The 54,284-nt window shown below is 43.1% G+C and overlaps 2 protein-coding genes across 2 annotated transcripts in view; one reads left to right on the top strand and one right to left on the bottom strand.

Annotated features, from left to right (window-relative positions):
• The first annotated feature begins 6,279 nt into the window (after window positions 1-6,279).
• fam193a (family with sequence similarity 193 member A) lies at window positions 6,280-38,497 on the top strand. The gene is given in 24 exon segments (XM_029673439.2): window positions 6,280-6,668; window positions 8,726-8,800; window positions 9,174-9,428; window positions 12,310-12,494; window positions 15,810-15,977; window positions 16,544-16,775; window positions 18,682-18,806; window positions 19,054-19,201; window positions 19,419-19,493; window positions 19,745-19,819; window positions 19,936-20,048; window positions 20,472-20,726; window positions 21,524-21,677; window positions 22,066-22,218; window positions 22,495-22,779; window positions 25,986-26,202; window positions 27,372-27,704; window positions 28,511-28,817; window positions 34,775-34,961; window positions 35,317-35,568; window positions 35,908-36,256; window positions 36,259-36,789; window positions 36,956-37,037; window positions 37,484-38,497. Coding segments are annotated over 24 exon segments (4,878 nt in total). The 5' UTR covers window positions 6,280-6,440; the 3' UTR covers window positions 37,578-38,497.
• An 8,832-nt stretch (window positions 38,498-47,329) lies between these two features.
• LOC115137242 (TNFAIP3-interacting protein 2-like) overlaps window positions 47,330-54,284 on the bottom strand; it is an 8,601-nt gene continuing 1,646 nt past the window's right edge. The window contains exons 2-6 of the mRNA XM_029673437.2: window positions 54,198-54,284; window positions 52,420-52,509; window positions 51,647-51,988; window positions 51,291-51,413; window positions 47,330-49,079 (exon numbers count right to left, since the gene is read on the bottom strand). The exon at window positions 54,198-54,284 is cut by the window's right edge and continues 216 nt beyond it. Of these exons, the coding sequence (XP_029529297.2) occupies window positions 48,945-49,079; window positions 51,291-51,413; window positions 51,647-51,988; window positions 52,420-52,509; window positions 54,198-54,284 (777 nt within the window). The 3' untranslated portion in view covers window positions 47,330-48,944. The remainder of the gene's footprint in view (window positions 49,080-51,290; window positions 51,414-51,646; window positions 51,989-52,419; window positions 52,510-54,197) is intronic.

The following is a 54,284-nucleotide window of genomic DNA, read 5'->3' as shown; positions in this document are numbered from 1 at the left end:
TTACCAGGTAAGTTGACTGAGAACACGGTCTCATTTGCAGCAACGACCTGGGGAATAGTTACAGGGATGAATGAGCCAATTGTAAACTGGGGATTATTAGGTGACCGTGATGGTTTGAGGGCCAGATTGGTAGTTTAACCAGGACACCGGGGTTAACACCCCTACTCTTACAATAAGTGCCATGGGATCTTTAATGACCTCAGAGAGTCAGGAGACCCGTTTAATGTCCCATCTGAAAGACGGGACATTTTTTTTATACCAGAGGAAAGAGTGCCTCCTACTGGCCCTCCAACACCACTTCCAGCAGCATCTGGTCTCCCATCCAGGAACTGACCAAGACCAACCCTGCTTAGCTTCAGAAGCAAGCCAGCAGTGGTGTGCAGGGTGGTATTTATGTTAACATTATTAAAATGCATCCAAATGCTACTGTGCATCCGACACATTTTCCAGCTGTTGTTTTCACAACTGTCCTTCCTCTCTCTCCTCAGCTGCTAAGTGTGTGACTGTGAGTGAGTTGGCTCGGCCCTCCCTCACGCATCTTTGGTTCATTGGTTGACAATGCGTGTCTGATTGACAGGAACAGGTGAGGATGTTAAGTCTGAGCAGACAGTCAGAACAAATGTGTAGTGTGTGCGCTTGAGCATTTAGGCCTATATTATTTTATTTATTTTTTCGTTCTTTGTATTAGTTAATTAATTCAATTCATTTAAATCTTTTGATAATTCATATCTTAATTTTTGTATTTATTTTTATGAATAGATTCAGCTCTTCTTATGCGAACCGGCTCCCAACGTTCACCTACAATAGCCGGCTCTTAGAGCTCGTTCGCGAACGACCCATCACTACTAGTTTCACACAGGTGTCAACCCTGCTTCAGGGTTTCTACAGTAGCTTTTATATAGCCACAAAGTCAGATTCCACAGTCACAATATCACAATTGGCTACAAAAATGTGCTTTTGGTCTTAATTTAAGGTTAAGGCTTAAGGTTAGCAGTGTGGTTAAGGTTGTGGTTATTATTAGGGTTAAAATCACATTTTAAGAAGATGGGCAGGTTTTTTGACTTTGTGGCTAAAGAAAGCTAGTGGAAACCCTGTTTGAGCTCAAACCAGATCCAGAAAAGGACACTTTGTTACCACTGGATAGGGCCAACCAGGCAGGATATAACCCAAACCACTTCGCCAAAGCACAGCCAGCACACCACCAAAGGGATAACAACAGACTACTAACTTACCCCTAATTTACTACTTACTACCACTAACTTACTAACCAAACTTACTACCCTAGCTTCCTTTCCTTTCCTCCTTTACTAGCTAGAGAATGGGGCTAGGAGATACAGATCTTCATTTCCTTTCATACCTCCCTTTCCTCTCCTCCTACCCTCACCTCTTTTCTGCCTTTCCCAGCTCACTTCCCTAGCTTCCTTTCCTTCTTCCTTTCCTTTACACATTTTATTTCCTAGATTCCTTTCCTTGCTCCCTTTCCTTTCCTCCTTTCTTAGCTAATTTTCCTCCCTTTCCTCTCCACCTTCTCTATCTCTTAGCTCCCTTCCATAGGAAAAGTGAGAAAGGAAAGCAGCTAGGGAAGGAGGTGAGGAAAGGAAGTGAGGAAAGGAAGCCAATAATAGAAAGGGAGTTAGGAAAGGAAGCAAGGAAAGTGAGGTGAAAGCTAGGAAAGAAAAGGGGTTAGGGAAAGGGTGATAGGGATGGAAGAAAAGTAGGAAATGAAAGGAATAAGGGAAGGAAGTTAGGAAAAGGTAGCTAGGAAAGTTAAGAAGATAAGGAAAGGTAGATAGTGAAAGAGGATAAATTGAGGTAGGGAAGGAAAGGAAGCTAGAAAAGGAGGAAAATAAGCTAGAAAAGGAGGAAAAGAAAGGGAGAGAGGAAAGGAGAAAAATAATGTAGGAGAGAAAATGTATGTGGTAGGGATTAACCACAGCCAGTAGAGAGGAAAGGAAAGGAAGAAGAAAAGGAAGTTAGGAAAGGAGCAAAGAAAATGAAGCTAGTGTAGGAGGAAAGGAAAGAGAGCGAGGAAAGGAATATAGGAAATAAAGGAAGAGTTCACATGTATGTGGTAGGGATTAACCACAGCCAGTAGATGGCGATAGTATTGGTTTTAGTGACAGGCCAGTTTTATTCACAGGCTGCATCTGGAGGTTTTAGTGACAGACCAGTTTTATTCACAGGCTGCATCTGGATACTACATGCTCTACACTTGTGCAAGGCTCCTCCTACTGTTGGATTGCAGAACACACCCTGCTGATACAGTAAAATCATTTTGTTGCCAATATACAATTTTCTTAGCTAATTGATTATATTTTCCAAAGACCATATAGATAGGTTCAGGGGCCCTAAGTGAGATTTGTCTCTTATCCAGAGTAACTAGTTGAGAAAAAGTTCTCATTTACAACTGCGACCTGGCCAAGATAAAGCAAAGCAGTGTGACACAAACAACAACACAGAGTTACACATGGAATAAACAAACATACAGTCAATAATACAGGAGAAAAAGTCCATATACAGTGTGTGCAAATGAGGTAGGATACAGCCGATGATCAAATAGGATAAATGTACAGTCGTACAGTAGGATAAACGTATAGTCGAATAACACAATCTAAAAAGTCTATATACAGTGTATGCAAACGAGGTAAGATAAGGGAGGTAAGGCAATAAATAGGCCATAGTGGCGAAATAATTACAATTTAGCAATTAAATTCTGGAGTGCTAGAGGCGCAGAAGATTAATGGGCACCCCCATAGAGACTGCCAGAGGTCCGGACAACAGGCCCTCCGATTTGACACACTGAACTCTGTCTGAGAAGTAGTTGGTGAACCAGACAAAGCAGTCATTTGAGAAACCAAGGCTGTTGAGTCTGCCGATAAGAATGTGGTGATTAACAGAGTCAAAAGCCTTGGCCAGGTCGATGAATACAGCTGCACAGTATTGTCTCTTATCGATGGCGGTTATGATATCGTTTAGGACCTTGAGCGTGGCTGAGGTGCACGTCAACAGTGAAGAGGTGACTCCGTGATGCTGGCCTTCAAGGCAGAGTTCCTAATGTCCAGTGTCTGTATTCTTTTGCCCATCTTAATATTTTATTTTTATTGGCCAGTCTGAGATATGGATTTTTCTTTGCAACTCTGCCTAGAAGGCCAGCATCCCGGAGTCGCCTCTTCACTGTTGACGTTGAGACTGGTGTTTTGCGGGTAGTATTTAATAAAACTGCCAGTTGAGGACTTGTGAGGCGTTTGTTTGTTTCTCAAACTAGACACTCTAATGTACTTGTCCTCTTGCTCAGTTGTGCACCGGGGCTAGTTGAGGACTGCCAGTTAAGGACTAGGATGCACCTGCATGCTCAATTTCGAGTCTCATACATACTTATGTAAAAAAGGTATTTCTGTTTTTATTTAGTATAAATTATGGGGAATTGTGTGTAGTTTGCTGAGGATTTGTTTTATTTAATTAATTGTAGATTAAGGCTGTAACATGACAAAATGTGGAAAAGTAAAGGGGTCTGAATACTTTCCGAAGGCACTGCAATGGACGAGGAGATGAGAGGAGAGGAGAAAGGAGCATGAAGACCTAAGCACGAGGACCTAATAACCAATATTCTGGTGTTTGAGCAGAAAGTGAAATGGGAGCAGAACAAATCTTTAGAGCTGGACTGGACTCAGCACATAGCCAGGTTATCAGACCAGTGGGACCAGCAGGAGAGGCTCTGGAAGAGGGAGCAGGGAGAGATGGCGAGGAAGATCTGCTGCTCAGTGCTCACCACCAGAGATATCCAGGATACTCATGAGAAAGTTTAGAAAGAGAAAGCTGAGATGTGGGTAAGAGCTTCAGGATGCAGAAGATCTTAAACGCGCCTCCAAGCATACCAAGGCTGAGAATGCAAGGGCAGAGACGGAGAAAGCTACCCTCCAGGAAATTATTCACACAGAAGATGAACGAAGATCTAAAGGGTGAAGCCTAGTTAAGGAAATTAAGAATCTGTCATTACCTAGTACAGCTCACTCGATTGAAATGAACGGCGCCGGAGGAGATGGCTTCCGTTTTACGGACTCCTAACCAATTGTGCTATTGTGTTATTTTTCCCACATTATTTGTAACTTATTTTGTACATAATGTTTCTGCCACCGTCTTTTATGACCAAAAAGAGCTTCTGGATATCAGGACTGTGTTATGACTTCTATGAATGGTGAGTGGAGGAGTCAAGCACAGAGAGCAAGTAATTCCGTACGTGGGATCTTTTTTATTCCAAAGACAGCGGAGACACAGACATGCAAAACACAAGGGCGCATGAAACAACCCGTCCAAAATACACAGGACTAAAACTGTCCGGAAAAATAGAGATCACACCAGATCACACCAACACCAATAAACAGAGAACAAGCCCGCACAATACTCAGCGGGCCTGGTGCCCTTAAATAGCCTACAAACAAAACTAACTCAAAACAGCTGTAACCAATTAAGACCGAATTAACAGAAACAAAAGGAAAGGGAATCGATGGCAGCTATTAGGCCGGCGACGACAACCGCCGAGCACCGCCCGAACAGGAAGAGGCACCATCTTCGGCGGGATTCGTGACAGACCGCGATTACTCACCTCATACTGGATGAAGATTTTTTCTTTAAGGAGTCAGATGCCAAGGATTTACTTCAGACACCCGACAAGGCCCAAATCCCCGTCATTCGCATGAGAAAGAGACGGAGATATCTGGGACGTAGGTCGGGATGCCTTGTAAGGATCCAACGGCGAATGGGTAATCTGCCTCTACCATCAGTCCTATTAGCCAACGTACAATAATTGGATGACAAAATAGACAAGCTACGATCACGAATATCCTACCAATGGGATATTAAAAATGGTAATATCTTATGTTTCACCGAGTTGTGGTTGAACGACGACACGGATAACATGCAGCTGGCGGGTTTACGCTGGTGCACGAAATCTAATATTAAGGAAGTCTCAAGGTTTTGCTCGCCTGAGGTAAAGTATCTCATGATAAGCTGTAGACCACACTATTTATCAAGAGAGTTTTCATCTATATTTTTCGTATCTGTCTATTTACCACCACAAACTGATGCTGACACTACGACCACACTCAATGAACTGTATAAGGCCATACTCAAACAGAAAAACGCTCATCCAGTGGTGGCGCTCCTTGTGTCTGGGGACTTTACTGCAGGGAAACTTAAATCTGTTTTACCGTATTTCTACCAGCATGTTAAATGTGCAACCAGAAGAAAAAAAACTCTTGACCACCTTTACTCCACACACAGAGACGCAAAAAAAAGCGTAAAAAGCTCTACCTCGCCATCCATTTGGCAAATCTGACCATAATTATATCCTGATTCCCAAAAACTAAAGCAGGAAGCGTCAGTGACTCCGTCAATAAAGAAGTGTTCAGTTGACACAGATGCTAAGCAACAAGACTGTTTTGCGAGCATAGACTGGAATATGTTCCGGGATTCTTCCGATGGCATTGAAGAGTACACCACATCAGTCATGACGTCATCCCCACAGTGACTGTACACACATATCCCAACCAGAAGCCATTGATTACAGGCAACATCCGCACTGAGCTAAAGGGTAGAGCTGCCGCTTTCAAGGAGCTGCCGCTTTCACATAGGTAGAGCTGCCACTTTCACGTGAGAATGCTATTTGGCATGGGTCCTCAGATTCTCAAAAAGGTCTACAGCACCACTGGTTGCATCACTGCCTGGTATGGCAACTGCGCGGCCTCCGACCGCAAGTCCCTACAGAGGGTAGTGCGTATGGCCCAGTACATCACTGGGGCCAAGCTTCCTGCCATCCAGGACCTCTATACCAGGCGGTGTCAGAGGAAGGACCTAAAAATTGTCAAAGACTCCAGCCACCCTAATCATAGACTATTCTCTGCTACCGCACAGCAAGTGGTACCGGAGCTTCAAGTCTAGGTCCAAAAGGCTTCTTAACAGCTTCTACCCCCAAGCCATAAATCTCCTGAAATACTTGCCCACTCCCCCTTGAGGACACGTCAATGCACATACCAATAGCCTACAAATGGCCACTTGCATTGATGAACAGGAATGGTTATGAATGAGATCATGAATGGTCACTTCTGGGGTTCTTCACAATTTTGGGGATAGAGTCAGAAAACCAGTTTGTCATCATCCATCTCACCTATGACCTCACCAGCACTAATGAGAAAAACATCATTTCCCATGAATCCTCAAAGAGAGAAGGGGGACGTACTGTTGCAGCGCAAGCTGGAGCAGCCAATTCCTGTCCAGTGGCCATATTGAAATCTCAAGTCTAAGTACTCTGAAGGTACTGGGTGGTTGTCTAACTGGAAGTCTTTAAAATATCGTCTATTTATACCAGAGGGATTTGAGCAAGACATTCCACCTGAGACTCTGCCTGTACTGGACGGCAAGTTGTCTCTGACTTTTGTGGGATAATGAGTCCAACCGATGCTAAACGAGGTGCTAAACGCAGGAAGAACAAGCGGGGCGGTGGCAGCAGTAGCTGCAGTAGTACTGTCTGCAGTACCAGTGGCAAGGCCGGGGTTTCAGCCACGGACCTGAGTCTTCAAGCCACGGCAACACCCGTGTCTACCATGGGCTTTCTGACATCAGGGAGCTCTGGAAATGGGAACATGGGCTCTATAACAGGCCTGAACGGAGAGGTGAGAATATACAGTTGACGTGTTGAACACTAACGTCAGAGATTTTGATTACACATAATCGACAGACATTTGAGGCCTGACATTCTTCAGTAGCTAGCCCAGCTACCGAGGAAGCTAGCTAGCTAACGATAACTCGGGAAATGGGAACCTGACGTCGACAACAGCCAACAAGTTAGTTTAGCTGACTAACTACGTTAGTAAGCTTTCTATATACGGTAACGCGTTAGTTATAACGTTAGCTACTTGCTCAAATTGAAAATAAACTAGACCGGCTGACGTTTCTAGCTATCTTGTTCTAGCTAACGTTACTCGACAACCACAATGTTGACAGACCGAAAATATCCGATTTTGCTTACACGACAGTCGTTATCTTATTATCTAACTGTTCGCGACGTTGTGGGAGTGGATGTTTGTTACTTGCTAGATGGATACTAACGTTAGCGTGTAAACTAACGTTAACTATGACCAAACTGACCATCGCCACCGCACTGTGTCCTTAAACTGAAGTGTCTCTTGTTCCTGACTAGCAGCTAGGTACAGTATGTAGCTTGTTAACAATGCGCAACAATTTGGACAGCCAGTTGGCCTTTAATTTCTTGTCTGATGTTTTCATATTCACAATTTTAGCAGGAGTAGTAGCTCACCAGACTAACGTTACTGTACTGTTTACAAACATGAAGTCTCAGTCGAGTCTGTCAGTGTCATCGGATTAGCCTGCTAAGTAACAGTAGGCCTATAGTTTGTTTACTCATACCAATTATTTAATAGGAAGGTCATTACTAGTTAGGTCGTCCACGGTGTTTACAGACACAATAATAATGTGTAAGACAACTGCAAGACTACCGTCACACAGCCAAGTGAGCCAAATTACTTTACCACAATCCTGCAATATACCAATGGTATAGCAAACATTGCAACATTACATACTTGGCTGTCAAATGGTATATTGAGTGTCTTGCTTTACTCATGGTTTCTTGTCTCGTCTCCATATATTGCAGCTATGCCTTGTCAGTCTTCTCTATATCACAACAGTAGCCAGGGAAACAACATCCACTAAAATCACCAAAGACTAGGCCTAATCATGTGTACGTCACATTGGCCGCGACTAGGTTTATCATCTTTAGGGCTGAAGGACTTCCTCATATGATGAGCCAATTGTCCCAAAAAAGTCCATAATGCAGACTTGTTAATACTTAGTCACTGTCTAAGTAAATCCAAGGAAAGTCTGATTTGAGCTAAATGCAACGCATTGTATTGCACTCACTCAGTTTCATTAGCCTAGCTAGCCTATATGCCAGACAGTTTCCCCATCATTTGGGATGTAGACAAAGGTTGCAGAAAATAAATCAGGAGAAGAACGCATATTGTGAATACTGATTGTGGCAAATTTTTACTTTGTGAACCCTTGATTGCGATTCTTACAAATTGCTATGATCCATCTATAGAACGGATGTAAGCCCCAGAATATAGGCCTACCAACATCAGAGTTGTGATAGTGGTCTTAATGTTTGTTTCTTTGAAAGCTCATGCCTAGGCCAGGCTACTTATTGTGGAAGGAATTTGCCTAGATCAGCATTTACACTAGTCAGGGCTATTATTTCCATCTAAGAAGTAATATAATATTCTCATAACCTTTTGTTTAACTAATCAGTGTGTTTTGATTCATTCTTCAGATGTTTACAAAATCTTTGCAAAGTGCATACATATCGAGACTACACTCTGCTTATGTAAAGATTGTCTGTTGAAGACAGAAACAGCAGGTGAACTTGCTGGCCCCGTCAATATACTGCTGCGCCGAGCATTAATATGAAAAGTAATATCTGCATATGTTCTTTGCAATATCGCCAGGACATATCATCAACTGCTTTGTGTTTTATTTGATGTTCAAATAACATAATTTGGAGACAAACCTTAATTGTGTGTGGCCAAGTAGCCCCCAGCCAGGTCAAGCGCTAACATGCTTCAGATAGCCTTGTAATTAGACGCTTGGCATCGGTGCTAATGAGAGGGGTGACTCCGGAGGTGTTGGTTTATGTCGGGCCCTTTGTGTCCTCCAGGTCTCTATGAACGGTAACGTTACACCACAGTTTTCGGAGGGGCCGGTGAATTCCGACTTCTCTGGAGTCCTTCAGGTAATGCATCACTCACTGTCTCTGCAGCTACTCCTGTTAGGCCTACGGTAACATAGATCAGCATCAGCTTATCTGTTGTGAGTATCACTGGGTGGACTGAAAAGCCCCAGGTGGCATTCAAGTAGGCACAAAGTGTATGAAAAAGTTTTGAAATGGGAAAGGCCCATCCTAAACGTTATGACCAATAATAACCCATTTTAAAACATTTTCCACCTGTTTGTGCTTACTGCCCATGACCCTGTCTTAATTAACTTTAGAACCTGCCTGGGTAGGCTACATATTGGAGCACTAGTTAGTAGCTACTGGTTACTGCCACTACAGTAGTGCTACACACACTCTTCTAACTGACATCCACTCCGTCTCCAACCACCAGACCCCATTCACATTTGGCCTGAGCCAGAGGGCCCCATATTCCACCACCGGCGACCGCTGCCTCCTGTGCCGGAGTGAGCGCAAGCCAGACAGCACCCTCCATCCGGACGCGATGCTCCCCGGGGCGGGGCCGAACGGTATGGCACAGCCCCCCAAGTCCCCCAGCGCTCTGCAGCTGCCCCTGTGGGTGTGCCCCGACTGCCGGCGCACGGTGGAGAAGGAGGACCGCCACGCCTCCCTGGAGCAGTCGCTGGTGGTGAGTCACCACAAGCTGGTGGAGGGGTGTGGGTGGAGGGAGGGAGAAGTATGGTGGTGAAAAGGTGATGCTGGACCAATGAACTGAATGACAATGGCTGTTTAAGTGGATGTTTGTGTACAGTTAGAGGATAGCCAAGCCCTAGATAGATGCAGGCAGGCATTGGTGGATTATATCAAGTAACAGAAACATTTAGTCTAGGCCTTTCAATGTGTGTTGCATTATGAGGATAAACATTTTCTGACTTGCACCTCCAGGTTGACTGCATGAACTTCACAAAAACCATGTGATCAAAGGTCATGCAGTTTTTTTATGAAGTCTCCTTCAAGTCGCTGTAGTTGCTTCTCACCAACTGCACCATGCATTCATCACCTGTGTTGTGGGAGGCACTATTTTTCAACCAATCATTAGGGTGTTTTTGGTTGAACCACGCGAATGTGACCAAAGATGTGACTGAAACAGGAACCAACTTTACTGCGATTCTAAAGAAACAGGAGATCCAAACGAAAGTGATATTTGAGACCTCTGTAATCAATACATTATACACAAGTTATGTTTTCAGTTTGTGAGTGATATGAGGGTATAGACATTTTTATTTTGACATTTTATAAATAATTTTTTTATGAACAATAGCAGCTATGTTGACACTTCCATGTTGATCTGAGCCTTGCCAACTTTCTTCTACAGTCGGCTTTGTTAGCGTTACTGCTCGAACACATCCATAGAGTCGGCGCAAAAGAGAGAGATGGCGACAGGTATACTAAAGGTAGATTACAACAAGGAATAAAGAGGTTGAGGGCTTGTGACTGCCCACTGACTGATCTACAAATGACCTTGTATGATAAATAACTACTCATTATTTGTAGATTAGTCAGTCACCATTTACCACAATGCGTCACCGATTTGATGCTCTTGGACACGGCCAAAGAGAGACAGACCGACCCATACCACACAGACGCATACCACGCACAGAGAAAGCGGAGGAAACAGGCAAGCTACAGGTGGACTGTAACAAGGAGCAGAAACACCTGAGTCCTGACCAAACACACACATTGTAAAACATTAGTTTCCCTCTGTCTGTCTGATGACTCAGCATTATAGAGGCTTTGGCTCCTCCTTTGCTATCAGCGGGAGATAATAACCTCAGACAGAAAGCCACACCGGTGTTTAGATGTCTCTCTTGCTGATGACATTTACATTTACATTTAAGTCATTTAGCAGACGCTCTTATCCAGAGCGACTTACAAATTGGTGCTTTCACCTTATGACATCCAGTGGAACAGCCACTTTACAATAGTGCATCTAGGTCTTTTAAGGGGGGAGAAGGATTACTTTATCCTATCCTAGGTATTCCTTAAAGAGGTGGGGTTTCAGGTGTCTCCGGAAGGTGGTGATTGACTCCGCTGTCCTGGCGTCGTGAGGGAGTTTGTTCCACCATTGGGGGGCCAGAGCAGCGAACAGTTTTGACTGGGCTGAGCGGGAACTGTACTTCCTCAGTGGTAGGGAGGCGAGCAGGCCAGAGGTGGATGAACGCAGTGCCCTTGTTTGGGTGTAGGGCCTGGAGGTACTGAGGTGCCGTTCCCCTCACAGCTCCGTAGGCAAGCACCATGGTCTTGTAGCGGATGCGAGCTTCAACTGGAAGCCAGTGGAGAGAGCGGAGGAGCGGGGTGACGTGAGAGAACTTGGGAAGGTTGAACACCAGACGGGCTGCGGCGTTCTGGATGAGTTGTAGGGGTTTAATGGCACAGGCAGGGAGCCCAGCCAACAGCGAGTTGCAGTAATCCAGACGGGAGATGACAAGTGCCTGGATTAGGACCTGCGCCGCTTCCTGTGTGAGGCAGGGTCGTACTCTGCGGATGTTGTAGAGCATGAACCTACAGGAACGGGCCACCGCCTTGATGTTATTTGAGAACGACAGGGTGTTGTCCAGGATCACGCCGAGGTTCTTAGCGCTCTGGGACGAGGACACAATGGAGTTGTCAACCGTGATGGCGAGATCATGGAACGGGCAGTCCTTCCCGGGAGGAAGAGCAGCTCCGTCTTGCCGAGGTTCAGCTTGAGGTGATGATCCGTCATCCACACTGATATGTCTGCCAGACATGCAGAGATGCGATTCGCCACCTGGTCGTCAGAAGGGGAAAGGAGAAGATTAATTGTGTGTCGTCTGCATAGCAATGATAGGAGAGACCATGTGAGGTTATGACAGAGCCAAGTGACTTGGTGTATAGCGAGAATAGGAGAGGGCCTAGAACAGAGCCCTGGGGGACACCAGTGGTGAGAGCACGTGGTGAGGAGACGGATTCTCGCCACGCCACCTGGTAGGAGCGACCTGTCAGGTAGGACGCAATCCAAGCGTGGGCCGCGCCGGAGATGCCCAACTCGGAGAGGGTGGAGAGGAGGATCTGATGGTTCACAGTATCGAAGGCAGCCGATAGGTCTAGAAGGATGAGAGCAGAGGAGAGAGAGTTAGCTTTAGCAGTGACATGTTAGTGGCTGTTCCGCATACACTGCCTTGCCTCACTCCTAAGAAGCCACTCTGTGTTGGCGACGTCTAGCAGCTAATTGCTAGGCTAATTGAATTTGAAAGTTGGGAAGAGCCTGACAATTCCTGGAGTGTCCCTCTGGCCTGGAATGCGCTTGTTTTTCCTTTCCCTTTTTCTGCTATTTTGCTTGATTACGTTCTCTAATTTCTCTCCTGTTCTGGAATTTTGTCTCTAGTCTAGTATAATGAGTCTCTGTGCACTTTGCTGCAATGAAATACTTCAGAGTACAGACCTAAGGCAACAGTTGGTAACGTTAAGTCACCTTTATGGTCGCTCTTGGTTGCATTATCATTGCTTTTTTGCATGTTCTGATGCCCTGTAATTTCTTATTCCCCCAGAGCCAAGACTTCCTGTTGCACATGCCTGTGGGTAACGGAGGCTTGGGCCAGGAGCTGCCCGCTGCAGGGGGCAGACTGACCAATGGTGGCACACCCCCAACCCTCCCCACTCTCCCCGTCCCAGACCTCACCACCCCTATGACCGCTGACACCGTGTGCAGTTGTGAGGCCTGCAACGAGAGACGGTGAGCTGGATGGGCGCATTTGTGGTGGTCACTAAACGACCACGCTAGAAAGGACGAAAGTGTCTATCGTTTGACATATTGAGCTAGCCTAGTGTATCAACTATGTGTTCAGGAAGTTTCTAGAAGCCGCCACCTGTGCTACCATCCTTTTTAGCATTGTCAGATAACTAATCACATCCACCAGTCAGATAATAACTAATCACATCCACCAGCCAGCTCTATCTTTCTCTCTAACAGTCTGGTTTCACAGCGCCTCAGAACGGGACTTGACTGTAAATCGATGGACTTAACAACCGCTGGTTTTATTGGCTGATCTCTGTCCATCAGCATCTTGTTTTCTTTTTCTTTCAAATACTTTAACTGCACTAGATTGAGCTTGCCTGGGGATATGGAACCAATGTGATAGTCTCAAAAGTGCAAACACCGCCCATCTAGCACTCCAGGCAGGCTCAATGAAATGCTCAACATTTCAATGAATGCAAATACTATTTTAAAGTTGCACAATGCAGAAATCGCTCCGCCATTTCCTGTTTGCTAAAACTCGAATAGCTCACCTAATTTCAGTTTATGTGACAAAATAAGCTAGTATAGTGTAGATAATCATTGTACCATCTAAACCACTGTGAAATATATCTTCCATAATCAAAACATGTTGTTTTAGCTGTTTGAAGCTGGTGTACAAAACCGAAAGTCAATGAATGGTAGATGTATAACTCAGATTTCTATGTGAATTTGGTTGGGTTGCCCAAAAAGTTAATCATTTCCACTTTAACCAATGACTGATATCCAGTCCCTGCAAGATCTGCAAAGTATTTTTTTTTTATCTGTGGCCAACAATTCTTGATTTTTTTCAGGGGCTTTCAATGAAATTTGGCGAAGAGTTTTGTTTGTCACGTTCATTTAATATGAATCAATAAAAAGTCATATGTGCTCAGCCTGCAGCATGATCTATTTTCTTGTGCGCACATATGATAAACAGTTGTTGGTCTGAACACGTCTATGAGACGGAGGAGTGTGTATCAATCCTTCACTGCAATTAATTTATTTTACTCCAGCCAGCAGTTAAATCTAAATAATAATGATTCTCAAATCAGTCAAGTCATTTAAAAAGAACGACTCGTTTGCGATCTGCACATCACTACCACAGATTTCCTTTCTTTTGCTTCGGTCATGGTGATCTGCGTCTGCTGTGGTGGCTGTTCGGACCAGAGTATGTGAGCAGAGCTGGTGTGGAGCGTACCCAATTTGACTGGTGCGAGATTCCCAAAGGCTGGAGCGTCGGCCTTCTCACCAGCTCCAATTTCGCTCCAGTAGCGCTCACTTCACCAGCTCAGGGCATGCCGGCCCAGGATTAATTTGTAGTCTACTTGTGTGCCGCTTTAGCTACTGTGATGGAGTTCATGAAATATTTTCATAAACTGATAAATCAAGGTGACTTACAAAGATGCGGACCGAGAGGGAGTACGATGATGTAGTGTCCACAACTAAAGAATCTTTATGGAAACACAAAAGCATGATGGTGTACTTACTACCTGTACACAGTGGTGGAAAAAGTACCCAATTGTCATACTTTAGTAAAAGTAATGATACCTTAATAGAAAATGACTCAAGTGAAAGTCACCCAGTAAAATACTACTTGAGTAAAAGTCAAAGTATTTGGTTTGAAATATTCTTAAGTATCAAAAGTAAATGTAATTTCTAAAATATACTTAAGCATCAAAAGTAAAATTATAAATCATTTCAAATTCCTTACATAAGGCACACCAGACTGCACCATTTTCTTGTTTTTTTTAACCAGGGGCATACTCCCAACACTCAGACAATATTTACAAAGGAAGCATGTGTGTTTCGTTTGTAAATTATGTAGGGATGACCCGGGATGTTCTCTTGATAAGTGTGTGAATTGAACCAATTTCCTGTCCTGCTAAGCATTCAGAATGTATTGAGTACTTTTTGGTATCAGGGAAAATGTATGGAGTAAAAAGTACATTTTCTTTAGGAATGTAATGAAGTAAAAGTTGTCAAAAATATAAATTGTAAAGTACAGATACACCAAAAAAACTACTGAAGTAGTACTTTAATGTATTTTTACTTAAGTATTTTACACCTCTGTGTGTACATGCTAAAAGAAATGAACGAGTTGGGTAGTTAACTAAGTGCGTCATTGTAGCAAAGTATTTATAAACAAAAAATCTTCTCTTAAACCATCCTTGTTTAATTTGTATTTCATTCTAAGTATGTCACATCTTATATGTGCAATTTATATACTAATGATTTAATACAACTAAATGCTGGGCGCTTTATGTCCCTACCAGCCTATTGTGTTGCACTCGCAAATGCTTCACAATGTGTTTCTTTGTAGGCTATAGCCTTGAAATAATTGGAATAATATAGCCTGAATAGTTCATTTTAGGCTCCCTGTCTGGCTCCTGACCTATTTGCTGTTTTAATATGACATGAACCTATTTGAAATTATTTAGGCTTATTACATTCATCTTTTCATGTTTATTAAAATACTTTTCATTCAAATCCATATGATTTGGTTTTAATGCTTAAAAACCAATTGGTAGGTCCAGGTAGTCACAAAAATAGATGGATGTTGGTTAAATTGTGATTTGAATTAATAGAGCGAATTTTTTTTTTTTTTTTTTTCTCCGCTCATCTCCGCTCACATGCTCTGATTCTGACCTTCTTTTCACATACTTTGCTGGCTCTTGTGTTCCAGCACAGCGTTGCAACAATTTGCCCCCATTTTCATGTAAAACATTTGGGAATCATTTTGCACTGTCTGACTATGATTTTTGTTGGTAAATGAGATGGATTCCTGTTCATTGTTCTGCCTGTCAGTTGTAATCAGTCAGTAATCAACTTTAGACTTCACACGCTGACGGGGGGGGTGTTGATGTTTTATTGGGCTGTTTCCATGGTAACAGTGATCAAAATTGCTAACCCTCTTTTGATTGGACACTTGTGCAGTGATTGGTCAAAATTGCGAGCTCTTCCATAAATTTGTGGATTCGTTGATTTTGTTTTGAATTATGCGATCGCAGAATTTTGGAATCCTGGAGGGACTCGATATCAGCCCTTTAAAAGAGTAACATGGATGCACAGACGCGCTAATACTTCTACTATCTGGGTTGTATTCATATAGTAAATGAAGTAGGAAATGCTCATTTTGGTTTTCTGTGTCAATGTTTTAAAGTGTTTTCTGTTGCTTGCCCTAATGAACATGATCCTGCGTCCCTTGTATAAGTGCACCCAGTGTCCTCTCACTGATGCATCACAATTACCTTTTTTGGCCTTCACCCCCTCCAGGGAGATTTCGGCCGAGTCAGAGCGTGAGTCCCAGCTGCTGCAGAACCACTGGTCGGAGGTTCGCTACCTAGTGCGGTGCATCTACCGCCAGACAGGCACGCCGCTGGCCGACGACCACGACCAGCCCCTTGACCGCGACAAGGAGGGCATGAAGGAGCTGGTGGACAGGTAAGACCCAGCTAGAGAAAAGGCAGCTTGTCTTCCACCCTCTTTCCCTCAGTCTGCCTCTGCATTCCTCCTTTCCCCCCTCTTTCTATTCCTTTCTCCTTCTATTTTTCCTATACACCCTCTCCTTCCTACCCTCCATCTCTCACTGCTTCCTGTCTCATTCCTTTCTTTCCTTTTGCCCTCCATGCTCTCTCCCATCCCTACCATCCTCTTTTCACTTCCATCTTTAAGATAATCAGTTATCTGACAAGAGTACCAGAGTAATCATTGAATGGTTATCTCACTTTCCCTTGTCCAATTTTGCTAGATAAGAGATTACCTTCAGAAAATGGTTAGCCATTTCAGAGGTTAAACCTTCCTCTGTGCTACTACTTGGGGCTAGGCCATCTGTTACATTGTACCAGGAAAACCTGAGTTTGATTTAGTTATTTGAAAGTGTTTGAGATGCATTTGACCCAGGACTGACCACCATAGATAATCCCTACAAGTATTAGCATATTTTGCTATTGTATTAGCCTATTGTACACTGGGTCTTATGATGTCCATCTTGCCCACCTCCTGTTCAGGCTGTGCGAGAAGGACCCGTACCAGCTCTACCAGAGGCTGGAGCAGCAGGCCCGCGAGTACGTCCTAGAAATGAAGGTGCGCCTGCTCAAGCACCTGTCGACCGGCTCCAAGGCTGCGGCGGCCGCCGCCCAGGGCCCCCCACAGGCCCACCAGTTCATCTCGCTGCTCCTGGAGGAGTACAGCGCCCTCTGCCAGGCTGCGCGCACCATCAGCAGCTTCCTCCTCACCCTGGTCAGTCTTCCTCTGTTAGCGATAGCATTGAAGATTGCCTCATGTTAGCATTAGCTTAGTCTTAGACCAGTGGCTAACAAACAGTCTTGTGCAATAACTTTCAGGGTTGGCATTTGCGCTAGCATTACTTACTGTTAGCCTTACTGTTGGCCTTTCCATTATGCTTTGTGTTAGCCTTTTGCGTTAGCCTTTGTGGTTACCTTTACGGTTCCCTTTATGTTAGCCATTTTGTTGGCATCAGACTAGCACAGAGGGACAATGCTTAGTGCTGCTCAGTGTCTATTTTAGAGGTTTAGCCTGAGTTTTGGCGACAACGTGAGTTAAACCAGACTTGCCCCCAATACATGAAGGCTAAAAAGTATCGTTGCCTCAGTAACTCGCACAGGATTAACATAGGCTTTAGAATTTCCCCAGAACACAGGGACAAGCCACGGACGGTGTCACAGAATGGCTCATACTTTTTGGAAGCAGTACAGAGGTTTGTCTGAAAGTTGTCACCTTGGCTTCGGGACAATTGTCATCAGCCTACACAGCTGCCACTGCTGTGGCTATACACACACACACAAACAGTGGGGTCCAGATTATTGACACCCCTGTTAAAGATGTGCAGAAATGACTATACAAATAAATAATTTACATACTGAGCTACATTTTATGCTTAAAGAAATTTGTTAAATAATATTTTTTATACCAATACAAATCAAATCAAACTTTATTTGCCACAATCGCCGAATACAACAAGTGTAGACTTCACCGTGAAATGCTTACTTACAAGCCCTTAACCAACGGTGCAGTTCAAGAAGAAGGAAATATTTACCAAGTAGGCTAAAATAAAAATTAATAATAAAAAGTAACACAATAACAATAACGAGGCTATATACAGGGGGCACCGGTAGCGAGTCAGTGTGCAGGGGTACAAGCTAGTTGAGGTAATCTGTACATGTAGGTGGGGTCGAAGTGACTATGCATAGGTAACAAACGAACAAACAGCAAGTAGCAGCAGTGTTCAAGTAGGGGGGGAAATGTCAATTGTCCGGTGGTGATTTTTATGAATTGTTCAGCAGTATAATGCCTTGGGGGTAGAAGCTGATGAGGAGCCTTTTGGTCCTAGACTTGGTGCTCCAGAACCGCTTGCCTTGCGGTAGCAGAGAAAACCCTCTATAACTTGGGTGACTGGAGTCTCTGACAATTTTATGGGCTTTCCTCTGACACCGCCTATTATATAGGTCCTGGATGGCAGGAAGCTTGGTCCCAGTGATATACTGGGCTATTCAGAGAAAGCGATTTTGTTTATCAAGTAATATCATTTCTCTTCTCATTCTCTCAAAAGGTAGGGGTCAAAATTATTAATGTTTCAATACTTCACCTTTTGTGGATAACTGCACTGAGTTTTTGATTTTTACATTCATGAGTTGGCGAACACATTGTGAGGGATGCTAGACCATTCCTCCATACAGAATCTTTCCAGATCCTTGATATCCTTTGTCTGTGCTTATGGACTGTCCTTTTCAATTCAAACCACAGGTTTTCAATGTGTTTCAAGTCCGGAGACTGAGATAGCCATTGCAAAATGTAGATTTTGTGACCAACTAAGCATTTCTTTGTGTGTTTGAGCATACAATATAGCACAGTATTTGAATTATTTTATAGTTATTTTTTCTTATCTTTATCAAGGGTGTCAATAATTTTGGACCGCACTGTCAAAGGATTTTCAGTTTTGTATTTATTTAGTTAACAGATAGTGATAGAGGATGATAGTGGGGAAAGACCGAGAGGTTATGTCAAACGGCCGTATTCCACCCTATGTAAACACAGTAGACGTGTGCCGGAGGCTGCGGCATTACCGCAAGACCGGCCAGGCCGCATAAACTTGGTTTCTAACTCTCTTCTTGTCTGGGTTCCACAGGAGAACGAACACCTGCAGAAGTTCCAGGTGACGTGGGAGCTGCACAACAAGCACCTTTTTGAGAACCTGGTGTTCTCCGAGCCTATCCTGCACAGCAGTTTACCTGCACTGGTTGCACAGCTGAGGTAAGACTGAGTCTAATGTCAAAACAGCCATTAAGAAGAGGATTTCTCCATGATGTTATTGAGGTGTATGCTTCTTTGAGGATTATTATCTTTCTTTTTTTTATAGTCTCCCTTTTTGTTTGTCTTAGTATAGCAACATCATTAAACCTGGTCTATCCTCAAGCCTAAATAGGCCATTGGTATGATAAACTGGTCTAGCTGCGTGTTTCCAATGTTTTCTTTAAAAAATAATGCAATTTCTGATTAGGCACGGCACGGCCTCCCACGACTCGTACAGCGAGGACATGTACAGGACCCTGCTGGAGAGCTACCAGCAGCTGGAGCAGGAGATGGCCGCCGTGGCGGCCGAGTGGCAGGAGTGTGAGAAGAGGATTGACGACTACGTCGACGAACAGGTACACACACAGACTGAGAGAAACACCTCACATACACCCACAATATCCCTGTCTTTGCTACACTCCACGGGCTGTTCCTTGTGTGTGACAATGGAACTTAAATAAATGTCAATAACATATTGTGATGTCCTGAAGGTTTTTAACAAAGGCATCTCCTTTGAATGGTTTTCTTTTGGTCTCTCTGATGCTTAGCAATTTGTTTTTCTCTTTCTGGCAGCTGCTTTTTAAGGTGGAGGGCCAGAATCTCACAAATCAACGGACAGAACCACATAAGTCTTTAATTAGCAAAAATGTAAGTAGTTTATCACACAACTAAATTTCAAGTAATATAAGACAATTTACTGTAGTTATCAGCATTGTCTATCTTTTCATTCCCTAACACTTACCCCTATTATTTATGTCATATTATTTCTATAGTCCAACAGAGAAAAGGTGATTTAGGTACTACTTTTAGGCACATTTAGGTACTGTTATTTATTAAAAAGCTGACATGTTTCGACCTCAATCTGTCAAAGCTCATAATTGAAGTCTACCTATTTACAGACTTTGAAAACAAAACAACGGATGCTGAAGGAAGACTGGGAATTCTTTAAACAGAGGAGGTTTATAGAAGAACAGGTATGATGGACAAATAGTCTACAGAAATAGTTTATTTATTTGTGAAACTGGTCAGACATATTTTGACGGTGTACCCTTTTAATCTGCTGTACATTAATTAGATTTTGTCTTTGCAGTTAACCAACAGTAAGAAATCTTTAGCTGGTGACAGTAACTTTACAGACACGATGAGAATGCTCTCCTCTCGTCTCAGCATTCCAGACTGTCCAAATTGCAATTATCGAAGACGGTGAGTTTGGAGGAATCATTTTGCTTGTAATTTACAGATGGTGTGTTTGTTTATTTGCAGCGTGTCTAAATAAAATACTTCCTATTTTTAAAACTTTTTTTTTAACCTATGTGGATATTATATGACAAGTCCAATAAGATATTCAAACTTCGTGTGCGGGTATGTTTTTAATCCTCATTTATCAACCCAAAGTAAAACAAACCCATATTTCTAGCCAGTACCCAGTGTTATTCAGTGACCCGAAAGGAAATGGGGTATACAAGTGTTTAGCATATCATGAACCACATCAATATAATATATCAGCCTTCTGAGATTTTCAGCTCAACCACAAAAACGATGACCTGGAACACCACCACTGGCCACCTGCAACCCAACCTTTGCGAAACCACATTTTTAAATGAACAAGCATCCCTCCTCCTCCAGATGCACCTGTGACGACTGCAGCCTCTCCCACATCCTGACGTGCGGCATCATGGACTCGCCCAATGCCGAGGACCTCCACATCAAGCTGCCGCTTCAGGCCACGGAGCCCCCACAGCACCGGGACTACCTGGCCGAGGTGCACCCCCCCAGTCTGTCCTCCGGGGGCAGCTCAGCCTCTGCTTCGGCCTCCAGCTCGCCCATCACCATACAGCAGCACTCGCGCCTCATCCTGCCAGAAGGGGTCGCCACCACCTTGTAAGTCCACCAGGGGTGGCGTGTTCTTTGTTGTAAAAATATTTATTTATTCAGGAGATCATAGCAAATGTATCTTCCAAACAAGACCTGAGTATATAATGTAAAGCAATAAAATATCATAGAAGAAACATACAAAAAAAGCAATACATTACAATAATGTAATGTTATTTTTTAAATATTTATATCTGTCAAAGATATACATGACTAAAATGCACAAATAATGGCTTTATGAGTTCATGCTAGAGCTGGGACGATCAACCGAAATGATCAACACTGACCACTTATCGTGAACATTTAGCTGATATCGATCATTACTATGAATAACCTATAGGGCCCTCCTAGAGAAATGTGAAGTATGAAATAAGTTTGCTAATACGGGTAATTGTTAATGGGACAATTGATAGCTACAACATTCAAAGTAGTAGTTTTAAGGGTAATATTACAAAAAAATAACTGTTACACATTAATGTTGTAAATGTATTGTTCAATTTATCATTCGATTGTGATTCATCCAATTTATCGTGATGTGGATTTTTTTTGTCCAGATCGCCCGGGACTAGTTCATGCTACCAGTAGGATTTATCCCAATATCTAGTTGATGTGGGTATGGTTGTATTTGTTATGGTTACTCTTGTGGTATATGTAGTTATAACTCTTTTATCAGGTATGTGCTCTCCAATCATGTAATGTCATTTCCTATAATGATTTTTATCATGAAAAGATGGCCACTCCTGTTTTGGTATTCACCTTCATTATTTTCTCTTTCCCTCTCTCTCTTCTTCCTCGTCTCCTCGTAGTGGTAGCGACGAGGACGAAGTGCCTCCGCTGTTGGGCAAGTTTGCGGACATCTACCCCATGGGGGGCTACGAGGACCCAGGGGTGGTGGCCAGGATGAACGGCCTGCACAGCGAGCTCAACGGTGGCGGGGAGAACATGGCGCTCAAAGATGAGGTGTGTGGGTGGTTGACGGCTGCGGGGTGACGTTTACCCTAGTTACGGATCTAGGATCCTCTTCCCCAATCCTAACCTTAGCCATTAGTGGGGAAAATGCTAAACTGGCCCAAGATCAGCATCTGGGGCAACTTCACCCTACCATGTGTGACAGTGCCCTTGATGCAAGTTTGGCATATTTCTCTGTGCGAAGTTTCTGGACTGGGACAGATTTGATTGTGGAAATGTACTTAGACTCTGACTCATTCCTGCTGAATTTCTCTCTTTCTCTCTCCCATCTCTATCCTCCTCTGCCCCCCTCCTCCCCTCTCTCTCTCTTTCCATTCTCCTCACTCTCCCCTCTTCCTCTGATTTTTTGCTCTCTCCCCCCTTCTCTCTCTCTGTCCAGTCTCCTGGAGGGAGCAGCAGCAGCAGTAGTTCGTCAGAGGGTGACGAGGAGGAGGCTGACGAGGAGAGCGGCGGGGAGCCTCCGGGCCAGCGGGGGGAGCTTTCGCCAGGGAAGAGCAACAACAGCCCTCCGCCCTACTACCCACAGCAACAGGTACAACCACACTACACAACTAGGGCTTGAGGTAGAATTTGCATCAGGTTAACCTACTGAGATATAGAATTAACTAGAGAAAGATTCTGTTCAGTTTGAATGGATTCCAATGCATGGGGCACACAGACTGCACACAGCCGGTTATGTATGTCGCCATCTAGCTCAAAATGCTTGCACAGTTGTCTTAATGCTGAAAGGAGGAGAAAAAAAGACAAGCAACACTGGTAGACATGAAGGACAACTCACGGTAGCCATCTTGTTCCTCATTCATTCTAGGTGGAGCAGCACGCCTGCGAGTGCCACGTGTGCAACCAGGACCTGTCCTCCTCCCTTGCCCCCCTGGGCCCAGCCCCCCCCCTCTCCCCCAGCCGGATCCACACACCCCCCTCCGGCCACCACCACCAGTTCTTCACTGGGGGTGACAACCAGACCCCCAGCCACCCGGCCCTCCACCTCTACCCCCACATCCACGGCCACCTGCCCCTGCATAACCTCACCCACTTGCCCCGGCCCCTGCTGCACCCCACACTCTACCCCAGCCCCCCCCTTTCACACAACACGGTGAGTTAACACACACATACCACTAACAACTGTACTAGCTTGAGGTAGATGAAATCTGACCCTGTGTCAGTGGTTAAGGGCAGCTTCTATTTACTCCTCCTGAATGCTTGACAGATACAGGCTGTGCCCCAATAGTCTTGAAAGGCTTCCTTGTGTCCCTTACTGATCTTACCACTGCTCTGTAAGGATGCCATTTCAACAGTCTTGAGGGAGAGGAGACAACAAATGGAAGTCATTTATGGGTATTGGGATACAGCCATCGTATGATCATGCAACTGAGTTATGGACAATGACCTACAAAAATTATAATCGTATTAGTACATTCATTTTAGGAGAATGGGGGATTGAACTATGTATAGTTTACCCAATAGCATTTTGACATGAAGTGGGTAAAGTTGGTCATCATTTTACAAGCAGTCTGGAGGAGAAGCTGCATTTACGAATGTTCCAAGCAGTCAAAACCATTCGTTTTTTTAGATAGCTGTGTCACCAAAGCTGTGTTATATTCATTAGGTATGTTGTAGAAATCTTTCAAAGATGCATTATAAGCTCAAAATATTTTTAAACAGAATTACAATTATGAGTAACCGTGGTCATTTGCATGACAATTAACCAAAATGCAATAATTGTCACAGCCCTAGTTACACTGTATTGGCTATACTTTGTCTATGCAATTGATGGGAAATTTACATGATTTAAGTTTCAGGATATGATTTGAGTGGTTCCCTCTTAACTGGTCATTTTTCATTGATGGAGTTCATTTAGCATGGCCCGGTACCCTGGGTAGGTGGAGTTTTTGCATTTTAGACCATTCCATTGGTCCTTAAGTGAAATCTTAAAATCACCCAACAAATCAAATTTACCCATTGATACATTCCCTTCAGGGGATTTACACCAACGTCACAAGGAAGTGATTCAACTCTGTTATACCTTTCTGGTTGATTATTTCTCTGTAATTACATGGATATACCACACGAGGTCGCACTGTTTCAAATGAGCTCATATCTACTACGAGGGATTGCAGCTTGGTTATGCCAATCAATCAAATTGATTTATAAATCCCTTCTTACATCAGCTGATGTCAAAGTGCTGTACAGAAACCCAGCCTAAAACCCCAAACAGCAAGCAATGCAGGTGTAGAAGCACGGGTGTTGTAAAAAGCTGTCACTATTGAAAATATGTTGAGAGACTATGAGTCCAATAGGGTCAGAGGCAGAGAATCCCAGTGAAGGGAGCTGGCCAGACACAATCAAATCAAACTTTGTCACATGCGCCGAATACCACAAGTGTAGACCTTACTGTGAAATGCTTACTACAAGCCCTTAACCAACCGTGCAGTTCAAGAAGAGTTATGAAAATATTTACCAAATAAACTAAAGTAAAAAGTAACAATAAAATAACAATAATGAGGCTATATACAGGGGGTACCGGTACTGAGTCAGTGTGCGTGGGTACAGGTTAGTTGAAGTAATTTGTACATGTAGGTAGGGGTGACGTGACTGCATAGATAATAAAAAGTGAGTAGCAGCAGTGTACAAAACAAATGGGGGGGGTGTCAATGTAATTAGTCCGGTGGCCATTTTGATGAATTGTTCAGCAGTCTTATGGCTTAGAGGTAGAAGCTGTTAAAAAGTATTGTGGACCTAGACTTGGCGCTCCAGTACCTCTTGCCGTGTGGTAGCAGAGAGAACAGTCTATGACTTGGGTGACTGGAGTCTCTGACAATTTTATGGGCTTTCCTCTGACACCGCCTATTATATAGGTCCTGGATGGCAGGAAGGTTGGCCTTAGTGATGTACTGGGCCATACACACTACCTTCTGTAGCGCCTAACGGTCAGATGCCGAGCAATTGCCATACCAGGCGGTGATGCAACTGGTCAGGATGCTCTCGATGGTGCTGTTGTAGAACTTTTTGAGGATTTGGGGACCCATGCCAAATCTTTTCAGTCTCCTGAGGGGGAAAAGGTTTTGTTGTGCCTTTTTCACAGTCTTTATGTGTTTGAACCTTGGTAGTTTGTTGGTGATGTGGACACCAAGGAACTTGAAACTCTCGACCCGCTCCACTACAGCCCTGTTGATGTTAATGGGGGCCTGTTCGGTCCGCCTTTTCCTGTAGTCCACGATCAACTCCTTTTGTCTTGCTCACATTGAGGGAGAGGTTGTTGTCCTGGCACCACACTGCCAGTTCCCTAACCTCCTTCCTGTATACTGTCTCATCGTTGTCTGTGATCAGGCCTACCACTGTTGTGTCGTCAGCAAACTTAATGATGGTGTTGGAGTCGTGTTAGGCTACGCAGTTGTGGGTGAACAGGGTGTACAGGAGGGGACTAAGTACACACCCTTGAGGGGCCCCAGTGTTGAGGGTCAGCGTGGCAAAGGTGTTGTTGCCTACCATTACCACCTGTGGCGGCCCATCTGGAAGTCCAGGAACCAGTTGCAGAGGGAGGTGTTTAGTCCCAGGGTCCTTAGCTTTGTGATGAGCTTCGTGGGTACTATAGTGTTGAACTCTGCGCTGTAGTCAATGAACAGCATTCTCACATAGGTGGGTTTTTTTGTCCGGAGACTGCAAGGGCGGTTCGTCACTCCAGTGTCTTGCCATTCACCTTCGCATCCCTGAGCCATGCTACACTTATTCATAGGACCTTCTGAAGAGATGAGTCTTCAGTAAAGACTCTATAGGAGGAAGCCCTGCCTCCAATTGTTTGCTTAGAAATTGTACATACAATAAGGAGGCCTGCGTCTTGTGACTGTAGCGTACGGTAGGAGCCCATGTAGTGCTTTGTAGGTTAGCAGTAATACCTTGAAATCAGCCCTAGCCTTAACAAGAAGCCAGTGTAGAGAGGCTAGCACTGGAGTAACATGATCAAATGTTTTTGTTCTAGCCAAGATTCTAGCAGCCGTGTTTGACACTAACTGAAGTTTATTTAGTGCTTTATCCAGTTAGCCTGAGAGTAGAGCATTGCAGTAGTCTAATCTAGAAGTGACAAAAATGATCGTTTCTGTATAATAATTTGGACAAAGTTTCAGATTTTTATTTATGTTAGGAAGATGGAAAAAAAGCTGCCCGTGAAATATTCTTGACATGTTCTTCATAAGAGTAGTCAGGATCCAGAGTAACGCCGAGGTCCTTCAGTTGTATTTGAGACGACTGTACGGCCATCAAGATTGTCAGATCAAACATAGAACTCTTTCATTCTGTTCCTAGCCTATCCCCCTTGCCCCCACGTCGAGCCACACAGGGCCCAAGCAGCAGGCCTTCAGCCCCTCCCTACCGGACCACGTCTACCAGAACTGCTTTGGTGGCGGCGCTGGTGACTGGAACAGCTCACTGCAGTGCCTCTCGCTCAAGTTCGAGAACATCTGCGACGCTGCCATGATGAAGAATTGGAACCCATCAGTGCTGCTGCAGGAGCCCCTGCCAGGTGAGAACATATCTCTTCATCTAGCCCATGGATGACCATCCTTCCTCCTGGAGAGCTGGTGTAGGGTGAAATTGCCCCTTGACGCTGGTACTGAGTCTGTTTTGCATTTTCCACACAAATGGTTACAGTTAAGATTGGAGGAAGGGAAGCTGATCCTAGATCTGTGAGGGAACTTCACCACGGAGCTAGCTATCATACTGCAGACTTTCACTACAAAACCTAATATAGCCCACCTGATTCTACTAATCAGCTGCTCACAAAGAATAAGTCATCTTAATTAGCTAAATCAGGTGTGGTACAACGGGGCTGGAGCAAAAGCCTTCATACCAAGTAGTTCTCCAAGAGGAAGATGATTCATCCATCCCTAATGTAGGCTAAAGGAGGAGCTGCTCATTTTATTTCAGCTCCATTGCCTGCAACTGGAACTGGAACTGCAACTGCATCAAACCAAATTAAATTGTATTTGCCAAATGCGCCAAATACAACAGGTGTAAACCTTACAGTGAAATGGTTAATTACAAGCCCTTAACCAACAATGCTTTAAATGAGATAAATATTAAATGAGAAGTGAAATTAATGAATAATTAAACAGAAGTAAAATAACAAGTGAGGCTATATACAGGGGTTACCGGTACAGAGTCAATGTGCTGGGGCACCGGTTAGTTGAGGTAATATGTACATGTAGGTAGCTATGGTAATATGTACATGTCTGCTCTTGTAGTAAGAGGCCCCATTCCACTCCCATTTCAGCCTCCTTCCCCCAGCTCCTCCTCCTTCTGTCGGATCAGTGTCTTTGTCCGAGGGGTGTGGTGTGACTTGGTCTCTGTAGTTTATACAAGGATGGGTCCGAACAAGGTTCAGTGTTGTGTGTTTTGGCTCTATGAAGTAGAATTGTTTCTCCTCGTGCCATAGAATTCAATGTACACTTGAACTCTGTATACAGTGAGAGCCATCCTTATTGTTTGTTTCCGATGTTCCTTCTCACCCATCTAAATCTTTAGACTTACAAAGGATCTTACACATGCAGCTTTTACACATGCAGCTAACTCCTGTTCATCAAATGTTTTTCGCCAGGCCGTCATTGTAAATTAGAATTTGTTCTTAATTGACTAAGCCTGGTTAAATAAAGGCTAAATAAATACAAATAAAATGGTTGTCTTCATCTCCAGGGGACATGCTGGGATCACCCCACCACCCTGACGTGCCCCTCCCCCCGCCCTCCTCCTCCAGCTATGGTGACCACGCCCACACCGCCTCGGCCGAACCCACCCCCCTTCACCTCCTCCCACCCTCGCCGTCGGAGCAGCAACAGCCCCTGCCCAGGGAGAGGAAGAACGGCGCCAAGAAGAAGTGTCTCTACAATTTCCAAGATGCCTTCCTGGAGGCCAACAAAGTGGTGATGGCCACCTCTGCCTCCACCGCCTCAGTCTCCTGCACGGCAACCACTGTCCAGTCAAGTAATAATCACATCCAAGTTTCATCTAAAAGACCCAACTCCTTAGGTAAAACTGAGGAGGAGGAGCGCAGCTTAGGGCTAGCCTGATGGAACACTGCTACGCTCCAATATCCATACTAGCACACCACCACATGCCTGATAACACTTGGTTCATTCTAAAGGTGTCAGCATGCTTCATAACCAAACTAGTGTGCTCCTTTAAAAGACCTTCGCTTGAACATATATTTATGCAGCCGTAGTACGTACGGTTTATCCTTTTTGAGACACAGTAGTCAGAATTAATCTAACTCAAAAAATCCGTCATTAATTTGGATATTTTTGCAGAGAAGGTCTTAGTTGCGCAATTGTGCATTTAACTAAGATGTTTGGTGGAATATTACTCAATGAAAAGTATGTCGTAGAAGGACAGCAAAGACTTTTGAAGAATTCCTACTGTTGACCAATCACACAAACAAAGGGGTGTAGACTTCGCCAACGACTTAGTTTTGTAATTATGTGATAAAATGGGGGGGGGGCTTCCGGCTAGCAGTCACTAGCCGCAAAGCTGCGTCTCTCAATGGCCTGAATTAGCTTCTTCTCCTTGATCTGTACTGATGTGACAGGAAAGCTGCCTGGGAAAGTGTTGTGTTTGCAGCAATGATTGTAGTTTAACATGTTCCAAATACAGAACAGACAAGCAGAGGTCAGAATATACCTGATGACCCAAAAATATGGGTCTGAAATAGATTGTAAATGTATTTCCTTCATTGAGGCATTTAAGATGACTTCTTGTGAATTGTCTCCGATCTTCACTGACCAGCTGCTGACTGTGCATAATTTCATATGCATTTGTTTTTTTCTTATGTCTGCCAGGTGATGTATTTCACAATATAGGCAAAGAGGACCATAGGCAACAACCTGGCCCCATCGCCCCTAGGAATAGCCCCACAGGCCTGGCCTCCCTCCCTCAGCTCTCGTCTGGCCCAGCCCTGCCTCTTGCCCCTGGCCCCACCGCCCAGCATCACTACCCCAGCATGGGCTCGCAGCCCTTCCCAACGACTCCCACCACGGCCCCAGGCTTCATGGAGGCCCACCACCAGGGCATGTGCTTGTCCCCAGCCGAGCCACCTGACGCCGCCCCAGCCGACGGGGCCATTAGCGCCCCGCCCAGCGTGTGCAGGTCAGTCCCTTGTTTAAGTTTTCTTTTATCACAAATCTAAGATCAGATTAACCTACTCCTGATACTAACATTGACCAGTAGAGCGATGAGAAAATATCACGGCCTGTATAGTGTGTCCAATCAAAAACACATTGTTTAGATAATCCTCTAAGAAAAACAATGGGCCAAACCTTATGTCTCTATCATAATCTGTGTGAAGAAAGGGAAGGCATTTGGGTGACTAAATCAATGGAGGCCAGATGAAAAAAAAGGTGGTCAAGAATTTGGAAAATAGCTTTGTGTCAGCTAGGCTGGATGCTGTGTGGGAATTAAGGCTACCTTGAATGTCATTAGCCTGTCATCTTTCTTCTCAAATCCGGAGGACGTTAAACAATAGAGGTATGATGTATATCGAATTTGAGACATGGCATGTAGTACTTTCATATTTTAGTATACACTGTTCATATTAACAGCGTTAAACAAGCCTATCTCTGTGAAATGTCAACGGAGCACTGAGCGTGCTGCAAGCTTTTATTTTTAATACTGCCCATGAATTGAAATCTGATCCTGTATCAGTTGATTAGGCAAAACATCTGCCAACTACCTCTCCATGGCTATTGGAGAGCATTGAATTGAAACCACCTACTGATGCTTTGAGTGGGCTTCTAAACAACGAGGTCTTACACATAACCAGAACATTGGAAGCCCATCGCTCCCTTCTATACTCCATAAAATGTATGTCAACGTTACTTTCCAATGGGCATACCGAGAGGCCAAACTGATCAGTCTTACTGAAACTTGTTTAGATGACATGTCATTGACTCAGAACTGAGCTTTGTCAGATTCAGAACACCATACAGGCATGACATTGACATGGGGAAAAGCACGGAGGCAGGGTTTGCATTTATGTCAAAGCATACAGCAGATCTGCCAATATCCTGAGCCCTATACTTTGAATGAGGTTTGAGGAGTTAGTGAGGCAACTTTGGTCAACTGAGTTCAACTGTAAATAACCGGTCATATGAATGTGGCTCAGCTTTTAGCCATGTACATTTCTATGGCAACGAGTCCTTCAGAACTAACTTGCCCCGGGTCAGGCTAACTCCATTTACTCTGAATGAAGTGTGGTTGGAGGACCAATGAAATCATATATTCCCTCACTCTCTGAAAGATTGCATCATCGTCCCCATGGCTCCCGGTCTAAGGCACTGCATCTCATTGCAAGAGGTGTCACTACAGTCACTGGTTCGAATCCAGGCTGTATCACATCCGGTCGTGATTGGGAGGCCCATAGGGCAGCGTATAATTGGCCCAGCGTCGTCGGGGTTTGGCTGGGTAGGCCTTCATTGTAAATAAGAATTTGTTCTTAACCTGACTTGCCTAGTTAAATAAAAAAATTTTTGTAGATGACTGAGTAAATATTGTATTAATCAATGTTTTTTTTTTTGTTAAAAAATATAGTAATGTTAACATTGATAAGCACACTAAAGACGAGATTAAATCGTCGTTACAATACGTAATAAAAGACCGACAGCACTTCTAGCGGCCAATTTCACACTAGAGCCTGCTGAATTTGCGATAACTTGACTCTCCCATCGATTTAGATTTTTCAGCATTGTCTCAATCAAGAGTTCAGCGTGCGACATGCATGCACTGTTACAAGCCTAGAGTTAGCAGCAGGCAGACGAGCGCAATATCCACTATCGTAGTATGACTGACGTCTCAGCTGGAATGTGAGGCTAACTGAAGTTGGCTAGCTTTATAAAAGCCTGAGTACATCTAGCTTCCATCGTCGTATATTGTAACCACTCTGATATCGCACTGCTCATCAGATGTGGTGCTACTATCCCTCTCCTTCACACCAAAGTACCGGCCCCGTGAATTCGGTCAGTTCTTTATCATTCTTGTTAAGGTACTACCCACAACCAATATTACTTGCACAGCAGATGTAATCGCGTCATGGGTGCAGCGCATAGTCAAAATCACCTCACTCTGTGATTTTATTTTATACTGGGTGGTTTTCAACAGCTGTACTCTCAAAAATACTCTTCCTTCTTATCAGCAATATGTTTCATGTGCAACAAGGGGTAGCACCTAGGATCTTAATGCAGTCCACCTCATTCCAGCCTACCCGAAATAAACTACAAAGAGAGGGAGTAGTCTATAAATCAGTCAAGACAGTGGAATGACACATCCAGTGCAGTGCTGCAAGACTGCTTTGACAGTACCGATTGGACTGTGTTCTCAGAAAATGCCACACTGGATGAAACTGTCGAGGCTTTGTCTGATTACATACATTTTTGTGAGGATAAAGTGGTCCCTTCTAAATAAGCAAAAAGGGTTACAAAGAGAAGGGTGAATGACTATTCCAGGATGGAGAGATGAGGGATACTTGGAAGGGTCTAAAACCCCTCTAGACTACCAACTAACCACACTGAGCTCAATGTCCTTTCAAAAGAACATTCTATTGAGTTTGCCGAGAGTTTGAGCTCTTTTTATTCTAGGTTTGGTAGTCTGGACTTTAGTACTGAGGAGGATGAGCTGTTGTGAAATGTTATCTTTAGCACAAAGGGAAGCTGATTTGGTTCTAGAGGAAGTAGATGTTAATAAGATATTACATCTAATATGCCCCAGATAACATCTCCAACTTAAATCCTGTCACAAGGAATTGTCGGGTGTGTTCTGTGAGCTGTTCAAACGCTCACTGAGGGAGCATACAGTACCAGCTCTGTAGAAATCATCCATCGTATGCCCAGTACCCAAGAAGATCCGCTCTGCTGTCATCAGCAATTTCCACCTTAGTTTTTTAAATTTGTTTTTATTTAACCTTTTATTTAACTTGGCAAGTCAGTTAAGAACATTCTTATTTAAAATGACGGCCTACCCCGGCCAAACCCGGAAGATGCTGGGCCGATTGCGGGCCGCCCTTTGGGACTCCCAATCACGACCGGATGTGATGCAGCCTGGATTCGAACCAGGGATTGCAGTGACTTAGACGGCTGCGCCACTCGGGAGCCCTTATTGCATTAACGCCTGTCATAATGAAAAGTTTTGAGTGTTTGGTTCTCTCCCACATACAAAATTATGTTTGAGGCATTGTAGACCCCCTTCAATTTGCCTACAAGCAACGGAGTGGAACAAGAACATTGTCCTACTGTACTACACATTGCCAAGTCCAATGCCTAGATGGTGTTCTTGGCCTTTTCCAGTGCTTTTAGCTAGAGGTCGACCGATTTATGATTTTTCAACACCGATACTGATTATTGGGGGACCAAAAAAAGCCGATACCGATTAATCGGCCAGTTTTTTTAATTTTTTTAATGTATTTATTTATTTGCAATAATGACAATTACAACATTACTGAATGAACACTTATTTTAACTTAATATAATACATTAATAATATCAATTTAGCCTCAATAAATAATGAAACATGTTGAATTTGGTTTAAATAATGCCAAAACAAAGTGTTGGAGAAGAAAGTAAAAGTACAATATGTGCCATGTAAGAAAGCTAATGTTTAAGTTCCTTGCTCAGAACATGAGAACATATGAAAGCTGGTGGTTCCTTTTAACATGAGTCTTCAATATTCCCAGGTAAGAAGTTTTAGGTTGTAGTTATTATAGGAATTACATAACTATTTCTCTCTATACGATTTGTATTTCATTAACCTTTGACTATTGGATGTTCTTATAGGCACTTTAGTATTGCCAGTGTAACAGTATAGCTTCCGTTCCTCTCCTCGCTCCTACCTGCGCTCGAACCAGGAACACATCGACAACAGCCATCCTCGAAGCAGCATTACCCATGCAGAGCAGGGGGAACAACCACTCCAAGTCTCAGAGCGAGTGATGTTTGAAACGCTATTAGCGTGCACCCCGCTAACTAGCTAGCCATTTCACATCGGTTACACCAGCCTAATCTCAGGAGTTGATAGGCTTGAAGTCATAAACAGCGCAATGCTTGAAGAATTGCGAAGTGCTGGTGGCAAACGCACGAAAGTGCTGTTTGAATAAATGCTTACGAGCCTGCTGCTGCCTACCATCGCTCAGTCAGACTGCTCTATCAAATCATAGACTTAATTATAACATAATAACCCACAGAAATACGAGCCTTTTGTCATTAATATGGTCGAATCCGGAAACTATAATTTCAAAAACAAAACGTTTATTCTTTCAGTGAAATACGGAACCGTTCCGTATTTTATCTAACAGGTGGCAACCCGAAGTCTAAATATTGCTGTTACATTGCACAACCTTCAATGTTATGTCATAATTATGTACAATTCTGGAAATTAATTACGGCCTTTGTTAGGAATAAATGCACTTCACACAGTTCGCAATGAGCCAGGTGGCCCAAACGGCTGCATGTACCCTGACTGCTTGCACGGAACGCGAGAGAGGTGACACAATTTCCCTAGTTAAAAGAAATTCATGTTAGCAGGCAATATTATCTAAATATGCAGGTTTAAAAATATATACTTGTGTATTGATTTTAAAGAAAGGCATTGATGTTTATGGTTAGGTACAATGGTGCAACGACAGTGCCTTTTTTCCGCAAATGCGCTTGTTAAATCATCACCCGTTTGTCAAAGTAGGCTGTGATTCAATGAGAAATTAACAGGCACCGCATCGATTATATATTCAATGCAGGACACGCTAGATAAACTAGTAATATCATCGACCATGTGTAGTTAACTAGTGATTATGTTAAGATTGATTGTTTTTTTTATAAGATAAGTTTAATGCTAGCTAGCAACTTACCGTGGCTCCTTGCTGCCCTCGCGTAACAGGTAGTCAGCCTGCCACACAGGCTCCTCATGGAGTGCAATGTAAGGCAGGTGGTTAGAGCACTGAACTAGTAACCGGAAGGTTGCAAAAACGAATCCCCGAGCTGACAAGGTAAAAATCTGTCATTCTGCCCCTGAACAAGGCAGTTATAACCCACCGTTCCTAGGCAGTCATTGAAAATAAGAATGTGTTCTTAACTGACTTGCTGAGTTAAATAAAGGTGTAAAAAAATAAATAGGCAAATCGGTGTCCAAAAATACCGATTACCGATTGTTATGGAAACTTGAAATCGGCCCAAATTAATCGGCCATTACGATTAATCTGTCGACCTCTACTTTTAGCAGTATACAGCCATATCTAATGGGTCAAACTTTTGACTATGAACCTAAGTCCAAAACTCATTCTGTGGATTTTCTATTTTCTGTCAAATAGACCACCATGGGTGGGATTCATTGGTGAGTGCAGGACAGGGCTCAATCCGCTCTCCTGTCCTGTTTACGCTATACAGATGACTGTAGGAGCACCTGCCCTGAGAACATACGGTACATCAAATACTCAGATGACACTGCTAATCTTGGCACATCTGATTCTTGTTTTATTGAGCCCGTCTTAACATTTTAGTGTTGTTGCCTGGTTTGACTCCCTCACATAGGCAAGTCAGATTACCCTAGAGAGAGTTGTGCAGGTCAGTGGTAAGATTGTAGGAAGAAGGTAAAAGGCTCTCCGGCGTTTACAAAGAGCACACACATAAGCGGGGTAAAGAAATAATTTTGGATCTTACACGTCCACTGGACAGCCATTATGCAGTACTGCCATCAGGGAACAGACTCTTTACCTCTTAAAGCCAAGAGCACTACTAACAGTTTTGTATCAGTACTGCTTTTCAGTGAAAAATGTATTTGTGTGACTTACAGTATGTTTATCTTGTTTAGCATGGCTCTTTAATGAAATTGATGTTTGTGCCTTACATTTATCTTGCCTTGTAAGCATTTGTATCAGTCATGTGTGAACGTTGTTTATATGTTTACTATACATCTATCTTATCCGACTTGCCACAATTGGAACCAGTTTATTTGACAGTACAGAAAGTTCCAAATATTTATTGGGTGAACTTCACCTACCGGTATTTCAACTACTACATATTGGCATGACATTGACATTTTGACCTTGGCGTTTTGACTCCTTCTAGTGACCCCGAGTGTGAGGGCCACCGCTGCGAGGGAAACGGGGCGTACGACCACCAGGGTTACGACGGCGAGGAGAGCCAGGACGAGGATAGCTGCTCGGAGCACAGCTCTTCCACCTCCACCTCCACCAACCAGAAGGAAGGGAAGTACTGCGACTGCTGCTACTGCGAGTTCTTCGGCCACGGCGGGGTAAGACATGCACACATGCATATATACTCGTACTAATATGAGTATATTACTATGTATCAACTTGTGGAAAAGTGAGCAACAGAAGTCTGTAAAAGTGTTTTATGATGTAGTCTGACATTTTGTGGAATACAGAGTCTACATCTTTACTAGAACGTCATGTTGGACACTGTCTAGCCAGCAGCTGAACGAGCCTAGTCTGGAGAGATGGCACTTCTGATTAGGTCCCCAACACATTTTACATTGTATAGCGGAAACTCACCCCAGATAGTATTGGATGCTCTAATGATATTCAACACACAATTTAACTCAAACTACCAGAATAATCTAAACCCTATTTCCTTGTTTCCTCCCCTAGCCCCCGGCGGCGCCCACCAGCCGCAACTACGCGGAAATGCGCGAGAAGCTGCGCCTAAGGCTGACCAAGCGGAAGGAGGAGCAGCCCAAGAGGGAGGAGCAGCCGGCCGTGGTGGAGCGCGACAGTGGCGCCGATGGCATAGAGGACCACCGGCGGGTGGAGGACCTGCTGCAGTTCATCAACAGCGCCAGTGACAACAAGCCTGCCTCCAGCTCCAAGGCTGCAAAGCGGGCCCGCCACAAACAGAAGAAGGTAGTGGTTTAAAGCGTTATACAACATTCTGTTTGAAGTGTTACCCCTTTTTGTTTCGACGACAGTGTTGTGATTTAAAATGTCACTTTGAAAGTAATAGTTCACCCCAGCAGACCTCAAAAGTGGTCGATAGTTGCACTGATAATCCAGACATGATATGTTTTAGTATTTGATTTTGGGCTGAACTATAACCCTTCAAGGTGTAATGTTAACATTGGTGCTAAGGACTTGGTTCAAAAAGGGAGTTGGGTCAAACCAGAGTTGTATTTTTTTGTTACTAAATGAAGCAAAGGACCTACCGGATATGAACTGTGTGTGTGAACTGTGTGTGTGTCTCAGATGGAGGAGAAGGTGCGTCTGGAGGCGGAGGCCCGCGAGCGGGAGGAAGAGCAGGTGCAGCAGCTCCTGGAGGAGGAGCAACGGCGGCGGGAGGAGGAGGCCGCCCTCCAACGGGAACTACTCCGCCTGCAAGAGCTGCAGCACCTCCGCTCCGTCAAGAAGAAAAAGGAGAAAGCCAAGGAGCTCGCCGCCCCCGTACCTCAGAACAACCCCCAGCCCCTCAAACAGACGGCCCAGAACGTCCTAGAGAACCTCCGCAACGGCAAGAGCCAGCTCCTGCACAGCCTCATGCGCCTCCCTGGCCACAAGGATCCCAGAGTGGAGCACCTACCCCAGCCCCGGCCTCCCCCTCACAGCACAGTCCAAAGAACAGCAGGGAGAAAGCCCCTACTCCGGCCCCCTTCACCCCAAATGCCCCCAACTCCCCAGTCCCCTTCCTTCTCAACGGCACCTCCGTTGCACCCCAACCGACGGAGGCCAATGGCAAAGCCAAGCCAAAACAACAGCAGCCAATCAGGCCAACCGCCAGCGGGACAACGATGGTCAAGAAAGCCCCAGAGGCGACCACCACTAACAGTACACAACAACAACCACCAGATGTCAAAGTGACCCGGCCCAGGCTTCCCGCTGAAGACCCGGTCGTCCCTCTGGCACCGGGACCCAGGAAGGAGGAGAGGAACAACGGGAAAAGGCAGCACCATCAGCAGTCGGTGAGCCAGGTGAAAGATGAGAGGAGCCGACCCTTGTTGGAGCCCTCCCCTGCCTCGCAGACGGAGCAGCCCCAGCAGAACGGCAAACCCCTCAGCGCAGAATCCCCCCAGCCCAAGGCCAAGGCCAAGAAGAACAAGAAGAAGAAGGCCGACAAGACAAACAACTCAATAGGTCAGCATGCTATGCTAGGTTATGCTGTGCAGTTTTATTTATCCCTGTAGGATGGTTAGTTTCAGGGCTGCAGAAGTGTTTCTGGCACATACAGAGATAATATTGAGATGGGGACATTTACATTTGTTAAGTTAGCATTTTGTGACCGAGTGTTCTCTTATTGCAGATGACGTTTTCTTGCCCAAAGACATTGATCTGGACAGTACTGACATGGACGAGACTGAGAGGGAGGTGGAGTATTTCAAAAGGTACTGGCACTTGACAGTGCATTGACTACATAAAGCTTATTTTTAGAAGCTTAGTTGCAAAGTGTTTAAATTGAATCTAGCTTGAACTGAAGTTGGATGCTTTATATGCAGAATCTATTATGTGAATCAATTTGTCATTAAATTATTAAAACAAATGACTTGTTTTGTTAAGCTTATGATTATGGGTGTGAAGAGGACTACGGGTGTACCCCAATTATATCTATTTTCCCCTGAAGTGTGCACTTGTTCACTACTTCCCACAAATTTAAAAGCATTGGTGGAGTCCTTTCAAATCCGTGAAGGGAAGAGAACAAATGCAAACTTTGGGAGGAATGAAAGATAATTGGTACTTAACTTGAGCGTACTTCCCTCCTCCAGATACCCCTAATGAAAAGCGCTGCATGGAGTGGATCTTTAACTCCCCATTTCTCTCCCTCCCTCCCCAGGTTCTGCCTGGATTCCGCCAGGCAGACCCGACAACGGCTGTCCATCAACTGGTCCAACTTTAGCTTGAAGAAAGCAACGTTCGCCGCCCACTGATGGGGCCTCGCGTAAGACAAAGAAAAAGAGACTGTGGCAGGAAGCAATCGGCACCCCCACCCCCCACTCAAACTGCTACCACCGATCCCGTAGCCCTGCTGTGCCCAAATGGCGCACACTCACGCTGCCTTCGTTCTTTGTTGCTGTGCGGTTCTACCATGAACCCATCCTCCGGTCTGATCCTCAAGCAGAACTCTGAGAGAAAAAAAAATGACATTAAATGACACACACAAGAATAATCACAAAATGCTACTTTCTACCTGGTTTTGTTTTTATTGCTCGTTTGTGTGTTTTTAGTCTGAGGGGCATTTCTCTTGACTTAAAAAGCCATGTTCTGAAATTCATTTCCTCTATTGTTTTTGCCTGACTCGTAGTCAAAAGATCCTTACTATGTATGCCTTGTGAAAACAGACACACACATGGAAAAAATTCGGAGAAAAAAAAGATATCTGATGAATTAAAGCCTTTCATTCAGTTACTGTGGCTTACTATCCCCTTGTTACCCACGATTCCTAGCACGGCATCTCATTCAGATAACTGACAAGGGAATGAATGGGTATGGTCTGCCATACTCTCCCCTGCCCCAACAACTCTCACTTGACTGAGAGGAACTTGGCTTAATACTTGACAACGTTCTTTTTTTATTTTTATTTTTTCAATTTCATTTAACACAACCGATAAGTAAGTGTACCAGTTAGTTTTTATTTTGTTTTCTTTCCTATTTTTGACTTGTATCCAGCTTGTATCACAATACTTTCAGAATGAAATTGAAGAAAAGAACAATGCACACTATCAAACTGTTATAGAGTGTATATTGTATTAACACTGAAGCCAAACTGGCTACCTTTTAACATATTGTTAAGTAATATTAAAATCTTATCTTTCTTTTTTGAAAGATGGAATACAGTAGTATGGCAGGATGTGTGTGTCTTGTGTCTGTGCTTATTTCATTGGTGGTGCATCTTTAATGCAGTGGATGGGGGGGTGGGTGTATTTAGTATAGTTCCATTTAGGAGTATTTTTGTCATTTAAAATTTTCCCCAAATTTATAGAGGTCCATTCTCCCCGTTGTACCTGGATTGTAAATCATATCCATCTGCTCATTATACACTGAAATCTATTCTAGAGACTTGTAGGCTTATTGGTTAAGTAAGAAGATGCTGTAGCACTATCATCCCCTCGATACTAAGTGACTTTTAACTGTTCACCATTACCTTCTACCCCAAGGTGAGTAATATTTACTGGTTGTGCTTTCAGGGAATGTTTGGCCTATAAAGACATCACTCATGCTTCTCCATTTGGGGTGTGCAGCCACACTAGATGATGGGACAGTGAGTCACCTGGAGGACCGGGTGCTTTCCGAGTTATCCACCACTGATTGTAGTCAGTCACATGATCAATTGGTAGTGGAGCTATGACAGTCCTGTGGGACCCCACATTCTCGTAACAGTGACTGAAAAGGTAAGGGACTTGACTGTCATGTCAATCAGTGGTGAAATGTGAGTGCGGGTTATTTGCCCTCAGTCCTCCACATAAGTTGCTCTGACTCCTCGACGCTCACAGAACCCTGGGGAAAATGTGATTGATGAAGGTTTTCCTTTGGAGGGTATAATGGGTGATGTGTGTTTGTGGAATAATGTGGTAGTCTGGTAGAAATGAAGGTCCTAGATGCCTACATACCAAACTAATGTATGAGACTGTTGGCATTGTCTGAGCCTCTTACTATATTTACTCTAAATGTAGTTTTCTGTGGGAACATGCCTTAAAGTATTCACACCCCTGACTTTTCCCACATTTAGTTGTTTCATCCTGAATTTAAAATGGATTAAGTTTAGATTTGTTTTTGTCACTGGCCTACACACAATATCCCATAATGACAAAGTGAAATAGTTTTTAGAATTTTATTACAAATGGATTAAAAATTAAAAGCTGAAATGTCTTGAGTTAGGTATTCAACCCCGTTTTTATAGAATGCTTAAAGTACTGGAGTAAAAATGCCCTTAAACAGAGAGTTTAATTGCTGTAAAAGAAGACTGAGGATGGATCAACAACATTGCAATTACTCTACAATACTAACCTAATTGACAGAGTGAAAAAAAGGAATCCTGTAAAGAATAGCACATATTACAAAACATGCATCCAGTTTTCAAAAAGGCACTAAAGTAATACTGCAAAAAATGTTGCAAAGCAATTCACTTTTTGTTAATAGTGTGTGGGGTGATACCATAAACACATTACTGAGTACCACTCCATATTTTCAAGCACAGTGGTGGCTGCATCATGTTATGGGCATTCTTGTAATTGTTAAGGACTGGGGAGTTTTTCAGGATAAAAAAAGAAATAGAATGGTGCTAGGCTAAATCCTAGAGGCAAACCTGGTTCCGTCTGCTTTCCACCAGACACTGGGAGATGAATTCACTTTTCAGGGGGACAATAACCTAAAACACAAACCCACATCTACACTGGAGTTGCTTACCAAGAAGACAGTGAATGTTCCTGAGTTAAATCTGCTTGAAAATGTATGGCAAGACTTGAAAATGGTTGCCTAGCAATGATCAACAACCAATTTGACAGAGCTTGAAGAATTTTGAAAAAAATTATGGGAAAATAATGTACAATCCAGGTGTGCAAAGCTCTTGGAGATTTATCCAGAAAGACTCACAGCTGTAATGTATAAGAACATGTTTTCACCTTGTCATTATGGGGTATTGTGTGTAAATGGGTAAGAAAAAACAATTTAATCCATTTTCAATTAAAGCTGTCACACAACAAAATGGGGAATAAGTCAATGGGTATGAATACTTTCTGAAGGCACTATATGTCCAGTTAACATACCTCAAATAAAAGCAGTGCACATTCATAGGAGGCTCGGGAGGATGTGCTCTTTAAATGATAAACCACATGATTTTAAACCCCCAATGGCAACCCCCATTCATTTTCTTTTCCCTTTCAAATGGCACCTACAAAAAGGGAACTTTTTGAGGCTCTCTGTCATCTTCTGAACTTCCTTTGTCTTTTGTTACACATCCTGCCAAGCGCCACAGTGCGTGGTTGAGCAAGCACCCTCCATGTCACATGACACCAAGCGAGACTAATTCAACATTGCTTGATCATCCGAGCTCATTTCCATATGAATAGATAGACAAACTACTTATTAGGTAGATACGCTCACTGTTTACTGTATGAGTGACTGCACATTTACACTAAGGGTTCACACAGGAATGAGGTCACAGTGACACAATAACCAGAATGTACTTCTGTGAGGCAGACTTGTGTCTGCTACAGTTCAGTTTGGTAGCACCTACTTAAAACGGACAGGTATAAGGCTTTATAACTTGTTATAATATATTATGAGCCTTTTTGATGTATTATAAGGATACAAAATATGTTATGTCAATCTTTGTAGCAAATTTTCAACTGCCTTAAATAACTAATGGACCATACATGCTTATGACAAGTCTTACAATGCATTATGACTGCATTATAATGCATTGTAAGTAAAGTGTTCTCATGACATTATATACTCATCAAATACAGTTATTTTAGCCCATAAACTTAACTCTTAAAACTACCTACCTCTTTAAAGAGTATCTTAAATAAATCCCACAGCACTTGTCTTTTCCTACTTTGATGATAACTACTTTGTTGAGGGAAAATGTACTTGCTACAATTGTAATATGTTGTTGTCTCACCTAGCTATCTTAAGATTAATGCACTAATGTAAGTCGCTCTGGATAAGAGCGTCTGCTAAATTACTGAAATAGAAATGTAAAACAAGTCGGAGTGACTTAATCAAACATTTCACGCTGAAGAGGAATTGAGTAACAATGACATCAACAGTAGGACATTCTCCCTTATTGCTTGCTTCCTCATATTTTTCAAGAATCAACTGTTCTTATCACAGATGGGTTTCACAATGAATAGTAACTATTCATACACATTTATCGGATGAAAGAAATGCGGGAAATGTTAATCACGCAGAGAAGTAAAAACAGCATGGGTTGAAGAGACAGCCCAGCTGAAATGAGTCATTGTTTATTTCTGTAATGAATAGATGACCAATTGACTGTCTGCTTTACTGACAGACTGTCTGCCTTACTGACAGTTCTGGCTGCTTTGCGTGATGTGTTGTTGTCTCTACCTTCTTGCCCTTTGTGCTGTTGTCTGTGCCCAATAATGTTTGTACTATGTTTTGTGCTGCTACCATGTTGTGTTGCTACCATGTTGTGTTGCTACCATGCTGTGTTCTCATGTGTTGCTGCCATGCTATGCTGTTGTCTTAGGTCTCTCTTTATGTAGTGTTGTCTCTCTTGTCGTGATGTGTGTTTTGTCCTATATTTATATATTTTATTTGAATTTGATTTTTAATCCCAGCCTACCGCAGGAGGCCTTTTGCCTTTTGGTAGGCCGTCATTATCAATAACAATTTGTTCTTAACTGACTTGCCTAGTTAAATAACGGTTAAATAAAAGAAATGCCTGTACAGTGTGTTCGCTATCAGTCATCAACGATGTACAAATGGACATCTGCTTTTGAGTAAGTGAGGATGTGCAAGAAAATACTACCTGAACCAGACAAGGACATTAACATTTGCTCTGGTATTTGTGAAACATCATTTAAATGACTGTAAATTATGCATTAATACATTGATGAGAGTATTATTTATTTCCTTTTTTTTAGGAATCCCTCAGCTCATGAAAATGACCATATATGCCACTTTAGCAGACGCTTTTATCCCAAAGCAACTTACAGTCACAACCCTGGCGGTACAATTGCCATGTTCTAACAACTGAGCCATACTGGACCACAAGTATGGGTACATGTATGACATTACTCTGATTCTACGTTTTCTATATAAAAAACCCCAAAATTATTTTAAAAACCCTATCTGGATCACTATTACTTCGAAGAAATCTGACAGTCCTTGGACTTTGGCCGCCGCTTTGGCCTCTATCCCTAGCCAGTGATGGCTGGGGTTAAAAAATATCATGGTGCCACTGAGTCTTCAGTACACATGGCAGGGCTCTAAGTATGACAGGGGCGAGAGGGAATAGGGTTATAAGAGGGGATCAGAACTTTCAGATGGCGGCCTGTAGCTTGTAATCAGAAGGGGGGGGGGGGTTTCATTGTGGAGTGCCTGAGGCATTGAAGAAACACACCCACCATCTACTTACATTGGGGGGGGGGGGGGGGGGCCCAGTCTTTCCCACATATTATACTTCACAATGGTGTTTTGTACCAGCAAGTGGAAAACCACTCTAAGCGAATGAACTGGCCTTTCTTATAAAATAAACAAAACAAAGGAAATTGACAATAATACCAACTACCTCCACCCCCCTATAACTAACAGTGATCGACAGCTACCAAGTATAGAGCTGCCACGCATACAGTGTGTGTTGGGAATTCCCTTTATGGGAATTTCCCATTATTTTTGGATACACATGAGATTAAAGGCCACATCTATCCATTCTGTAGTCTGTCTAGATAAGTGTCAGGCTAAGTATTCCCATTGCTGATAAAGTGCTAGACAGGGACTGATCTCGTAGACACCCGGTTAATGGAAACCTAGTGGCGCCAGGAACTGTTTTGCCACGTCATCTGACTTGAAATGAATGGATTTGTAAATGTATGTAGTCAGACATCGTTTCTATCAAAAGGTCGCCGAGACACCACATTTTTCCACTCCATAAAGGTGGGCTTTGTGTGTGTGTGTTCACATATAGACCAACCGTGCAGTTGTGTAGGTGTTTGGGGAGGAAATTCCTGTCAACCCCAACCATGGCTTATCTGTGGGCTGTGTGTGTGACACTATGTGTGTGTGTGTGTGTTCTATGCAACAGTAAAATAAGGATTGCTTTACAAAGCTACAATCTGAAACACAACTAATTGAATTCTTGAATTAAACTTCTCATAGAATCACCCTCTTTTCACTGAATAGATGTAAATGTGTGAGAATGATAAGAACTGGCCCAACCGCATCCATCTTCCCCAGACTGCATATGAGTGGGTGAGCATCCGGCGTGCTATGTCATCTCGAGACTGTGGCTAAGTCTCAAATGACAACCTATGCCCTATTTAGTGTATTATTTTTGAGGGAATAGTGCACTATATAGGGAATAGAGTGCCATTTGGAACACAGTCTGTGATTTGGCTCTTCGGAGGACTTTGAAACCTCTGATGGAGTTTCTAACTCTTTCGGCTGCTATAGTCCCTTGACACAATTAGCGAGGCCTTTTTTGACGGAGGTCACAATTCCTATAAAGGAGGCCTTATTTGCATCTGTACGGCAACAGTGACCTAGCGTCTGTACTCTACTTCTATATATATCAATCAATCAATCAATCAATCAAATGTATTTATAAAGCCCTTCTTACATCAGCTGATGTCACAAAGTGCTGTACAGAAACCCAGCCTAAAACCCCAAACAGCAAGCAATGAAGGTGTAGAAGCACGGTGGCTAGGAAAAACTCCCTAGAAAGGCCAGAACCTAGGAAGAAACCTAGAGAGGAACCATGCTAAGAGGGGTAGCCAGTCCTCTTCTGGCTGTGCCGGGTGGAGATTATAACATGGCCAAGATATTCAAATGTTCATAGATGACCAGCAGGGTCAAATAATAATGATCACAGTGGTTGTAGAGGGTGCAACAGGTCAGCACCTCAGGAGTAAATGTCAGTTGGCTTTTCATAGCCTATCATTCATAGTATCTCTACTGCTCCTGCTGTCTCTTGAGAGTTGAAAACAGCAGGTCCGGGACGGGTAGCACGTCCGGTGAACAGGTCAGGGTTCCATAGCCGCAGGCAGAACAGTTGAAACTGGAGCAGCAGCACGACCAGGTGGACTGGGGACAGCCAGGAGTCATCAGGCCAGGTAATCCTGAGGCATGGTCCTAGGGGTCAGGTCCTCTGAGAGAGAAAAAAAGAAAGAGAGAGAGAAAAAGAGAGAGAGAATTAGAGAGAGCGTACTAAAATTCACACAGGACACCAGATAGACAGGATACATTCTCCTGATATAACAGACTGACCCTAGCCCCCCGACATAAACTACTGCAGCATAAATACTGGAGGCAGGATATAGGTTTTTATCATTAAAGGCTGTTCAGGACACTTTTTAGAGTTTTGAAGTTTAGAGTTTAGAATTCTATTGTGTTATTGTACAATATCACACCACATAATACCTATTAAAACCATATTGTATATACAGTGCCTTGCGAAAGTATTCGGCCCCCTTGAACTTTGCGACCTTTTGCCACATTTCAGGCTTCAAACATAAAGATATAAAACTGTATTTTTTGTGAAGAATCAACAACAAGTGGGACACAATCATGAAGTGGAACGACATTTATTGGATATTTCAAACTTTTTTAACAAATCAAAAACTGAAAAATTGGGCGTGCAAAATTATTCAGCCCCTTTACTTTCAGTGCAGCAAACTCTCTCCAGAAGTTCAGTGAGGATCTCTGAATGATCCAATGTTGACCTAAATGACTAATGATGATAAATACAATCCACCTGTGTGTAATCAAGTCTCCGTATAAATGCACCTGCACTGTGATAGTCTCAGAGGTCCGTTAAAAGCGCAGAGAGCATCATGAAGAACAAGGAACACACCAGGCAGGTCCGAGATACTGTTGTGAAGAAGTTTAAAGCCGGATTTGGATACAAAAAGATTTCCCAAGCTTTAAACATCCCAAGGAGCACTGTGCAAGCGATAATATTGAAATGGAAGGAGTATCAGACCACTGCAAATCTACCAAGACCTGGCCGTCCCTCTAAACTTTCAGCTCATACAAGGAGAAGACTGATCAGAGATGCAGCCAAGAGGCCCATGATCACTCTGGATGAACTGCAGAGATCTACAGCTGAGGTGGGACACTCTGTCCATAGGACAACAATCAGTCGTATATTGCACAAATCTGGCCTTTATGGAAGAGTGGCAAGAAGAAAGCCATTTCTTAAAGATATCCATAAAAAGTGTTGTTTAAAGTCTGCCACAAGCCACCTGGGAGACACACCAAACATGTGGAAGAAGGTGCTCTGGTCAGATGAAACCAAAATGGAACTTTATGGCAACAATGCAAAACGTTATGTTTGGCGTAAAAGCAACACAGCTCATCACCCTGAACACACCATCCCCACTGTCAAACATGGTGGTGGCAGCATCATGGTTTGGGCCTGCTTTTCTTCAGCAGGGACAGGGAAGATGGTTAAAATTGATGGGAAGATGGATGGAGCCAAATACAGGACCATTCTGGAAGAAAACCTGATGGAGTCTGCAAAAGACCTGAGACTGGGACGGAGATTTGTCTTCCAACAAGACAATGATCCAAAACATAAAGCAAAATCTACAATGGAATGGTTCAAAAATAAACATATCCAGGTGTTAGAATGGCCAAGTCAAAGTCCAGACCTGAAGCCAATCGAGAATCTGTGGAAAGAACTGAAAACTGCTGTTCACAAATGCTCTCCATCCAACCTCACTGAGCTCGAGCTGTTTTGCAAGGAGGAATGGGAAAAAAATTCAGTCTCTCGATGTGCAAAACTGATAGAGACATACCCCAAGTGACTTACAGCTGTAATCGCAGCAAAAGGTGGCGCTACAAAGTATTAACTTAAGGGGGCTGAATAATTTTGCAGTTTTTGATTTGTTAAAAAAGTTTGAAATATCCAATAAATGTCGTTCCACTTCATAATTGTGTCCCACTTGTTGTTGATTCTTCCCAAAAAAATACAGTTTTATATCTTTATGTTTGAAGCCTGAAATGTGGCAAAAGGTCGCAAAGTTCAAGGGGGCCGAATACTTTCGCAAGGCACTGTACTGTATGTGACACTATAATCCTCTGTAGGCAGTCATAATACACTATATCAATATCAGCCATTAGGCTAAATCGTCAATACAAATATAGAAAAAACAAAGGTACAATAAACAAAGTAACATCTATACCTCTTTGAATTGCTAAGTAATTCAATTGTGTTCAAATAATACCAGAACACAGAACAGTGTGACATGGATCTGTCTCACTTTCAAGATTGCTATACACTGGGACTCCAATAACAATGGAGCTCTGCAATATTAAAGCTGATCTACCCACTAAATAAAAACTAAAAACAATGGAGCTTAATGATCCAGCGATCTACTACTTTAGTGTCTCTAACATACACACACACGCGCACGGACGCACGCACACACACACCTTGTTTGGTGCTTCATCTGCCTCCCCTTTAAATAACTACTCTCTGACAGGGAATGTCCAGTTCCCTAAGGCCATATTATACCTGTAGCAACTGGTCCTGGACTTGTGTTGTTTAACTCAAAATGATTTGAGAACTAGTCTGAAGACAACTGATCCCAAATCAGATGTTAGGGCCAGGATGTAACTAGAGCCTCTGTCTCACTGGTCTCTAGTCCACTTGCTGTGTTCACTTTAGCCACACAGGACAGCTGGGAATGTGGAACAGACACACAGGACAGAGTGCCCATTCAGGCTACTCTGGGAAGGGGTTTTCCAAAGTGTGTACAAACACACACAGTCAGACAAGGAACATACAGTCACACAAATGCACAAACACACACACATACTGTGGGACCTGAGTTTCTATGGTCAGAGCCCCTCGCTGTCTCACACTGTCACTCCTCCTGACTCTGCACCCCAAACTATAACTTGACTGGCAGTTATCCACCAAGCAAACTAAAATTCAACAAAAGTTCCTCAAGCTGAGATGTTGTCTGGTTTGTATCACAAACACTCCACATGATTGGTCAAACAACATTTTTTTTATTACAAAAATATCCTTTCAATTAAACAGGTTAAAACAGATAATCACATTTTGATGTTTATAAATCAATGGCTTCTAGAAAAATAAAACTTGTGTCAGTTCGGAGGTAATTTCTCCAAATGTAGTTTCAAATGTCACTTTTTTTAAGGTTGCCATGTTGCGGAGAATTTGTCTCCCACACTGTCTTGTCTTACCAGGATTTGGGAAACATTCTGCTTAGGTGTACCAGGATTCAGACGACACCTCAAAACATATTATGTGATATTCATTTTGACACAGCACTATAAAGATTTGCCCATTTGAAAAAAGCCCCACGAATAGCAAATAAATATTCAATCATATATAATACTGTGAATACATATTTCCAGGCACAAATATCATAGGTCAACATCTATAGGTTAAATTGAAAATAGATTACTTACTCAAAACGTGAACAACATCCAAATATACAGTACAACAAATAGCGCCATGCTAACGACAGACAACGTTATTACAGTATCTTCAACCGGAAAGAAGCTTATTTATTTCAAATCCAATAAATCTAAAAAAATAAATATGTGCATTAATGACTACTTTGGTAAACAGGTTAGGAAAGTGCAACAGGTTAACAATTTGATGCCGGAATATTGAATTGAGGTATGTGACATTCAAATATCGTAATTAACATCCCATTTCCCATCTAGATTTTCTACAGACCACGCAATCAACCATCTCCACACAGAAACACAACCATGCAGTATCATGTGATAATTCATATGGATCATGTAGTCAAACATGAGTGGGTTTGCACTGGAAATCGCTTCATCTTGCCAACCCAAAGGTAATTTCACAAAAAAATATTTTACACTTACTTACTTTTTTAACTGGTATTTATCAGGTATTTACTCTGAAATTATATACTTTATGGTATTTCCTTCAAGGAACTCAACCCATTCAAATGGTGGCCAATGGTGTTTGTTGTTACGAATCCGAAAGAAACAGATCATTCAAAGTCACTACTGTGTTATCATTTTACCATGTAGTATCCTGGTAAATACCTGGTCTTTTATGTACTGTAAAATAAAGTGCTAGCACTATTTCTCCCACTACGACCACCAAGCTAGTACTGACACTCCCAACTCTGCATCGCTAATCTATTCGATTCAGTCTTTTAACAACCAAAAAGCATGGTAGCGTCTGAAGTCCAGGTAGTACCTCCCTGTTTCAGTCCATTTTCTTCCATTTAGTGCCTAATGAACACAACCCAGTTGAACTAGTCAGTTTTCTAAGCTCCCCGGTCCTAACCCTTCTTAGGGTGCATGTAGTGCTTTTTTTTCAGTGCTCAATTATCGTCAGTTAGCGATATTTGTCTTAACACCCCCATGGGGTGGGAGGGGCAGTAACTCTCATAGCTTGGGAGTAGGGCAAAGTTGCCCCTAGATGTTGGGTCAGTTTTGCATTTTCCCCACTTTATGGTTTGGATTGGGGAACGGAAGATTATCCTATAGCTGTACCTAGGAGAAACTTCACGCCGGAGCTCATAGCCTGACGCACTTTGTCCAGGTGGGACTGGGTGCTAATTACCGCTGACGCCGCCCCAGGTGAAGGCCCACTTTTAGTTTTTGATTTTTGTCACAGGTGGATTGGCGCTGTTCCTCAGCAGTGATTCGGCCGAGTCCGTGTTCATGTGTGGGGAGATCCGGTGTCCTTTATGGACTCGGCACGTGGAGTTGGCATCTCTAGTAGGGCTCTGGAAGATAAATGAATGATGATCATGAGTAAAAGTGTTCCTTTCCATAGCCTAACTAGGCATAGTAGCACTTTGAGGATAATGTATGAAACACTCCAAATAAATAAAATGATCATTATAGCATTATTATTATTTTAGAGAAGTGCTCTTTGTTGTTCCCTAATGTGATAGCTGACCAATCAGCCTGTTACCAAACCTTAGTAAACCTTTTTGACCCGATACAATGCTATTTTACAGTAAACAAATTGACAACAGACTTTCAGCACACTTATAGGGAAAGACATTCAACAAGCACAGCACTTACACAAATGACTGATGATTGTCTAAGAGAAATTGATGATAAAATAATGTGAGGGCCGTCTTATTAGACTTCAGTGCTGCTTTTGACATTATCGATCATAGTCTGCTGCTGGAAAAACATATGTGTTATGGCTTTACAACCCCTGCTATATTGTGGATAAAGAGGTACCTGTCTAACAAAACACATAATCCAGATCTCCAACATAATCCAGGTAGAATCAGGAATTCCCCAGGGCAGCTGTCTAGGCCCCTTACTTTTCACAATCTTTACTAATGACATGTAAAACCAGTGTGTATATGTATGCGGATGACTCAACACTATACGCGTTAGCTACTACAGCGACTGAAATGACTGCAACACTTAACAAAAAGCTGCAGTGAGTTTCAGAATGGGTGGCAAGGAATAAGTTAGTCCTAAATATTTCTACAACTAAAAGCATTGTATTGGGATAAGTCATTCACTAAACCCTAAACCTCAACGAAATCTTGTAATGAATAATGTGGAAATTGAGTAATTTGAGGTGACTAAACTGCTTGACTGTTATCGTCAAAATATATTGATACAACAGGCATAGTAGCTCGGAAGGTACAGACACACGCATACGCACACAAGCGCTAGCACACCCACTTTACACACACGTACATTGTAATATTGTTGTATTATACATTTTGTATTGTAGATATGTAGTGGTGTAATAATGTTTTATGATGTACTATTTTATCTTTGCTTTATATGTAATGTAAGTGCCTTAATGTGTTTGGACTCCAGGAAGAGTAGCTGCTGCCTTGGCAACAGCTAATGGGGATCCCTAATAAATACAAATACTGTATCTTAATATTCGTTAGCGAACTACAGGCCAACCCTGCAATTACTATTGCAACAACACATCATCAGTAGGGTAAAACTAACCTGTCTCACGACGGTCTAAGATGGGGAAAGTCTAAAGCGCTGCTCTGCCTTCTCAACAACACTATCAACAAGGCAGGTCTTACAGGCCTTAATTTTGTCTCACTTGGACTACTGTTCAGTTGTGTGGTCAGGTGCAACAAAGAGGGACTTACAATTGGCTCAGAACAGGGCAGCACGGCTGGCCCTTAAACGTACACAGGGAGCTAACATTAATGATATGCATGTCAATCTCTCATGGCTCAAAGTGGAAGAGAGATTTACTTCATCACTACTTGGTTTTGTAAGAAGTGTTGACAAGCTGAATGTACCGAGCTGTCTGTTTAAACTAGTAGCACACAGCTCAGACACCCATACATACCCCACAAGACATGCCACCAGAGGTCTTTTCACAATCCCAAAGTCCAGAACAGACTATGGGAGGCGCACAGTACTACATAAAGCCATGACTACATGGAACTCTATTCCACATCAGGTAACTGATGCAAGCAGTATAATCAGATTTAAAAAACAAGTACAAATACACCTTATGGAACAGGGGGAGTGTGAAGAGACACACACAAAGGTACAGACACGCGCATACGCACACAAACGCTAGCACACCCACTCTACACACACATACATTGTAATATTGTTGTATTGTTGTATTATACATTTTGTATTGTAGATATGTAGTGGTGTAATAATGTTTTATGATGTACTATTTTATCTTTGCTTTATATGTAATGTAAGTGTCTTAGAGTGTTTGGACTCCAGGAAGAGTAGCTGCAGCCTTGGCAAAAGCTAATGGGGATCCCTAAAAAATACAAATACTGTATCTTATTAGCCGTTAGCGAACTGTATGAAGAACATGTCTGTCGAAACGTCATTGTATCATCAATTCTCAATACATGGCAAATAGGGGACGGACATAAAAGCTTCCTTTCATGGCTATTTATTTTACTCCTGTAACACGTTTGTATGTAATGTATGTTAGTAATGACTGTGTGTGTGTGTGGCCTCACCTGTGCCTGTGTGTGTAGCTGCACCTGTAGTCGAGATACTTCCTCTTGCAGGTCCTGGATCCTGCCCTGCGCTCTCTCCCTGTCTGCCCGCTCCGACTTAAAGTCATCTGTGTAGATGAGAACCTGTGAAGAAGAGAGGGAAAGGGTGAGGGTGTGTGTGAGAAAGAGAGAGGGATATGTTTCTGATGTGTACGTGTCAGAGAGAGAGAGAGAAGGAAGAGGGAGAGCAAGAGTGGGGAGACAGAGGGACAAACAAACAGAGAGATAGAAAGAGAAAAATAAAGATAGAGAACGTGAGAGAGAGAAAGAAAGAGAAATTGAAAGAGAGGAGTCAGACGATCCTAGACCACACTAACCTGTTGCTCTAGCATCTGGATACGGTCCTTGTATCGTCTCCTGCTCTCATCCAGCTCTCTCCCCAACCTCCCACAGTCCCCCAACTTCTCCTCCAGTAGGCCGTTGAGCCTGGCTATCTCCTGCTGGAGCAAACCAGCTTTGGCTGAGGCCAACTCTGGGAACAAGTCCAGGCCAGGCCTAGGCTCTTGTGTAGGTCTGGGCCCTAACCTATGCCCCATACCTGGAGCAGGGCTGGAGGAAACAGCCAGGGCACTAGACTCATTCAGCTTCTGACACAGGTACCTCACATACTGTTCCCTGCTCGAGTCATACTTTTGCCATTTGGAGTTTAGACCTTCCACCTGGGAAAATTAAGGAGGCAGGGGAAGAGGGAGACATTAGTCAAAAACATATACACACACTTGCGCACACATAGCTTCACACAAACACACACACAGAAGGCTGTTCAACTTTGGTTCTGATAGCCCATATGCTATGACAATGTTGGATAACTACAGTCTGCAAATACACGACAGTAATTACTACAGTATATGTGTACTACAGTTTCTTTACTATAGTATTTATACTTTAATAAACTGTAAATAGTACAGTATACTAGAGTCATGTATATTCAATACTACAGTATTCACTGTAGTGTTTTTGCAGACTAAAGTCTGCAAAAACACTGCTGTGCATAGTGCTGTAATGTCTACAAAAACAGTGAATACCATAGTATACTATAGTATTTTTTCATGTGGGTAGAATGGGGTTTCTACAGTGTGTTCCTGCTTACATATGCCACTCTTTGAGTTAGCTTTTGGTTCTCTTCTTGGAGTTTGCTGACTCGAATGTCAACGCGACCAGCTTCCGTATAATCCAATATCTGACCATGAAAAGGGGAAACAAGAGCTCAAAATGATACTTTCCATTTAGAAATCCAACAGAAACAAACACAAATAACTTGACTGAAAAGCACATAATGGCAGAGACAGAGCGATTCCAAATGCTTTAGTACACACCTCTTTTTCATTGCTTTCATTGTTATGTTTGAAAGACAGTTACAGTGAATAAGCTCTTCCCAGTGAGCACAAGACATTGAAAATACGTAATTTGCCGATGGGGTTGCAGCTCGGATGTAGCTACTGCTGTTCTCCTCTCTCAGTTGGAGTTTAGTGCTTGCAACCCCAGGATTGTGGGCTTTTTGGTTAGATTCCCGCATAGGCCACATACACTGAATATAACATTCAGTATATACACAGTTTACCCGTCTACAGGTTCAAAATAGCAGATATGGGTGATGATAAATGCCTAAATTGGAACACAGTGGCTGTGCAGTAACATGCTATATGTGAAGTCAAAATGCAAGGTCTCTGCTTCCCAGCACAGTACTGGTTTTGACTGAACTTGAACACTGCGCGTGACAATAAATTAACCCCACCTCTCCCGCAAATGTTGTCTGAGTGAGGGAAATGCTATAAATAAAGAGGACTCAATGTATTTTGAAAGATGAGACATTGAGGATTATAATACCACTTTGATGTCACACAAGCAAGCCAAACACCCCTTAGTTCAAATGTGCACTTCCCCATTCCATATCATAAAACTCACGTAATATACAGTGCCAACGATTATGATCACAATGTTTGATGTACAGTTAGTTACAAGGTGACATGGCGTATTGTGACGAAATTTGGCAGGGAACACGCATCTAAATGCACTCGTGATTATTTTATAATCGCACCAAAATGTGTATTTGCTTCTCTGACTTGCCTTGTGAAAGCCTAACACTGTAAAATCGTATTTCGTAATTTAGCTAGCAATAGAACACGCTTTCAAATCATGCCCACCTGACCGGATTGCGATTTAGAATGGACCATTTTTGAATGCGTAAACAATTACGTAGGATATTACGTAGGAACTGTGCGCACTTTGGAGAGGTGTGCTTCCCCATGGAGACATCAGCTAGACCTCTCACTTGTCATTTCTTTGTCTTATGTTGCACCTACCCCAAATTTACCGTGAATGTTCTTATCCTGTTACTGAATGTATCCAGAGCATTTTCAGAGTTTGTATTCAACAACGGCGGCAAAAAGTACAGTAAATGTAAAACGCACATAAAATCAACAGTGTAATGTTTGGATTCAGTCTTGTGTCAGATTAACTGTTTTGTCCTCACCCTTTAGTCTAATATTTATTTTTCCCATAATCTCCAAACTGTTCCCCTTTTGATTGCTACCCTGTTTATGCATGTGCTTTCCATATTTCTTCTGTAAGAAACATTTCAATTTAGCCCTATCTTTAGGCCAATTCCCACGAGTGTAAGGGGTTAACTATAATTTGCCTTGGATAAAAGTGCTTGATAACTATGCTATTACACACTTATTATAAACTGGGTGAGTCAAGCCCTGAATGCAGATAGCAATAGCAATAAGGCACCTCGGGGGTTTGTGGTATATGGCCAATATACCACGGCTAAGGGCTGTGTCCAGAACTGCCCTTAGCCGTGCTATATTGGCCATATACCACATCTCCTCGGGCCTTATTGCTTAATTATACAACCTTCATACACACCTCTTTTGCCTTCTGCTGCATTTTCACCTCCTCCGTCACTCTCTCTCCTCCCTTCTCTCTCTCTAGTCGGCCCAGTAACTCCTGACA

Source organism: Oncorhynchus nerka, linkage group LG11 (genome assembly GCF_034236695.1).
Source record: "Oncorhynchus nerka isolate Pitt River linkage group LG11, Oner_Uvic_2.0, whole genome shotgun sequence".
In the NCBI taxonomy this organism is placed as follows: domain Eukaryota; kingdom Metazoa; phylum Chordata; class Actinopteri; order Salmoniformes; family Salmonidae; genus Oncorhynchus; species Oncorhynchus nerka.
Note: the sequence above shows the minus strand (reverse complement) of the source record. Positions and strands in the feature narration are given on the sequence as shown.